This window comes from Perognathus longimembris, chromosome 5, assembly GCF_023159225.1.
Source record: "Perognathus longimembris pacificus isolate PPM17 chromosome 5, ASM2315922v1, whole genome shotgun sequence".
Classification (NCBI taxonomy): domain Eukaryota; kingdom Metazoa; phylum Chordata; class Mammalia; order Rodentia; family Heteromyidae; genus Perognathus; species Perognathus longimembris.
In genome coordinates this window covers 66029508-66101596 of record NC_063165.1, presented here as the reverse complement: position 1 = coordinate 66101596, position 72089 = coordinate 66029508, and the positions used below count along the sequence as shown (strand labels likewise).

General features: G+C 36.9%; 2 protein-coding genes and 1 long non-coding RNA gene across 10 annotated transcripts in view; 1 reads left to right on the top strand and 2 right to left on the bottom strand.

The window, feature by feature from the left end:
• The first annotated feature begins 15095 nt into the window (after positions 1–15095).
• Positions 15096–67976, top strand: Fxr1 (FMR1 autosomal homolog 1). Of its 7 annotated transcripts, XM_048347050.1 has the most exons (18): positions 15096–15193; positions 31830–31882; positions 33292–33385; positions 35691–35762; positions 36663–36811; positions 37019–37112; positions 37728–37844; positions 40366–40536; positions 41677–41755; positions 45692–45801; positions 54274–54360; positions 56306–56363; positions 56451–56513; positions 59914–60117; positions 62084–62284; positions 62957–63037; positions 66212–66303; positions 66932–67976. In XM_048347050.1, exons 1-18 carry the CDS (start codon positions 15143–15145, stop codon positions 67100–67102), a joined length of 1947 nt encoding a protein of 648 aa, XP_048203007.1. In that variant the 5' UTR covers positions 15096–15142; the 3' UTR covers positions 67103–67976. The 7 variants fall into 7 exon arrangements, with proteins under 7 accessions (XP_048203007.1, XP_048203008.1, XP_048203005.1 ...); XM_048347051.1 differs by lacking the exon at positions 62957–63037; XM_048347048.1 differs by having other exon boundaries at positions 56306–56513.
• LOC125351940 lies at positions 63781–64386 on the bottom strand. Its single transcript, XR_007211062.1, has 2 exons — positions 64093–64386; positions 63781–63961 (listed from the first exon to the last, which is right to left on the bottom strand). It is a non-coding gene; the product is annotated as an uncharacterized LOC125351940 (long non-coding RNA).
• Positions 67977–71689: 3713 nt separating the features above from the next.
• Dnajc19 (DnaJ heat shock protein family (Hsp40) member C19) overlaps positions 71690–72089 on the bottom strand; it is a 4373-nt gene continuing 3973 nt past the window's right edge. Inside the window, exon 6 of one of the 2 annotated variants that reach the window (XM_048347056.1) lies at positions 71690–72089. This exon is cut by the window's right edge and continues 714 nt beyond it. The gene's annotated coding sequence lies outside the window, so the exon portion shown is untranslated. The other variant, XM_048347057.1, reaches the window with a different exon arrangement.

The window sequence follows — 72089 nt, the reverse complement described above, 5'->3', positions numbered from 1 at the left end:
TTAGAGCTGGCTGGGAATGAGTCTGCTGATGGTTGCAGTTAGAGGAGGTTGGTAAAGTCAGTAAAGCTGTCACTCAAAAGGGGGATCCTATTCTTTAAAGACTCATACTCTTGACATGGCTGGTTGGTCACAAGCGGCATAGGTTATAGTTGCAATTGAAGCCAAGAAGCAAATAATTCTAGGGAATATCAGCACCAGTACATATCAGTATACAATGGTGACAGGTTACAGATGAAGATATTTTGGTTTGACAGAAAATATTGCTTCTCTCACGATTGCAACCCCTCCCCCATTTCTTTATATATGTTTATTCTTTTCTTCAAATTTTGCAAGGAGGAGCTGACTTACATGCTCAGAGGTCTCTAGGAGAAAACATCACTGGGATAAGGTAAGGGTGACTGTTCAGTCAAGGCAGTACAGCACTCCACAGACTAGCACAAGTGAGGCACAAGTGAGGTAGATACTATAACTCCTTTTCACCACCTTAATCATTATTCCACAAGGTGAAATAGTATCCCTGAATTTTTGGCCAACTCATTGGCCAGTAGGTCAGGCCGTGCAATGCCTTAGTTATGGTCCCATGGGGATCAGTGTTGTTAGGTAAGTGTCCATTACACCCCAATTATTACATAGATTGCTCCCTTTTCTGCCAATATTATGTCTAATGCTAGTCTGTTTTCCCAGGCCATATGGCTAGGAGGGTTAAGATGTTTAGCTATTTTCTTGACTGTATCTCTGTTAGAGTTAACAAATCTTTACTGATTATAGTAAATACAATTAATCCAACTAACATATTTATTGACCATGGGCCATCAAAAAACAGTACTGACTTGAATCCTGCTCTCATTTTGGTTTTGGATTCAAATTTATTTGGCAGTCCCCTGGAAACCCTTATTATTGTATTAACATAAATGTGAAGTTCAAAAGAACCTCTGGGTGTGCTTATTTCTCTTCACTTTCTAGGTCATGTTTCTGTAATGAGGGTTGATTACCTGTTAGCCAATTGTATTAAAGCATAGGTACCAGTCCAGTTTTTCGGAAAAGTCTCAAGTAAAGGTCCAGCACAATACCACCAGACACCAGTTCTGTCCGCCAAGAATGTGGACCAGTTTGCCAGGCTACTGAAGGGCTGACTTTCACGACATCGTATTTGTCAATTTTCCTCTGGCCTGGTAAGACATGAGGTATAATTGACATTTGGTGGTTTGATATTCCTAGGGGGCTGGCCCACAAGACAGGAATAACAGTGCCAATGTCCTACAGAACTCATTATTCCAAGCTTTGGTGTCCTGGAAAAGAGCAGTCCTTTACGTGGCATGCCTTTTGGACTGAAGGACCACCCTAGTAGGAATGTGATGATTTGAGCCTCAAATCATCTCATCATACAAACAGAACAGTTGTTTTTATTTAGTGTGCTGTCAGAATATTTAATCCCTCCCATCCAGGCATTGGTGTCCCCATGCCCAATTTAAAGGCTAGTATCTGTCTTAGCACCTGCACTTATCAGCCTGAAGTCTTGGTGGGATTAGAGCCTGAGTAATAAGATCCTGTGATCTGTCTATTATGTTAAACTTTCCTACTGGATCCTTTTGGGTTGCATTTATTCCAATCCTATACATTCCTTTTACTGTTCTAAAAATCAACATTTTGTAAGTCATCTTTTTTTTTTTTTTAGATTTTTTTAGATTCATCTACCCCTGAACCATCAGGTTCAGTGGTCCGTCAAATATTATTCCAAAAGCTACAAAGGATACCTGATTTGTATCCCCCATAGGCTCAGGGTATAAGTAGTTATGGTTGGATAAGTAGGTTCTTTGGTATGTCAGGGCCCCACGATGCATAATTCAGTATGCATCAAGCTCAATAGTTTGGAAGTATGTGCTATTAGTAAAAATAACTAAAGGGACTTGAACACTTTGGGACTGGGTTTTTAGGCCTCCATCATGGGGTACCAGGGATATTACCCAGAGAATCAGACAGAATGCAACTACAATTTTATAGTTAACTTGGTACTTCCTGGGTGTGAAATGACAGCTTGTGTTCCCCCTGGTCCAGATTTGGAGTCAGAGTGTGGTAGGTTCAATCCTTTCCAGTAATCCAAACAGTAGTTTCTGTGGTTAGGTTAGGAAGAACAGGAAATGTCCCTCACAGGCTGGCTCAAACTTCTGTTTTTCTTTCAGGTTTTGATCAGCACATAACTACCAGGTTGATGAGGGTGAGCAGGAAAGTTACCTTGGAGGGGCTTGTGCCAACACCCCCCCACCCCCCTCCCCCGCCTTGTCCTTCCTAAGAGAAAAGGAGAAGTAACCCAAGTATATAGTTGTGAGCCCATAGTCATGATCATATATGGATTGACTTTTATATCCCACTCAAATTTTTGTTCATGTGCTGTAAACTATTTCCTATGTCTTTGCAGAGATTAGGTATTTATTTTTATTATTCCCATGAAGCGTTCATTTTTCATTTATTAAAGAGTCTACAGGGCTGGGGATATAGCCTAGTGGCAAGAGTGCCTGCCTCGGATACACGAGGCCCTAGGTTCGATTCCCCAGCACCACATATACAGAAAACGGCCAGAAGCGGCGCTGTGGCTCAAGTGGCAGAGTGCTAGCCTTGAGCGGGAAGAAGCCAGGGACAGTGCTCAGGCCCTGAGTCCAAGGCCCAGGACTGGCCAAAAAAAAAAAAAAAAAAAAAAAGAGTCTACAATGTATTGAGCATTGAGTAAGACAACATTGTATAGAAGCAGAAATAAATCTTTTCAGAAGGACAGTTTATATCTAGTACATTAGTCAGATACTTTATTTTCTCTATTTTATTAACATCATTACTATGAAATACAAGGTCATTATGAATAAAGTTGAGTCTCCTGAACTGTTTAGCTGCTTCTTTTCAAATAGCCCCACCTATAAGCTGCACTTATTCTTAATTTTGTAAATGTTTCCTAGGAAATCTCATCTATTTTCCTTATCTTAACTGCTAAATGTTACGCAGAAATTCCCAACTTAATCTGTATACTACATATCTCTAAAATCTTTACTGAATATTTTGCTGAAAGACAAGATATGGATATGTATCCAGGTTGACCTTTAACTCATAGTCCTCCTTCCTCAGCCTCCTGAGTGCTAGATTTGCTGAAAGATAGTTTTACCATTTAAAATTTTATTTTTATCAAAGCACTTTGCAGCCATAATTAAAATAATTCTACATTTGTGAATTTTCTTCTCTTTCCTTTCTTCCTTCCTCCCCCCACTCACCAGCCTCTCTCTTTTGAAAAAACTTATTTAGGTTAGACCTAAGACTTGAACTTAGGGCCTAGACATTGCCACTGAGCTCTTGTGCTCAAGGATAGTACTCTACCACTTGAGCCACAGATCCACTTCCGGTCGTTTGCTGGTTAAAGAGAAAAGTTTCATGACTTTCCTGCCCAGGCTGGCTTGGAACAGTGATCCTCAGATCTCAGCCTCCTGAGTTGGTAGGATTACAGGAGTGAGCCACCAGCACATGGCTTAATGAAAGTTTTTAAAACAATTCAAACACAGCAATTCCAAAACTGAAATCATGGTCTCTTTTCATAAATAAAGGTATCTTGTGCTGGGTGCTATGGCTTGCACCTGTAATCCTAGCCATTCAGAAAGCTGAGATCTGAGGATCTGGCTCAAAGCCAGCGTAGGCAGGAAAGTCCATGGGCCTCTTATGTCCAATAAGCCACTTAAAAGCACAACTGGAGCTATGGCTCATGTGGGATAGTGCCATCCTTCAGAGGAAAAGCTAAGTGATAGTTCCCATGCCCCAAGTTCAAGCCCCAGTACGAGCACATAAATAAATAAGCATCTTTCCATATGTTCTATATTAAATAATGGTATCATTAATTATGATTGTCCCTTGAATCCTTGCCTCTCCCATCTCCAGATACTAAGCTCCACCGTGTCAACATTTTAAATATTGTTGCATCTGAGTATTTTATATGTATTTTCATTGTTTTACTTTCAGTATTGTTTCCTCCTTTTCGTTGTGTCAGAGATTGAATCCGAGGTTTCACACGTGCTAAATATTCTACCACTGAACCACAATATCAGCCCACCCTTCAGGTTTTACTTGTGAATTTTTCAATTGTATTTGATTTTTCAATTTTATAAAATTCCTCCAGAACTACTACTTCTAAACAGCAATGTTTGATTCATTCTCTGACATCAGCCCTATTATCATCATCTTCATGATCATCATTGTCATCGAGATGATTTATAACATTTGTTGAGTAACTGAGATATGCCACACATACTTTTTTTATTTTTGCCAGTCCTAGGGCTTAGGAGCTCAGGGCTTGGGCACTGTCCCTGGCTTCTTTTTGCTCAAGGCTAGCACTCTACCTCTTGAGCCACAGTGCCAGCCACTTCCAGCTCTTTCTGTTTATGTGGTACTGAACAAAGGAACCCAGGGCTTCCTGCATGCTAGGCAAGCAATTCTACCACTAAGCCACATTCCCAGCCCCCTCACATTCTTTAGAGTATTTTGCATATTGTTTCATTTAATCTTTAGGTTCGACCTTTCCAAGTGACCATTATCTTGATCATGTGGAAGCCAGGACTCAAAGAAATTAAAGAATTTGCTCAAGTTTAGAGCTAGTAAGTGTCTATCTCAGCCAGTTAGTTGCTAGCATCCTTGCTTTTATCATGCTATTATATTAGACATACATAATTTCTTTTTTTTTTTTTTTTTTTTTTTTGGCCAGTCCTGGGCCTTGGACTCAGGGCCTGAGCACTGTTCCTGGCTTCCTTTTTGCTCAAGGCTAGCACTCTTCCACTTGAGCCACAGCGCCACTTCTGGCCGTTTTCTGTATATGTGGTACTGGGGAATCGAACCCAGGGCCTCATGTATACCAGGCAAGCTCTCTCGCCACTAGGCCATATCCCCAGCCTGAAATACATAATTTCTAAATCTTTCAGTATAGCCTATAGTAATCTTTGAAACCCCAAATCTATCCAACTATTCATCAAGTATTTATTAAATAGCAAGTATAGTTTAATATTTGGGGCTGTATCGCTCCTTTATAGAACAATTGCCTAGCATGCACAAAGTCTTGGGTTCCATTCCCAGCACTAAAAACAACCACCCCACCCCCACCACAAGCTCCCTCAAGGCTGGTGGAAAATAATATAAATAAAAATATTGCAAATAGGTAAATAATACAAAGAAATAGAAATATTCCAAAATTCTATGTGAACTGAGAGAAGAGCTACAGTGGGCTAAATTTTCCTGTTTCATATTTGTGATCATTTTGCATGCTGTTCTCAGGTTTAAAAATGTCTCCTCCCTTGACTACAAAAACTAAATTTCACGAGGAAGCATTGGCCTACATCTGTAATCCTAGCTACTCAGGAGGCTGAAGTCTGAGGGTTATAGTTGAAAGCCATCTAGGCAGAAAAGTATGTGAAACTCCTATCTCAAATTAATCATAAAAAAGGCACAAGTGGAGGTATGCTCAAGTGGTAGAGTACCAGCCTTGAGCAAAAAAGTTAAGTGATAGTGTCCAGGTCCTGAGTTCCAACTCTAGAACAGGTCTGAACAAAAACCCCAAACTACAGTTTCTTTTAAGATGTCACTAACTTGTTGCTACAGACTTCGCAGTGCAAGCTGACATTCTTTGAATACTCACCTTCTGTGATACACAGTTATGTAATCTCTGGAGTATGGACTCCACACTTCAAAGTATATAGTCTCCAGAGATTAGGAACTAGAGGTGGGCTCAAGTGGTAGAGTGCTTGCATAACAAGCACCAAGGCTCTTAGATCAAACCCCAGTGCTGCTCCAAATAATAAATACTTATATATGTTTAAACAATCACCAGCGATCAATCTTATTTTCCTTTCAATTCTTTTTTTTACCACACAGAGCATTGAGCATATATCATCTTCAATAGCTGCTTAAAACGTAATAGATAAAAATGGTGCTGGGCACTGGTGGCTCATGCCTGTAATCTCAGGTACATTCAAAGCCAGCTTAGGCAGCCTGTGAGACTCTTATCTCCAATTAAGCACCCAAAATAGCCAGAAACAGAGATCTGGCTTAAATGCAAAAAAAGCTCAGGGACAGTACAGTGTGCCCAGGCTCTGAGTCCTATCCCCAGGACCAATACACAAGCAAGAAATGCTGGTAATCAATACTTCTGGACCACACAGTATATGCCTAGGTTCTGTCCTAAATGCTCAGACAGATGAATGAATTGCTAGGTGAATGAATGAATGTAGAATGAATGAATTCTCAATCACCAGTAGCCTCTCTTCTCATTACATTTTAGTGGGCAGAATTCTGGGCCAACCTTACTGATATTGCTCCCTGGTGTCCATATTTTTGTGGGGGCAGAATCTACAATTTACTTCCAACCAGTAGAAGGTTTTAGGGATTTTCCAGATGGAATTCAGGTCCCTAGCAAGTAATATTATGCCACCTTAATTTCCTGTCTCACATTTATTTTTATTTTTGGCCACATCAATTTACTGAAAACTTGTATTTGCAAAGATATGAAATCATTGAATACTGTAGCATGATCTAAAATTGAAACTGTGAACTACCCTGAGATAGTAGTTTGTGTCATGTCTAACGGTGTCATGTGTCATTATCTCAAAAATATCCTATGGTAGTCCTGTGAATTCATACTGCCTAATCCTTGTGTCTGTTGGTGCAGTTTACGAACCGTGGCCATGTCCCATTGCATTTAATGAGTGCATAGTGTTCAATTCTATTGATTTTAGTTACACTAGGAGTTGGTTTAGGCTGTTTCTGGTTTTAATTTCCTTTCTTCTTTTTTCTTAATTGTGACCGCAAATTTCTTCTACACATGAAAATCCTTATGAACAATTGCTCAACTTACTGAATGTATCTGTAGGATAAATTCCTATAAATTATATTGCTGATTTAAGTGGTATGATCAATTAAAATATGCCTCTAAAGACATCGCACATAATTTTCTATCAGTATGGAGAATTTTTCATTTTTTCTAACAACTAATTATCAAACTTTATTTTGTTTATTGCCAGTCCTGGGGCTTGAACTCAGGACCTGAGCACTGTCCCTGGCTTCCTTTTTGCTCAAGGCTAGCACTCTACCACTTGAGTCACAGCACCACTTCCAGCTTTTTTTTTTTAATGTGGTGCTGACGAATCAAACCCAGGGCTTCATGTATACAAGGTGAGCACTTCACCACTAGGCCATATTCCCTGCCTCTCAAACTTTAATTATTAATTTAATTTAATAATTAACCTTTTTCTTTCTTTTCTTTTTCTTCTTTTTTGCCAATCCTGGGGCTTGAACTCAGGGTCTGGGCGCTGTCCTTGAGCTTCTTTTGCTCAAGGCTAGCACTCTACCACTTGAGTCACAGGACCACTTCTGGCCTTTTTTTGTTGTTGTTGTTGTTTATGTGGTACTGAGGAATCGAACCCAGGACTTCATGCATGCTAAGCAAACACTCTACCACTAAGGCACATTCCTAGCCCTGAATTAAATGTTTTATCAAAAACAGAAAAGGAGATAGTAGAGTATAGATGATGTTTTAATGTGTATTTCATTTACTGTGAGGTTAACTGAGCCTTTTTACTAAATATATTATGTTTACTTTCATGTCAATTATTTGCATTTTGTTAATTTTTCTATAAAATTATTTTTATTTTCTTATTATTTGTAAATGATCCTTGTCAATAAAAAACCTAACCATTTTTAGTTTCATATACTTAGTCCACAGGAAATCTTATAATTATGTTCATGGTAATTTTTCTTTCTGTGAACATTCAAAATGCTTACGTATTCAAGTTTATAAAGTCTTTCATCATTGGCTTCTTGATATTTATTTAAGGCAGAAATAATTTGATTGCTTAAAATTACCCATATGGGACAGGAGAAATAGCTGAGTAGTAAGAGTACATCATGTTTAGTATATGCAAGGCCCTGGGTCCAAGCCCCAAAAACACTTAAGAAAAACCAAAGTATGCATTCAGTTAGTTCTATATATCTGAGGGATCTGCCTATACCTTTGGATTCAACTAACCTCACATAAAAGATATTTGAGAAAAAGGTGTCTGTGCCAAATGTGTAGATTTTTCTTGTTATTATTCCCTTAGCAATATGGTGTAAAAACAATTTACATAATTATTTACATTGAATTGAGTATCATATGTACTAGAGATGATTTAAAGTAAACAAGGGAATGCTACATGCAAATACAACATTGTGCTATATAAGGGACTTGAGCCATTTGCAAGGTTTGGTATCTTTAGGTGTCCTGGAGTCAGTAAATCCCATGGATACAAAGATACAACTATGTTTATGATTATTTAAATTATGATTATTTAAATCTTTGTTCCAGTTACAATATATGTTGTTATGAGTAGTAAGGACATTTGCATTTGTCAAATTAATGTTAACTACTATATTAGGTAACCATGATAACCCCAATGTTTTTGTGGCTTATCAAAATATAATAAGTAAAACTTTTTTTTCTAGCTCACACATAGTATGAGCTAAGAAGAAAACATGACAGCTGGATTTCAAGTGGGAAATTTGTACCCACAGTCCATAATGGTGACCCTATTGGCTAATCTTCCAGTGTCCAGGTGTTACAGTATATAGTGCAGAAAACAAATAACTATTATCTTCTGTTTTCAACACAATACACTTCTGATACCAAATATATGGGATTTTCCCATATACCAAGCCCAAAGCAGACACCAGTGGGGTATCCTAATATTTTTAATGGTAACAACATTTGGTGTTGACCTCACAGGCTATCGTCTTACAGGCTTAGTCTTACAAGCCTGTCCCCACTTCAGATGTCAGTTTGAAAGCCCCAGGTTCTGAGAGATCCGCTATCAGTTGTGGTTCTCATGACCACCTTTTGGGATTAAGCTGTTTCCTAGGATGTTTTACAGCATTTAAGGAAGTGCTTTACTTACATTTATTACCTTATCAATAAAAGATACTATAAAGGATGTAGATGAACAGTCAGATGAGAGATGTATTAGGACAAGGGCATATGGGCATGCTAGACTTACCAGCACCCAAGAATTTCAATCATCAGTGTCAGCCTAGAAGATCATCAAAGTTCAAGGTTCCACAGTTTATATACAGCTTAATTTTCAATTCCTCCTTCTTTCTCTCTGAAGGTCAGTGAAAAGGGTAGAAAGCTCAAGTACTCAAGTCATTTTCTTGGTCTTTCTGGTGAGCCACCCTACTCGAAAGCTGTCTAGGGACCACACCCTGGGTCATCTTTTTAGCATAAGCTTTTGCAATAAAAAGGGGGCTCAAAATGCACAACAAAAGGATATTGTCAGCACTCTGGGAAATTCCCAAGGCTCTAAAAAGTTTTCTGGTTTGATTTGTAACTTAGACTGCCTCCATCCTCCTGTGTGCTTGGATTATAGTCATGAACAACCATGTGTGGCAATTCTTATATTAAGGAGCTCTGTGGAAAAAACTGAAAACAAAGAGCAAAAAAATGTAATATTATATAACATGATGTTTTTGGCTTTATTTTTCAACTTGCTAGGTCAGGACTTGGGGTAAATAAGGCTTAGTTGTTGCTGTTGTTGTGTGTGTTTTAATGTGAGTAGTGGGTCTTGAACTCAGGACCTGGGTGCATTCCTTTAACTCTTCCAGCTCAAGGCTGGCACTCTACCAATTAAGCCATAGCTCTACTTCTGGCTTTTTACTGGGTAATTGGAGATAAGAATCTTACAGACTTTCCCACCCTGGCTAGCTTCAAACCACAATCCTCTGATTTCTGAGTAGCTAGGATTACAGGAGTGAGCCAACAGTGCCTGGCTGAGGCTAAGTTTTTGAGGTGCAAACTTGAGGTTTCCTTTTCTTTCTCTCACTCTGGATTTCCTGTATCTTAGAAAACAAAGTGAGTGACGCTGATATCAAAACCTTACTATCATACAAGACTCATTCTTTGGAGATTCAGGCAGAGGATGGCCAGTCTGTGCTGCATAGTGAGTTGGTCAACCTGAACTCCAGAGCAAGAACCTGTTTCAAAACAGAGAGACTGATGGGCAGCAGTGGCTCATGCCTGTAATTCTAGCTACTCAGGATGAGATCTGAAGATGACAGCATCCAGCCTGGGCAAGAAAGTTCACAAGCCTCTTACCTCAAATTAACCTCTAAAAAGTTGGAAACAGAGGCATGACTCAAGTGCTAGAGTGCCAGCCTTGAGCAAAAAAGCTAAGGTTCAGTATCTTAGGCCCTAAGTTCAAACCCCAATACAGATATAAAAACAAGACAAAACAAAAAGCCATTCAATATAGCAATATAGCTTGAATTCAACTGAAATCAAAACCTGAGTTTTTAACTGGGTGCTTGCTGGTGGCTCACACCTGTAACCCTAGCTACTCAGGAGGCTGTTATCTGAGGCTGCTCAAGTGATAGAGCGCTAGCCTTGAGCAAGAAGCTGAGTTCCAGCCTCAGGAAGGCCAAAAAACCAAAGTTGGGTTTTATGTAATTTTCTTTAATGTTAATTATCATACTCAATTATAATATGCTATGGGAAAATATTCAACAAAAGTTAAAATATTTTAAATTATACCTACCTAGTCATTCATTGTCTTTTTTTAAAATCGGGCACAATTTGTTCAAGGAACTGTCTTTTGGAATATTATTTTAGACTTTACACTTTTGATATCTGAAGAAAATCTCAATTTAGACAAGTTAGCATTATTTTCAAGGGTTCTACTTTGAAAATCAAAATAATAATGTATTTCAGTATCAGATCTCATTAAGATAACTCACAAATATTGTCACAAAGTATCAAAGATCGAGTTTTTCTTCAGCTGGGCATACAAGGTGTCAAAGGAAAAAAAAGTGCTCATAGCAATTTTGGTGCCTATTTGAATCATGACATCAAAAAAAAAAAAGAGAAGAAAATCACAATAGCGTAAAGATCTTAATTGCCTTTATTATTGAATCTAGAATTGGGTATCACTTCATTGTATAGTCTAAGTGTCTGTGTGATGAACTGAGTACAAAAGGTGTTTGTTTTTTTTAGGGCTGAAGGGCCAGGAGTTTGGCCTAGTGGTAGAGTGCTTGCCTAGCATGCACAAAACCCTGGGTTCAATTCCATGGTACTATTTTTTTAATACAGAAAGCAAAAAAAGGTGCTAGGAAAAATGCCACTTCCCCAAAAGCATATTTTAGTAAAATTCATATCCTCTTACAGATTGAACCTAGGATCAAATGTTCTACCACTTGATCTATGCCCCAGTCCAAATCTGCCTTTTCCCCCCCTTTCTTCATTAATCAGTGCAGGATCAAACTCAGGCCTCCAATCATACCTGGCAAGTCATTTCTGGACCTGTAACCCACAATTCTCCAGGGAAGGGTTTCCAGAAGACTTTTAGGTACTGAGTTTATGATGTTGAAAAAAATTTTAGGACACATTGAGTTTATTGAGTTTAGAAGTTTATTAGTAAAGCAAAACAAAGCACACACTCAGACATGGGTGTGGGAACATTTAAGAACAGGTATAATGAGTTACACTACTACCATGGGTATTTATGGTGAAAAAGTAGGTTGAAGAGTAGGCTCAATTTCACCTTAGGAGAAGTACTGACAACCAGTATTTTATTCTTTAATTTTTATTGTAAAGGTGATGTACAGAGGGTTTACAGTTACGTCAGGTATTGAGTACATTTCATTTTGAACAGTGTCACACCCTCCCTTATTTTCTGGGCCCTCTCCCTGAGCCTCTTTGCGCTCAAGGCTAGTACTCTACCACTTGAGCCATAATGCCACTTCTGGCTTTTTCTGTGTAGTTTGTTGGAAATAAGAGTCTCCCAAACTTTTCTGCTTGGGCTGGCTTCGAACCATGATCCTCAGATTTCAGCCTTTAGCTAGGATTACAGGTACGAGCCACCAGCACCCAGCTGACAACCAGATTTTTAATCATTCCTTCTTCTATACTGTCTTATTGATTGGGTTCAGAGATTTCAAGGTTGGTCCAGTTATTAAGTTTAGATCATTACAATACAAAGAATAGGTTCTGCCAGATCCCTTTAATATGTAAGCTCATCTTTGAGGTAAGTTTTTCACTTTGCAAACTTTTTTTGTGACAAATAGAATTTTCTAGGAAAAGTGTTTTTCTTTAAACTATCCTTACTCAGTTTCCAGAACACATTAATTTTGATTATTTGGGCAAGTTGACCACGTCACAGGGAAATAACTTTTTCCATCCTATTTTCTTTTTACTAAGTGTTATGTTTACTGAGGGAGTACAGACTCACAGCAAAGAAAATGGTGCCTGTGGCTTGCTTTAAATCATGCTATTTAGTAATATGGTATTTTTCTGAATTTGTCTGTTGTCTCCTGTCCCTCATTTTCCCTGATCTATCCTGCTTTAGCCATATAAAAGGCATTATAGAACATCTTCACTGAATAGTGTCTGTATATATTTTCAGCATGTAATAGATTTCATATGTAATATGTGACAGCCTTTTTATAGATACATAATAGGTATTTTCTTACATTGGTAAAATGTCATTTGTAGGCTTATTTCCAATGACTACAGATTATCCATGGTATAATATTAAGAAACTAAAATCTCTCATTTTCTAGTAACCAAGTGATATATTCACTGCAAAAAACAGGACAGAGGAAAAATTAAATTTTTTTTTGTAAATTTTTATGAAGTTCTGGAAATATGACAGTATTAAAATTTTGGAATATTAACTTCTGAATTAAACATGCACATACACTGTTTTTAACAATGCATGTTTTCCTTTTAATATAAAAATGAACTTTTTTTCTGGTGATATTGAGGTTTAAACTCAGGACTTTGAATTTTCTAGGCAGGTGGTCTACCAACTTGAGCTACAGTTCAACTGAAACATCTTTTTAAGATGATGAAAATAGGTATATATAAAAAATTAAGTTTGTGGGCTTGAATTATTGCACAGGTGGTGCTTGCCTATCAGACTCCGGCTTCCATCCACCTGGCTGCAATCAATTAGATGTATCATGTGTCATTGTGAATATTACAGGGGGCTACAGTCACCCATGCGAGTGTACTAAATGGGAAGTGAATGGTTTAAATACTAACTTCCCATGTAGAAATGGTTTGATCTCAGATGAGTTACTGGCTGCTATTAATAGCTCAGCTACTTAATGAAAATCAGGAATCCCACCGCAAATCCCATCGAACAGTATTAATAAATTGGTAGCTGGGGGGCTCCAAACTCAAATGTTTCAGATCACAATGCTGAAACGGATCTAACTTTTGTTTTTTCAGGGTTTAAACAATATGGAATACTTTAGGTTGGATTGGAATATAATTTTTTGTTTTTGCAGTCCAAGTGCAAAGCCCTCACACTAAGAAACAAACACACAGGAAAGACCAAAACATAGAAACAAAGAAGAGAATTGGAGAGAAGAGGAAAAAAAGAAAAATACCTAAGCAAAGTAAGACCCTCATACATTGCTAGTGACAATGCAGATCTTGCCATAACCTGGCAATTCCACCGAAAATTTAACACTGGAGTTACCAGAATGAGAAACACCACTCTAGATATGTATCCAAGAGAAATGAAAACATCTGTCTGTACAAAAATAGGAATCGTCATAACAGTTATTCCTAATAGTAAAAATGTGGAAATTCCCTATATAACTACGGATGAATGAATAAATGAGTTAAGAAGCTAGGGTGCAGCTCAGTAGTAGATCCTATGCTTAGAATACACGAGGCCATGGGTTCAGCCCTCAACATCAAAAGCAAAAGCATTTGCGAACCACCCAATGATATGTCCAGACAATCCTAAGGTTGGATATGACCAGAGTGAGTAGTGATCCATACTGTAGCATGGTTGAATCTTGAAAATAATCTGTTAAAGTTGTCATAAAAGACTTATATACTTATATTCATATGCTGTATCTAGACTAGATAAATCTTGACAGCATACTAGGGCTTGGGGTATCAGGATTAAATTGGGAGTGAATACAAACAGGTGTGTGCCGCTTTTTGGAGTAGAAAATTCTAAAGCTGTTATAATGGTGGGACAGTTATGAATGAATATACCGAAGACCTTTTCATTGTATACTTTTAAAAAAAGTGAACTGGCTCAGGGGCCTGGAGATCGGAGGATCATGATCTGAAGCCAGCCTCTGCAGGAAAATCCAATTAACCACCAATAAACTGGGAATGGAGTTTTAGGGAATGAAGTGGTAGGGTGTGTTAACCTTGGTGTGTGTGTGTATTGGAGAACAGTGCCCAAGCACGGAGTTAAGTGCCAGTACTAGCACAAAACCACCACCAAGTGAACTGCACTTAAACACACACACACATCCCTTCTACAACTCCAGCAAGTGGGAGCTGGGGGTGGCGGCACACCTACAAGGCCAGCCTCCTGAGGCTGCGGCCGGAGGACGGCACGTTGGGAACCCAGCCCAGGCTTCACGGACCTAGACTCTGAAACACTAGAGAAAAAGTTTTCCTGTGGAAATAGGAATGCGGAGTGCAACCTTCCCCCCCGCTGGAGCAGCTTCCACGGGCCTGGCTGGCGGGGCGTCGGCAGCAAGCTGTCAGACGTCCGCTGGAAACACAGGTGGTCACCCCGGCGGTCGGCGGGGTCGGCGGGCGCCCCGAGGAGCCCGGGGCGCTGCTTCCCAGAGACCACCTGGGATAAGCGCGTCCGCGCCTGAGCTTGGCTTCTCCACAGCCGGGGACGGGTGGGGTTGGCGGGGGGTGGGGAGGTGGAGAGAATGAGACCCGGGCAAGCTGCGGGCGGAGGATGTGGGTCTCCGGTTTAACCCCGAAGGCTCGGAGCCCCGGCGGCGTCCCGGTGACTCGCCCGGGGTAGGGCGGGGGACGGGAGCGGCCGGGCGGCGGCCCGCGGGGCGGAGACGTAGGCGGGTCAGCGGAGGTCGGGCGATTGTGCGGAGCGCGCGGGCGTGCGCGGTGGGCGTGCGGAGTCCCGCGGGCGGGCGGGCGGGCGGCGAGGAGCGCGGGAGCCGCGGGGAGAGCCGAGGCCGCACGCCGAGACCCCGGGACGCGGGCGGGGAATCCCAGTCCCCGCCCCGTCCCCGCCCCCCGCGCCGTCACGCCCCTCCCCCCGCCCCTCGGGTTGGAAAGTTTCTAGAATCTCTTCCCGGCGGCCTTTGCGGTTCCAACATGGCGGAGCTGACGGTGGAGGTTCGCGGCTCCAACGGGGCTTTCTATAAGGTATTGGCCCCGTGGCCGCGTCGTGGGGGACTCCCGGGGACTGGGGCGGGTTGGGGGGACTGCAGGCGGTCCCCGAGAGTGGAATTTGCGGCCAGAAGGGCGGCTAGGCCGAAGCCGGAGGCCACACAAGGCTCCGCGCTGCTCTCCACTCCGCCCGCGGTTTAACGGTCTCGGGGGCCCGGGCTCCGCTATGTTTTGAAGCCCCACGCCGGTGCCCCTGGCCTTTCCCCACGTGAGGACCGTATTCTTGGCTGGGGGTGAGGCCCCAGTGCGAGCCGGGCGGCGGCTGAGCGGCGGGGAGCCCGGAGCGCGCAGGCCCGGCGCTTGAGGTGGGAGCCGGGCGGGCGGCTGTGGGGTCGCAGTCCCGCCCGCTCCCCCGCCCCCCTGGCCTGACCCCGGCTGGTTCCGGCCCGGCCCGAGAGTCGCGGCCCTGGTGCAGACCCCCTCCTCGCCGCCGGCGAGGAGGGTGCCGGGCGGAATCCGAGGAATTCACCTTCGTATTGTTTGGGGTCGGGGCCCACGAATTTCTAGTGTCCGAGGGGGGAGGGGAGCCGGCTGAAGGAGGTCGGGTGGGAGAGTGTAAAGTAGAAAAACCGAGTAATGTGGCGGAACGAAATATTTTTTGCGGCCTGGGAAATTGGGGCGGCGCCTTAAGTCCCTCTATTACGGAAGAAAAGGGGGAGAGTTCTAAAGATATTTAAAATGTGGACTCCGTGAGGCAGGTGGGGCGGTGACTTCTTTCTATCAGTTACCCTGTGAGAGGTTTCTGTTCACCCTTTTTCTTTTCTCCACGAGGTTCTTTTTGTTCGTTTCCTTTGAGGAAACGCATTACTATGGGGTCAGGGCTGGGAAACATTCTGAAGTAGAGGAATTTCTCAAGGCCTTTCTCTCTGTGTGTGTGGGGCGGGGGGGGATCATGTAACTGAAAATGAAATCCTAATAGTTTATTTTTGCCATTGTAATGGTCTCCTCTCCCGATTTCTTTTTCCTCAAGTATGCCAAGATGTTACAAGATCAATACAAAATCTCCCCCAGCTGTTGTCTGTCAGTCAATCGCACTAAGCCAAGCATCTCAGATGTTTGAGAGTCTTGGCTATTTTTGTGAAGAGCCTTCTTCTAATAGGTATTGTGCGTATGTAGAATGATTTTCTCACACGTTTTCATTTCAGTGTATCTGATCATGATTTCCTATTTTTAGCCAGATTTTCCTTTTTTTAATATACCGATTAGTTTTGTGGGTTCGTCACGTGGTTATAACACTAGGTAGTCACAGTTTGCAGAAGATAATGAATTCTTTCAGGCTTTATACAAAAAAATGTAAAATTTTTTTAGGTAGTCTACGTAAATAGAAGCGGTGCCTGCTGGAAAGTAGTTTTTAGAGTATGACCAGTTAATATGCAACTGGTTTATATTCTGGGTTAAAACTTGCTGTCAGACAAATGATCTAAGACAAATGATTTAAGATATTTGACTTGTTCTCATTGAAAGTAAGTGGTTGCTGTCCCAGAACCAATGAACATGATGGGCTTAGTTGGCCCACAAGGAATGGACTTAATACAAACTTTTTCTGTCTAGAATAATGCATCATCTTTAACCTTCACGGGGTGAAGTATCAGTTTCTAGCTTATTGGAAAAGCGTTTACTTTGTTTTAACAAGTTCTTTTGTATCATGTAGATGGTAGGACATAATTTCTTACCAAATTTTATCATTTAGTCTGCTGCACAATTTTCACTTAGTTTGGCTTTGTAAAAATTGCTTATAATCTTTTGTTTCTCATGATTTTTCTTTTAATTAGTTCATAATAAACTTTAACAGGATATGTCCCGGCCATCCCAGGGGACCATACAGAGATAGTCACAGACAGGAGAAGGTGGTTTATAAGGAGGTTTCTTAGTGGGGCCATATCTCCCACGGGAGAGGGAGCAATATGGCAACTGCACCTTATCCAGGTGGCAGCTTCTCTCTGAGGCTAAAGGGGGAAGTAGGTAGGTCTTAATGGGGAGTGGGAGTGGCCCATTAGGTATGTGTGGATCTGGGGGACTGTGGGAGGAGCTGAGGACTTAAAGTTGGGGAAATGCTAACAAACTTCCCATAGTGAAACTCTGGAGTATTACTGATTACTTTTCTTATGTAAATCTACTGCTTGGTCTACTTAGACTTGACTCATTCATTTTACCTCAAAGTGAACTGTGGGTTTGGCATGAGTTGGGCAGGCCATTTAGCCACATTTGTGTGTCCTAAAAGTTCGTGTTTGAACGTTTGGCATTTTATGTAGCCATATTCACTTGTTACTGCACAAAATGAGGGATTTGATGTATCAAAGTGGGTCCCGGTATTCCCCCGCCCCCCCCTTGGTTTTGGGGTTTGAACTCGTCCTGGGTACTGTCCCTGAGCCTCTTTGTGCTCAAAGCTAACACTACCAAATAGCAGCAGCACTTCCGGGGTTGGATGGTTAATTAGAGATGAGTCTCATAGGACTTTTCTGCCTGGGATGACTTTGAACTGAAATTCTCTAATCTCAAACTCCTGAGTAGCTAAGATTACAGGCGTGAGCTAAGGGTGCCAGTATTTTTTTTTTTTTCTGTCTAGCGTCTGCTAGAAACGTTTTGTCCATGGAAGTACTGCTTCAATATTTACATTTGAGTCTAGTAAATTTCCCTCCCCCCCCAAAACAGACTTAATCATTTTACTTTTAGCAGGATTGAGGTTTGAACTCAGGGCCTCCTACTTCCTCACCAATTTATAGTCTTTACATTTGTGTCACCATCACCTTGGTGATGAAGGGATTGTCCTCTATATTGCCCTCAAGTCCTTTGTAGTTAATCTGACTTCATCCCTAGTTCCTTGCATATTTTCTGTCCTTTTAATTTCCCCATCATTTCATGTAGACTTGTGTATAGACGTTGTGTATAGACTTATACAGTATAAGATGTTGAGTTTTTGAGCCTGGTTGCATAGGAGCAGTTTAATTTTTTTCTAATTTAGAAAGCATCTGATCAGAGATTGTTAGAAGCTCAGCAGAAACTCATACATTGCCTTGAAATTGAAGAGCTGTTAACATTTTGATTTTTGTAGTGGTCTGTTTAAGTATATGGATGATTCTGAATTGTGCCCTCTTTTCCCCTCACAGACATAAATGCACACATTTGGTTATAATTGTAAATTTTCATTGAGTTTCCAAAGTCGGTTATTCTCCTTCAACTTCCTAGTGCTGGCATTGTAGAAGAATACCACTAGCATTAGTTGTAGTGGTACTACTTTTTGAAGTATGTAGCCTGTATTTCGTCTTGAAAAAGTGGTGTCTAAACATTTAATGAACTGAAACTCCATTACACAAATGAATTACAATCAGTGAAGAGCTGAAGATTTTACATGCTGAATGTATTTTTCAAAGTCTTTTTAAATTTTGGCTTAATAGTAGATCTTTAATTACAGAGAAATGTGTCAACAGCTCCATAAATCAGTAGGAAGCTAAAGAATGGGAAGTTAGCAATTACACAGTTGATGGTGGGATATAATTTGATATGAAATATCTGGCTTTTGTGCCCTTTCTACCTATAGTAACATCTTAGGAATTACTAATGTACTTTTAAAGTACCTTTTTAAAAAGTTTGATTAAGGTAGAATATGTGCTATACTTTATCTTAACTAGAAGACTCAGAAATCCAAGAGATGAATGTATGTGCTTCATAAAATTGATCTTTGCAATTGATTTTTTTGGCCAGTCCTGGGCCTTGAACTCAGGGCCTGAGCACTGTCCCTGGCTGCTTTTTGCTCCAGGCTAGCACTCTATCACTTGAGCCACCGCACCTCTTGTAGCTTCTTCTATATGTGGTGCTGAGGAATCAAACCAGGGCTTCATGTATATGAGGCAAGCTCTCTACCACTAGGCAGTATTCCCAGCCCATGCAATTGAATTTTTAAACATAACTTGCTATATAGTCTTTGTGTATTTCAGTAGTCAAAAATGCTTTTTTTAATCATTAAAATGTTCTCTTGTGGCTATTACTGTTTTCATATATTCACATAGATGTATCTATATCTGTGTGTGTGCATGGGCCAGTCCTGAGACTTGATCTCAGGGCCAGGCCAATGTCCCTGAGATTTTTCACTCAACACTATAGAGCTTTACCACTTGAGCTACAGGTGGACTTTTGGCTTTTTTTTTTTTTTTTGCTCACTGACTTTCTTTCCTGGGCTGTATTTGATTTTTTTTTTTTTTGCATTTTTTCTTTATTGTCAAAGTGAAGTACAGAGGGGTTACAGTTTCATACATAAGGATGAGTACAACTCATCCTCTTTGAGTAGCTAGGGTCACAGGCATAAGTCACCTGCGCCCAGCTGTTTTTCTGATTTTGAGACTGGCGTTTCCTCCATGGCCTGGGCTATGTTGCTTATTTCTAGCCTTGCATCCTTGCTGTCCATTCTGAGAGCTGAGATTTCAGGTGCATACCACTGTACCTGGCTTAAAGTGATGTTTTAACTGACAGATATGAAACCAAACTTCTTTTTAAATGTGATTTGGCTGTGTTGATGCAGCATAGGGTCTGGAACCTTGTGTTCCTGCAGTTTTCCTGTCTCAACCTCAGGGGTAGTTGAGACTACCTTTACCATACTAGATTTTGAAATATTGCATTATAATAGTCTTGAATTAAATGTAGTAATTTTTTTTTAGTGTTGGTGGTAAATGGAGTTTTGTATTATAAACATTCTCTACCTCTGAGCTATAAGTAAGTCTACCTCTAAATACAATTTGAAATAGAAGTTAAAACTAAGTCATTACATTTCTGGCTCATGGAGGACCGTTTCTGTGGTGTTTTAAGTAAATCTATAAGGTCTGAAATAGGTGGATGAAATGTCAGTTGCTTTATAAAGGGTAAGAGTCAATTTTAGAGCTGCCATGGATTACTTTTCTTTTTTCTATTTGTCAAGTAATGGGGCTTGAACTCAGCCTGGGTGCTGTCCCTGAGCGCTTTTGTACAAGGCTAGTAGTGCTCTACCACTTTGAGCCCACAGCTCCATTTCTGGTTTTTAAGTTGTTAATTGGAGATAAAGAGTCTAGTGGGGACTTTCTGCCTTGGGCTAGCTTCTATCTGTGATCCTCAGATCTCATCCTCCTGAGTAGCTAGGATTACAGGAGTACACCTCCAACACCAGGCTTTCTCTTTTTCCCTCCCTCTCTCCCTCCCTCCCTCCTTCCCTCCCTCCCTCCCTCCTTCCCTCCCTCCCTCCCTTCCTCCCCTCCCCCCTTTCTTTCTTTTTAGAGAAAAGTCTTGCTTTTTGTTTATAGTCCAGGCTGCCTGGTTCCTCTTTCCTGGATTTATAGGCATGTACCACGATATGCTACTAGGAATATAACTGATTACAAAACTGTACTGTAACATGCATAATGAATTTCCTTATTCATTTAGACTAATATTAAATGAAATTTGAGGATACCAGCTAAATTATACATTAGGTATTCTATCACTAATGATAAAACTATTATAGATTATAGTGAAGTAGTTGTATTCTATGGGTGTGTTGTGCCAGTTGTATTCTGAGGGTGTGAATTCAAGTGTTTGAATTTAGGACCTCTAGCTTAGTTGGCTTCCTTGTCACTGTATCACCTAGAGCCATGTTTCCAACCTAGCTTTTTGCTTATTACTTTGAAATGGAGTCTCACAGAGAGACTTTTTTCCCCTGGCCTGGCCTTTGAACTTCAGTCCCTCAGATCTCAGCCTACATTACAGGTATGAGCCCTGTGAGCCTGGCTGCAATTTGTAAAAATTAAGTCACTGAGGAGTTCCACAGTGGAGCATGATGGGGGTACTGAGACCGGAAAAGTATCCTGGCCTGTTTTTTGGTTTATCTGCCTTAGCTATGTTTTATTAAGACTGTGTGTGTGTATAATAAGGCTGAGTCTAGGGAATTAAGAGTCTGATTCAAAAGTCACACTTTGATTTTTGCCTCTATATATAGTTTGTCTTTTTTTTAACCATATAGTAGTTCTTTTTAAAGTACAATTAGGTACTTTGCAAATTAAAACTAGTACAATGAAAATTACAAGGACTGACTGGGATGATCCCCACAGTAATGATTTGACCTACATTTGCTTTACAAAAATGCTCTTTTCAAAATGGTAGTCACCAGTCACTGAGTTGAAAAGTGTTAGTCTCAATTATAGTAGTTTGAAAAGAACATAAAACATATCAATAATTTATGACTGGTGCTTGTGACTCAGGCTGTAATCCTAGCTACTCAGGCAGCTGGGACCTGGAGGATTGTGCTCCAAAGCCAGCCCAGTCAGAGAAGCCATGTGACTCCAGTCTCCAGTTAGCCTCAAAAGGGCTGGAGGTGTGGCTCAAATAATAGGAGTGCCAGCTGTGAGGGAGAAAGCTTAGGCTCTTGAGTTCAGGCTCCAGCAAAAACTAAAAGTTTAAAAAAAAATAGGGACGTAGTTTGTACTTAGAATATATTAGGCTAAAATGTTAAAAATTCACTTGTTTACTTTTACCTAGAACAATTTAAACTATATTTTTATATATGGCTTACGTTTTGTTTGTATTTGATAGATTATTCTCCACAATAGTCAAATTTTAAGATCGTTGATTGTGTGAAGTACTTTTGGAAATACTTTAACATAATTATATGTACTTTTTTGGGGGGGTGTCGGTGGTGGGGCTTGAGCTCAGGGACTGGGTGCTGTTCTTGAGCAATTTTGCTCAAGGCTAGTGCACACCACTTTGAGCCACAGCTCCCAATTGGAGACAAGTCTCATGGGGAGTGTTTTCTACCTGGGCTGGTTTAAAACTGCAGTCCTCAGATCTCAGCATCCTGTGTAGCTAGGACTACAGGCATGAGCCATAAGCACCTGGTTGTCTTAAGGTTTGATTTCAGTGCTTCATAGTTGCTAGGCTAGCACGTTCACCACTGAGCCATGCTTTCAGCACGATCTTTTACTGGTTATTTTTAGGATGGGGGTGTTCATGTCTTAGGAAATGCATAAGCCATGATACTGCTGTTTTGGGGCTTCCAATCCTTCCTGGGATCACAAATATACACTGTTATGTCCAGCTTTACTGCCTTGGCCTGTACCAGTATCACGGTTTTCCCAGTCTTAGCCTCCCTCATAGCTTGGGATGACAGGTGTGTATCACTGTACTCACTTAAGGGTTCTCTCAGAAGGGGTTTTGTGAACCTTTCTGCCTGAGTTAGTGTTGAACTTCATTCTCCTCTTTCTTAATTTATTTACCTAATCATAGATATCTCTTTCCCTTTCCATAGATTTTTTAATTTTTTTAGGGGGGGGGTTATTGTTAAATTCCAGTTAGTTTCACTTCCTCTATCACTTTCCCTTTCTTGTTTTGTTTTCATAGTTTCAAACCATCTTGTTTACTTGTTTTCTAGTAGTTTGATAACGTGTATTTAGTACATACTAGTCCTCAGTATAAATCGACCAAATAAATTGTGAGAAAAGCCGACTTTTTCTGTAAAAGTGGGCCTTTTCTATCAAAGCAGGCTGCTTCCTTTCTGTCAATCTTGTGAGAGTTGTTTTTCTGAAAAATTCTTGCTTTGGCCAGGTGGCTTGTCCTTTGTTGATTAAACTTTAGTTACATCTATTTCCTCTAACACTTTAAGACATTTCTTACAAGCTTATTGAATTTAAGTTACATGCTGTTCCTGTTAATTAAGCCACATCCTGTTGCCGATTGTAAACCTGGCTCAGCCAGTCCTTGCAGAGGGGCTGGACATGCTGGGTTAGGCATTAAAGAGGTGCAGCCTGCCTTGTCTGTGTTCTTGCTTGCTCACTGGACTTTGGCACCCTCATTGACCTCTATAGTTTTTTTATTAACAGTTAAAATGCTCAATAATAAAGGAGCAGGCTATATTTGTGTGTGTGTGTGCTAGGAATTAAACCTATAGGGCCTTTTGCATGCTAAGCAAGTGCTCTTAACTGCTTAACCACACTCTACTCCCAACTAATGAAGGCTTATATATTTTTGAAACTAGGATTTATTCTATAATGAAATAACTTGTGTAATTAATAAAAGTGCATTTTAATTAGATCTGTCCATTGGCTTGAAATAAGTATCAGTAATTATCAGTTTTGTAGATTTAATTATGTAGGTCTTTAATCTTCAAAGTTGAGTTTTAGTTTTTTTTAATGTGATCTGTGTTATGCAGGCTGTTCTTGAACTCCTGGACTCAAATGATCTTAGTATCTCAACTTTCCCAGTAGGTGACATTACAGACTACTGTACCTGACAAATTGTGTGTGTAAATATGTGTAATTTATATTTGAATTTTAACACATTGAATAGGCCTCCCAAGTGCTGGAGTTACAGGCATGTTCCACTAGGCCAGGCATCACACACATTCTTAAAAATATACATCTATATGTTTATGCATTCATAATTGTAATTTCATACCATTATAGGTATGATATACAAACTTGGTTTGTTCCAAATTTGTTCCTTGTAATTTTTCCTGACTCTCCTTTATCATTGATATCTTGTCCCCTATGTTTCAAGGAACCCCTGTTTGTAGCCATGTATCCATGAGTCCAGATTTTGCTTTGTGCCCATAGTTGTATTTGGAGACACATTCTTAGCACACGTGAGGTTTTTTTTTTAGTATGTGCTATAAAAAGTAGAATCTATCTTGAACAACTTAATGTGTAATATTGTTTGTATTGGTGGCTTAATATTTTGTAGGATCTATCAAGTTCAGCTACTCTTCAGTAATGACTACATTTTCCCCTATGTCTGTCTGTCTGATCTCACTCTATATCTATTTCCATTGGATAGTTTCAAGAAGTAGGATAAATTGGTGGAAAGGAACTGTTTATATATCTTTAGGAACATAGGAAAACTTAACAGATGTTAACAGATGACTTTTCAAAAAAGATTAGACTTTAAAATGGCAATTCTTTTACCCTTTTTCTCAGCCAGAAATGAGTTTTATAACCCTTTACTTTTAGTTGCAGAGTACACTAGAACTTTGATTTACAGATCCGTGAAATTTTATACTTGTTTGATTTAGGATATGCTGTTCTACAGACAGCCTTTATTTTGCCAATTTTTGTTACATTGTCCCTTAACAGTTCTTAAAATTCCTAAATATTATAGGTATTAATCTGGTGACAATACCAGGGTCTGTTCTTCCATATATAGGTAGACAGTTGTGGTAGTACCCTGTATTAAATTATAACCATCTCTGAAATATTGTTTTGCATATTCAAGGATGTGCTGCTTGCTCTACTTATCCATAACTCCCTGGCTTGAGAGGGTGACATTTGATATACAGAAGTGTTGAGTCCCATTTAAAATTGATATTCTGGAGTTCTCTGGAAAGTCCAATAAAGAGGCTTCAAAGAAGGAACATTGTCATTTACTTTATGGCAAGTAAAGCTAATTAAGAATCTCCCTTACCCATTCTTCCCCTTGAGCTACATCTCAAGTCCTTTTGCTTTTAGTTTTTCAATTTTGGACCCTTGAACCCCAAATCCTCCTACTTGTACTTCTATGTAGCTGGGATCACAGGCATGTGCCACTGCCACCATGCATAGTTTCTTTTCTTTTTGTGCTGGTCATGGAGCTTGAACTACTATGGCCTGGGCACAGTTCCTGAGGGTTGTTTCCCTTTCCTTTTTTGTTTGCTTAGAGCTAGTGCGCTGCCATTTGATCTATAGTTCCATTTCTAGCTTTTTTGATGGTTTATTGGAGATAAGAGACTTTGCTGCCTGGGCTGGCTTTGAACTGTTATCCTCAGATCTCAGTCTCCTGAGTAGCTAGGATTACAGGTATGAGCCACCAGTGCCTGCCGCTTTTTTTCCCCCTGCCTCTCATCTTTGTTGTTTGACCTACCCTGTACTAAGGAGTAGATTTCAGCCTTAATCTTAACAATGAAATCACTTTATTGTAGTGGTTTTTATTAAAGTGGTTTTTATAAAATGTTTACTATGAGTCTTTAAATGTAGACATAAAAGCTCCAAGATGTTATCACAGGTTTCTTGGTTTTTTTTTTTGAGGGGAGGGTAGTAACTTTAAAGATTACTGTCATAGCCTTGTGCACAAGAATGCTGAAGCTAAATAGGCTTCATTCCTTTGGTTTGCAGATTAAGAGCCTTTTTTTAAAAAAAAAAAAAACACATTAGGTTGCCTTGGTGATGATGATCCAGATCTTGGAGACATTAAGTATGGTTTTAGATACATGAGAATGAAGTAAATTCATTACGTACAGTGGATCCCTTACTATATTGGGCTATGTTAGAGTTCTGGCTGTAAAAGACTGTTTACTATATTAAGACTTTTCTAAATTAGAAAAATCCTATAGGGCTGGAAGTATTGCTCAAGTGGTAGGGCAAGCCCTGAATTTAAACCCCACTGCTTCTCCTAATCCAGTAAAATGCTTCTTAAATGTAGAGTGCAAAGCATGACAGTTAACAGGATATTCTGACTGTACATATTGATTTGATGTATCATCAGTAAGCCATGGGTAGAGTTACCTAAATAGTTAAGTTTAGAATCTAGGGAATAGATCATTTCTCCTTAGACTTGGAGAGTTAAAGGCCCTTGCAATTTCTTTGTACCTAACATGGCATCACTTGGGAGAACTGTCACTAATCAGAGGGTTGGTTGCCTTTTACTATTCTCACGTGCATATTTACAGATCACCTTTAAGTACTTGTATACATAAAATTGTTTAAAACATCTTTTATGTTAAGATGTTTCTTCTCAACATATTTTCTTCAGTGCCATGGAGGGCATTGATGTTGCAAGCACACTTTGAAAGAGCTCTCCTCTATTATCTCCAGGATTTTCTTCCAAGAATTTCTGCCCACTCTGCAAGTTTTGATGCTCATGCTTTCTTGATTTTATCAGAAGGTGTCAACAGAACAACCTTCTGGTAAGAATTCTCAACCCTTCCTAAAATGATTTTTTAGTGGTTTGCTTGAATGAAACTTCCAAGGGATATATTCAAATTATGCAGGAAAATGGCAAGCAAACCAGTTTGAGCAGGGCTAAACAATGACATTTATATCTTGACTCACAGATTTGGCTATTTACTCTAAGATGGGCTTCAGAGATGTTAAAACTTAAGAATTGAGGCTGGGAAGTCAACACTGGCTGAGAATGAGTCAGTAAACTGATACAATTGATCAAGCACTAGCAAGTGATAACTAAATATATCTTTGTAGTTTATGAGAAACAAAATTATACCAGTAAACTTTTTCTTTCTTGGACTGTATTTTTATAATCAAACTTATTCTTAGCAGTAATCTTTACCTGGTGTGCTGAAGGGGACAAATATAGTTAGACAGGGAAAAGCATCTCACAAATAAGCCAAGTGCCTCTAGTTGAAAAGCATTTAATCAGTTTATTTTTTAGAAATGCAATATTTTTCTCCAAGGCACTTCAAGAACTAAGCCATCAGATAAAGTGCTTTCAATATGTTTGAGAAGGAATTAAATACATAAACTATATTTGTTAAATCTAGAAAGAAAAGTGTTTATATATTATGTTTCAATTAGATGCCACCATGATAAACAATGGAAAACATATAGAAGGTAGAGTGAGTGACTTAACTTGGTCAAGTTTGAAGGAAGCAGTGTTGTGAGTCTGATAATTTCTTTATCTTACTTAGGGAATAAATGAATTAGAGGCTTGATTTCTGTTGAACCATGAACATTCTTTTAATAAATTTAGCATTAGAGATTGGAGTCATTAAAGTGCCAGGGATAGTTCCTGGCTTCCATTTAGGAAGATTACATTATTACTATTTTTTGCTAGCTGTTCCTTTGCTTTTACAAATTGTTTTTTAGAAATGATTTTTGAAATTGAAGAATTAAAGCTTTAGGATTTAAGTGTTGGACTTAAAAACTTTGTAGATTCAAGTTGTTTTCCTTCCTAATTATTACTATTGTTTGTTTGCTGAGTATTAAGGTCTTTGTTTCTGTTTTGCCCTTTACAAAGGGTATAAATTTAGACTTGTAACCAACCTAAACAAATAAATGAATTTGAAGTCATACTTCTGTAGCAAAGAAATATTTTTCTAGACTAGAATGAAAATATCCCAAAAGAATTTAGTAGGAATGTTCTCTAAGGGATTTTACAGATTTCTCAGCACAGTTCTAATAAAGTCCCTGATACTGATCAGTAATTTAAACACTAAAATTTTAACTCCAGCCTGTGTTTTGGACATAATTGCTTTTCAGATTGTGAACCAGATTTTGATGTTTTTGCTCTGTAATCATGGTTTGTCCCTTGCATCTTAAGGGTTAATCTTATTTGGTTCATAATGATAAAGAACTTCAGGCAGTTTGAAACTAGTAGTTTATCACTTTTAAGAGAGTGAAATTTGGAGGGTGTGTAGGGATGTATTGTTACAACTTCCTTTCTATAAAATGAGGTATTTGAAAGGATTGTAAACGAAAATTTTGTCTAATCATCATACAGAGTCATTAGGTAACTTTGCCACTTTCAGATTCCGTATTTATTTGTTCTGATATTCGCCTATGGTATTAAACCCACCCCTCACTTCTGTATTTAGGCTCGAAGTCAGAGGCATTAGCATTTGTCAGACAGACATTGTACCGCTTAGCCACACCCTTAGCTATAAACTTCCAATTATTGGGATTACTAACACTATGTTTCTTTCTGCTTAAGCCTGTAGGATTTTTTCCCCCCTGTGACTGACTACTTAGTTTGCAAAAGCTTATTTTCTGCCTACATTGTTGTTCATAAATTAGACAACTTACGTATCTTATTCTTTCCTTGACACCCCCCATACAACTAATGTGCACTAATACATTTATTAATGTAAAAATGGCAATTTTATTTCCCTTTATTTATTTACAAGATTCTTGGTTGTCCATTCTTAATACTTGAGAAGATTGTAATTTGGAAATTTAGCATTGTATGTGATTACTATGGTTCATCTTTTGGATATTATAAATTTCTAAAGCATTATAGCTTTTGAGTTTTATATTTTGGTTAGAAAGGTTGTTTTTACTCCAGGGTTATAAGTCACTCATATTTTTTCCTCTTAGAAGGTCAGTGAAAAAATTAATTATAGTGGTTCTGGGGGCTGAGATGAGGGCATTGAGGATAAAGTCAGAGCTTTGGGCTTGCTATCCAAACCTTTCTACACCACTTGAGCCATGCTCTCATTCATCTGTCCCACCTACCCCCTCCCCCCCAAGGTTTTTCACTGTGTAGTCTAGACTGGCCTTGAACTTGTTTCCTTATTAGCCTCCTGCCTGTTTGGATTACAAATGTGAACTAGATCTCTGTAAAAGTCAGACTTTTAAAAACCAACAGTCTGTCAGGTGAAGGTTCCTGCTGGGGATCCTATCCTCCAAAAGAAATGAAAAACCTGAGAGCAACCAAGTTCAGGTCTCCTCTCTACTAACATTGAGTGAAGATTCATTTCCAAGTTAACCCAGTTATCCCAGGATCTCAATACCATTTAAGAGTAATCTATTCGGCCAGTGCCAGTATACTCAGGAGGTCTTGAGAACTGAGGATTGCAGTTCTGTTCAAGCCAGTCCTGGCAGAAAAGTCCTTGAGACTAATCTCCAATTAACCTCTGAAAAAGCCACAAGTGGAGCTGTGGTGCAGGGACATCATGAGTTCAAGCTCCTGGACCCCCTACCCCCAACCCCCACACAAAGGTAGTCTTCCTAAATGATTTAGAGGCATGTTTCTTTCCCATGTTTTTGAATCTGTATGTTGTTATTTCAAAATGCCTTATTTTCCTCTATTTTGGTTAATGTGGTTTTAAAAAAAATTAATGTTTGGTGGATATAATGTTTTTGTCATGTATACCCTTCCTAGGATTTTGAATTTGGGACCTCATACTTGCTAGACAGGAACTGTACTATTTGAACAATGCTCCTAGCTCTTTTTTTTTTGTTCCGGCCCTGGGGCTAGCACTCATGGCCTGGGCCCGCGTCTCTGAGCTTTGCTGCTTATTGCTAGTGCTCTACCACTTGCCACAGCTCCCAGCTCTTTTTGAAACAGACTTACTCTGGTCAGCCTTTTCTCTCCATAACAGTGAGATCTCATTAAAATTATAGGTTACATTTAGGAAACTTTCTACAGTATCAAGGCCTAAGAATAGTTTTTCACCATTTTCTTAATTTTATATTTGTCATCAGTAGAGATTTCTGCACATAGATTGGTCCTTTACATGTATATGTTGAGGGCATTGTAAGATTTAGTTTTAGGTGCTGTTGTAAGTAGAAAAGCTTTTGTCCATTTTATTTTCCTAACTGCTAATTATATCTAAAAGCAAATTATATCTAGAAGCTTGCCACCTTATTGAATCATTAAGGATTTTCCTTCTTTAATTTCTGTTTAAAGTATTTCAAAGTGCTATTTCTTAAAGATGTCCCCCTTTCCTAATTTTACATTTAATTTATAGTATTGCTATAAGTTGCCCTATTTATCTCATGATGGAAAAACTAGAGCTGTGTGTTTTTGAAGTTTGCCCAAACTTAATTGACATTAATGTTTTGTTTGTGGAAGGTGTGTAAATACTGGATTAAATTATTATGATGAACAGAATTTTCTAGTGGCTTATTAGGCACCTAATTTGAGTTAATTGCTATGGTTTCCAAACTCTGAAAGTTGGTTTTTAAGAATTAGTTAGAGAAAGCTGAAAATGTTGCTGACTTTGGATAAGTGATGACTCTTACTCTTATTTATGAATTTGGAAATTCGGTTTCTGAAACACTAAATGGAAAGTCTTCCCACTTAGTATTTTAGAAATATCCATTTTCTAAAATGGGTGGATTTGTAAGTGTGAAAGTACTGACTGAAATGATTGCTATGGATGTGCATGTACTAGAAGTCAGACTGTTCACAGAAGTCATTACTAGAGGATGTTTGGCTAAACAACCAAAGCTGGAATGACAGCTCTTTTATGAGGCAAGCATTCTACCACTAGGCCATATTCCCAGCCCATGACAGCTCTTTTAATAATACATTTTTAAGTGGAAAAGAATAAAAAAGTCTTAAATGGCAAGGATGGCGCCTACTCCATGGTATATAGCACTGTTGTATTGGGAACTGTGCTTTGTTTTTTTTTTTTGTTTTTTTTTTTTTTTTTTTTTTTTTTTTTTTTTTTTGGCCAGTCCTGGGCCTTGGACTCAGGGTCTGAGCACTGTCCCTGGCTTCTTCCCGCTCAAGGCTAGCACTCTGCCACTTGAGCCACAGCGCCGCTTCTGGCCGTTTTCTGTATATGTGGTGCTGGGGAATCGAACCTAGGGCCTCGTGTATCCGAGGCAGGCACTCTTGCCACTAGGCTATATCCCCAGCCCGGGAACTGTGCTTTGTTTTTAAGACTCATGAAGTTATTTGCGCGATATATCCTATAACATACAAATAAATGAGATAACAGGCAGTTGGAACTGGAAAAGGGAACCAAGGACATGTCAAAAAAAAAAAATGAGTAGCAAAGGTTAAGAGAAGGAACCTGGGAGGCTTCAGGTTTATGAGTTACATGCATTCCCACAATCGGTAATACTTACTGATGGGGGTGTGGAATGGGAGAAAATGAGGGAGAGGGTACCACTGTTCAAAAAGAAATGTAATAATTGCTTATATACTGTAATCCCTCTGTACAACACCCTTACAATAAAATTTAAATTAAGAAATAAAATAAGTGATAAAGTAACAGTCCAACTGTTACTCTTCTCTCCAAGGCTTTCCTCTGTACTCTAAAAGAGACAATATTTACGACTGTGCCAAATACCTGAAATCAGAATTCACATCAAAACTGTTGTCAAGAACATACAAGTAGGGCTGGGAATATGGCCTAGTAGCAAGAGTGCTTGCCTCCTATACATGAAGTCCTGGGTTCTATTTCTCAGCACCACATATATAGGAAATGGCCAGAAGTGGCGCTGTGGCTCAAGTGGCAGTGCTAACCTTGACCAAAGAGAAGCCAGGGACAGTGCTCAGGCCCGGAGTCCAAGACCCAGGACTGGCCAAAAAAATGAACAAACAAAAAAAACCCCAAACATACAAGTAATAGAGATAGGTTGTGAATTCTGGCAGTCAGATTCCAGTTATTTGGCTCTTAATCACAGTAGTAAATATTGTCTCTTTTAGTGAATACCTATGATTCAAGGATATACAGGTTTCTGTGTTGTTACTTTCCTAATTTCATTATAGGTATTTTGTGGAGAATGAAGTTCACAGTGGTTGATAAATTGAAAGATCATTTATCTCACGAACTGATGAAAATCAAACTGGGGGCAGGGAGTGTGGCTCCATAAAATAGTGCTTGCTAGGCACACCATCAGCCCTGAGTTAAAATAAAAAACTGCACTAGTGGCTCATGCCTGCAACAATAATTACTCAGGAGGCTGAGATCTGAGGATTGAAATTCAAAGTTATCTTAGGCAGAAAAGTCCATTGAGGCTCAGCTGGTAAGAGTGCCTTGAGTGAAAAAGCCAAAGAGAATGAGAGGCCCTGAGTTAAATAAGCCCACTATGAACACAAAGAAACAGTAAACTCCAGTCTAATTCTAAGCCCTACATTCTTCTAGTATTATACATTGTCTTTATTCCTTATTACACATTTTTAGAGCTGTGTAGCATTTGCTAGCATTGATACAGTTTTTAATAACTTTTTTTCTATGCAGGGATTTATCAAAGATGTTCATGAAGACTCTCTCACAGTTGTTTTTGAAAATAAGTAAGTTATTATTTGACATTTTAATTTTCAAGATTGGTAATGCCAAGATACTTACTTTTGAATATTCTTATCAGTGGAGAAATCCATTTCTTTTTGAGTGGAAGTGCTTTGTGTATTTGATTCATCTTATGAGTTGTTGAAGTAAGTCAGTTTTGATAACCTTTGTTGTTTATCACAATTTGTATTTTTCTTGTCCCTTAGCTAAAATTAGATGAATATCATTCAGTATATTTTTGAAGAAATAGATGGCATATGTGCTTCTTTCTCTCCTCTCCTCCCACCATTGTACCTCCTTTCCCTCCTTCTCTTTCCCTTCTCCCTTGTTTCATTTCAGCAGTGCCAGGTTCAAGACTTAATCCTGGCTAGGCAGGCACTTTATTGCTTGAGCCATGCCTCTAGCACATTGAGCCCAATTTTTAAGAGCCCTAAATGTCAAGATGCTATTGTAGAAGGCTTCTTAGGTGGCTTCGTAATGAAACTAAAGTATTAGGTTATTTTTATTTGCTTAATATTTGTAAGAACTGATGTTTTATAGATACTATGAGGAGTAGATAGTCTCAAAGTGGGAAAGACATTATGGTAAACTTGGTTAGGAAGCACTGTTTTTTTCAGTTGGTCTAACATTAAGAACTGTTCAACTTTGACTTTGGAGCTGCCTGAAAAGAACTTTGCCCCACAGCTGCTTCATTCATGTAGAAGCTAGTGATTCCTGTCTTTGAGCAGTTGCTATGTGGACAGAAATGGTGAAAAGAAAGCAGTTACCTGTCAGCTTCTGCTGATCCCAGTATTGGTAGATACTTTATTGACATTTATGTATGTCCCAAACTTTTAACTTTATAAATTCGTCTTACACAATACAACCTGTCCAGCAATGACCAGATTGGAACTTAAAATTTATAGTTGCTACAAAGATGAATGAAAGTAAGCTTTTCTAGATTCTGATGATAACACATACATATATGCATTCGTAATTTGGTACAGGTGGTTGAAGTCTGGATCTTGTAAGTATGTTAAGCCCTAAGCTACCTCTGAGCTCATGGGTAGTTAGTTGATACCCAGTTTTGAAAACCCAGTTTTCAGCCCAAATTGTTATTTCTTTTTTGGTCTACTGTGAATACATATATAAATATGTATATATATACATATATATGAAAGAATTGTGCAGTTTTTATTTTGCCATAAGCGGTGTTGCTTTTGTGATGAAGTCATATAGTTATACTTGAGATATATTGATCATACCATTTTTATTTGGCAGCTAAAAATGTTACTTTATTTTGTGATAATGTAAGTCATCACTGAATTTATCCCATTTTATTTGCAGAATGTATATGTCATAACACTAAGCAGAAATAGTAATTATACTTTGTGTATTAAAGATTAATTAAAATCTTACCTTTTTTATCCTTCAGTTGGCAGCCAGAACGCCAGGTTCCATTTAATGAAGTTAGATTACCACCACCACCTGATATAAAAAAAGAAATTAGTGAAGGAGATGAAGTAGAGGTATGTGTTTTTATGGTTTCCTTTTCATGCTCCAATTTTTCTTTTTGCTAGTCATGGGGCATGGACTCGGGGTCTGAGCACTGTCCCTGGCTTCTTTCTGCTCAAGACTAATACTCTACCACTTGAGCCACAGCGCCACTTCTGGCTTTTTCTGTATATGTGGTGCTGAGGAATCGAACCCAGGGCTTCATGTATACGAGGGCAAGCACTCTACCACTAGGCCATATTCCCAGCCCCCTATTTTTGGTTTTAAGTAAATATTTTTATTGGAAAATGTGTTCAGATGACGGGGAATAAATGAAATTCCTTTTCCCTGTTCTATTGGCAATAGCTGTGTAATACAGTAGTGCCTGTGTTTGGGGTCAGAACTGAATTCATGTTTCAGAGGTGCTATTTTAGCTTTGTAAACTTTAACCAAGTTTATCAGTAAAGAAAATAATTTGAACATTAAGGATGATATTAAGTTTGAGTTGATTTTTAAAGACTCTAGCCCCAAACTTTGTGGTATCTGTAAGTATTCCTTTTGCTAATTAATTATTTTTGCTTCAATACCTCAAAATTTTGGTAATTATCCAAATATGGTGATTATCTGTAGATTATAAATAAAAATGTGGGCTGGGCATCTGTGGTTTATGCCTATAATCCTGGTTTATCAGGGGGCTGAGAGATCTAACGGACTGTGATTTTAAGGCCTGCCCATTCAGAAAGTCCTTGAGATTCCATTTCCAAAATAATCAGCAAAAATTCAGGGCAGGCTAGTACCTTGCCTTCAGCCATGCCTTCAGTCTGGTACTGAATATTTCTCTGATTCGCTCTCAAAATTTTAAGCTTGTATGTATACTTAAGCAAATGTGTGTATATGTTTGTGAGTATGCTAGGTGATAGAAAATACCCATCCCCACTGATCTTATATCAATGTTTATTTTATTGAGATAGTCAAGCTATGTAGCCAGGCTGAAATCTTCCTGACTACCTCCAGAGTGCTGAGATTATATGTCTCTGCCACCATACCTAGTACAATGTTTTTGTTCCCCCCCCCCCCCCCCATGATAATTTTCTTTCTTCCTTTTTAAAAATGTTTTTTGGTTCCGGGGTTCGGGTCACTGCCCTGAATTTTTTTGCTCAAAGCTAATAGACTTTACCACTTGAGCCACGGTACTGCTTTTTACTTTTTGCTGTTTAATTGGAGATAAGAGTATGACAGATTTTCCTATGTGGGCTGGCTTCAACCACAATCCTCAGATCGCAGTTTTCCTTAGTTGCTAGGATTACAAGTCTGAGCCACTTGGCACACCAGTAAGCATTGACATGGGGTGCTGAGAATGTGCTTTCCTCAGTTTTGATCCAAGAAGGAAGAAGTGTTTGTTTAGCCAACTGGGAACAAAATATTCATGCTAGAAATTGAATTATTTAGAAATAGCCCTAGGATGCCGTATTTCACTTTGTGCTTGATGATTTAGCCTTAATAAAATTAAGGTTTTTGTAAATCATTATCGTACACTAAAATTTTTCTTTTTTTGTTTTGTTTTTTGCCAGTACTGGGGCTTGAACTCAGGGCCTGACCACAGTCCCTGGCTTCTTTTTGCTCAAGGCTAGCGCTCTACCACTCGAGCCACAGCGCTACTTCCAGCTTTTTCTATATATGTGGTGTTGAGGAATCGAACCCAGGGCTTCATGTATAGGAGACAAGCACTCTTGCTATTAGGCCATATTTCCAGCCCCTTTCATGTTTTGAAACTATATTAAGATACATTATTGTAGTAATTTGAGTTAGTCTTTTAGCAGAAGGTATGTTATTTCCTTAAAGTGATTTCAATGGTAGGTTTCTCTTCTGAAAACAATTCTTTTTGGATTATTGAACAAAGCTGAAGAACATGTTATAAAAGACTGCCTTTTAACAAGTGTTTCTTTAATGCTTTGGTTTGGTAAGCACTCATCAATTTGGAATTACATTTCCAAGAAGTCAAATCACCTCAAAAAAGTGTTTATTTGTATTTTTAAGTAGTATAAGTTCAGTACTATTACTTAAGTGCATTTAGTTTGTCAGTTTCAATAAAAGCTAGGCCTTTCCCTTTTCTCCCTCCCTCTCTTTTTTCCTACCCTTCCCTCTCTCCTTTACCTCTCTGCTTTCCTCACTTATGGTGCTGAGTATTGAACTCAGGTCTTCTTAACTTACTGGGTGAGTGCTCTACCATTTGAACAACAATTTCAGTCACATTTTTGATTCTTGAATTTGATAAGGTATTTATAATAAGTTACCATGTTAAAATCATTTGAGATGAATTGATAATGTTTTCCTTCTCAGGTATACTCAAGAGCAAATGACCAAGAACCATGTGGATGGTGGTTAGCTAAAGTTCGAATGATGAAAGGAGAAGTAAGTGACTTATTTAATTTGTTTATTTTTGCCAGTCCTGGGGCTTGGACAGAGGACCTGAGCACTGTCCCTGGCTTCTTTTTGCTGAAGGCTAGCACTCTACCACTTGAGCCACAGCGCCCACTTGTGGCTTTTTCTGTATATTTAGTGCTGAGGAATCAAACCCATAGCTTCATGTATTCCAGGCAAGCACTCTACTACCACTAGGCCATATTCCCAGCCCCTAGTAAGTGATTTTTGGGACTATATCAAGAAATTACCTCAAATCTTGGTTTCTGTAAATGTTAACTCATTTCTAAAAGCCTTCTTCAGACCTAAAAAAAATTACTATAGACTACTGTTGAGTTTAACAAAAAATACCAAGAAGTAGAAACAACAAAATGAATACTAGGAAGCAGAAACATGTTGTAGGGAGACTCTGGGTGGGGGTGGGGGGAAGCACAGGAGTGGAGGGAGGAAGGGTGAGCAAATGGAGTCATAGTCAATGTACATTATGTAAAAATTGAACTATGTTACTTGAGGGTAGTGATGGAAGGAGAAAATGAGGGATAAGGATCATTGATCAAGATGATGCATTATATTCCTAACCTGACTTAAAGACTACTTAATTAAAAAAAAGTTACTAAGGACTGTTTTCCTTTTTGTGTTACATTGACAGACACCAAAACTGTTTCCCTGAGGTGTATATCAAGTGTATGACATTCACCAAGGCTTATGCTTGAAATAGTTTATAATCTAGTGTCAAATTAGTTTGATATAATTAATCTGCTTAGTATATTTGTATCATAGGATAAGGGGCCTACTGATTAAATTGAGCATGGTTATGACCTCATCTCATGTTCTTAAGTTTTGTTCTTTAGTTTTGTTGGGATTTTAAAAGTGTTTTGTCATGTCCTTTAGTTTTATGTCATTGAATATGCTGCTTGTGATGCCACTTATAATGAAATAGTCACATTTGAACGACTTCGGCCTGTCAATCAAAATAAAACTGTCAAAAAAAATACCTTCTTTAAATGCACAGTTGATGTTCCTGAAGATTTGAGAGAAGCGTGAGTAATTTTGTTTACTCTTGGTTTGTGGATTCAATGTGTTAAGAAACAATATTTTTTCCCAAATCAATCACAAAGTTATCTGATAGGAAATTTTTAAAATAAACAAAGGCTCTAATGGAATGACAAGATGAAGTACTGAATTTGTATTGTACAATTTTCCTAAATTTATTGTTGAACTTGTACATCTAAACAATTTCTCTCTAGGTGTGCTAATGAAAATGCACATAAAGATTTTAAGAAAGCAGTAGGAGCATGCAGAATTTTTTACCATCCAGAAACTACACAGCTAATGATTCTGGTAAGATAATACCACATTTTAAGGTGGCCATTAATAGCTGTTGCATAGAGTTAATAACTACGTATTTTAAAAGATAAAAGCTTAATTGTGAACTTATTATTAGTAGGATGCAGGAAAAATATTTTGTTAGGTATAAAATTTTCTTTTTTGGCTATTTTATATTTTTTAGCATTATTTGGTTGCACGAGAGTTACAATTTGCCCTCCATATATGCATTGATGTACCTTGTTTCGATTCATCCTTCTCCCTCACTCTTCCAAATAAATTTTTTGAAATTTAGCTATTTGTACATATATACATTTCTGTTGACCAGCCTAATTTTTGGTCTTTTCTGGAGTAATCAGAAAGTTATCAGTGACATTTGCATTATATAACATTACATTAACATTTAGTGTAGAATCTTAGCTTCTATCTTCCCACTGTACATCTTATGAATAGCAGATATAATGTAGGAATTTAGCAAAGAAAGTAAGATTACTTTAGGGATAGTGAAAGCTAAAGAGAAAGACATATAGTATGTGATAGTCACTGAGGATCGCTTTAGAAGGAGCATATTTATGTTAATTTTGAAAAATGATGTTTAAACTTTTGAGTGATTAACGTCTTTGTGTATAGTCTGCTAGTGAAGCAACTGTGAAGAGAGTTAATATCTTGAGTGACATGCATTTGCGAAGTATTCGTACAAAGTTGATGCTTATGTCCAGAAATGAAGAGGCCACTAAGCATTTAGAAGTAAGTGGTTTTATTCATGAAAGTTTTTGTGTGTCCCATTTACTATGAAAAGTATGTTTGGTGGGTAAAACAACTTGACTTGTTAAGACCAACTAAGTAGGGCCTGTTTAAGGCCTGTTACCTGAAGTTCTTATAAGAAGAACTGGTTTTCTGTGTTCCTATTTTTATTTCTGTTTTTTATATTCTTAAATTTTTGCTTTTAGTTATTTTTCAGATTTTTTGGGGGGTGGGGTGGGGCCCAGGCCACCTTGGATCACTATCTTATGTATCCCATGTAGCTGAATTGCTCTGGTAAACTATCATGTCCAGCTTTTTTGTTTGATTGAGTTTTGATAACTTTTTGTCTGTGCTGGACTTGAACCACAGCCCTCCCATTTCTGTATCCTGAGTAGCTGGTACACTATACCTGGCATTGGCGTCTATTTTACTTTTATCAAACATGGCCTTTCTTTTGTTAAATAATAAATGCCTCTTGAACTTCATTGTTGGAATTAGGTGACAGATTCCAAAGAGCTTAGAACTAGCAATAGTGAGAAACTTGTTTTGCTACGTTTTTGCTTTTTAGTCATTTTGTCGCCTATCACAAAATCAGTTCACTATAGCAACTCTTCTGTACTGCTGTTTGTACAAAGTTGATGAGGTATAGGAGTGGAAAATCAACCACATGCAATGTACTTTTAAAATAATGAAGTTGGCCACTTGTTCTCCTGTCTTTTGTATATGTGTGTCAGAATCAAGGCTTGAACTCAGTTTGGATGTTTGTCCCCTAGCCTTTTTGTTGAATGCTGATGCTGAAGCTTTCCGGTTCCACTCTGGCCTTTTGATAGTTAATTGGAGATGAATAATCTTAATCTCAAGGACATTCCTTTTATATCTTCAGATCCCCAGTAGCTAGGATTACAGGCATGAACTACTAGTGCCCATCTCTTTCTGACTTAAGATTCTGTTTTCTCCTTTCCACTACCACTCTGATAAGATACTTTTTCTTCGCCTTTCCCACACCATCCAAGCCCAACATAATGTGCACATACTACCTTTACCTGGAAAAATTGAGTTACTTTTATCCTTAGGAAATATTTGTGTTTTAATTGAAAAATTTGAAATAAGGGATATGAATGAATTTTAAAACAAGGATGATTGAATTAGAAATTGTGTGTGACTGTAATTCTGTAATGTTGTTTTAGAATTACTGTGTGTTGCCAGGAATTAAATACACTTCAATTAATTAACCTTTTTTTTTCTTTTTTATGATACCAGAAGAATTTTTCTTATTACCTAGGATAATGAATTTTGGACTTTTTCACTTAGTTTTTTGTTATATCTTGAGGTAAAAATCTTAAAATATGCCAGCCACCCCTGATAAATGCCTGAAATCCTAGCTACTCAAGAGGTTGAGTCCTGTGGATTGTTTGAAGCCAAACCAAGTAGGAAAGTGTGAGATTCCTATCTAATTAACCACCAGAAAGCCGAAAATGGTTCTGTGGCTCAAACTTGTAGATTACTAGCTTTAGCATAAAGAATTCAGGGACAACAGGCTTTGAATTTAAGCCCCAGGAACTTAACATAAAACTTACTATTGTAACTTTTAAAATAGGCATTTCTTTGGTGTTAATGAATTTTATATTCTCTTTATATTTCCTTGAGACACAAATGTACTCTGTAGTGTAGACTGGCCTAGAACTCAAAACCCTCTTGCCTCATGCTGGATTTTTTGCTGCTCTTGACCATCCTTGCCCCATTCTTGCTCATTTTACTTACTAATCTAAGATTCCATTGAAAGCAGAAGACAAAAATAGACTTGTAGGTGACAAACAGTATGTATCATAGTCCTATTTTTATTTAATAAACATTCTTTGAAACTTGAATTACGGGCTGGGAATGTGGCCTAGTAGTAGAGTGCTTGCTTAGCATGCACGAAGCCCTGGGTTCGATTCCTTAGCACCGCATAAACAAAGCTGCAAGTGGCGCTCTGGCTCAAGTGGTAGAGTACTAGCTTTGAGCAAAAGGAAGCCAGGGACAGTTCTCAAGCCCTGATGAGTTCAAGCCCTAGAACTGGCAAAAAGAAAGAAAGGAACTTGAATTATGAAGAATTGTAGAGATAAACTGATTTTCTTCAAATATTCTTGTAGATAATGCCAGGATTTCAGGTTTGTACTGTCAAATCCAGCATTGTGTTTTTTATATTCTTGGTCAACTTGTATTTTTCCTACTGTTAAGTAACACTCCTATTAAAAAATTTCGCATTTCCTCTCTCCCTCCAGACTCTGGCAACCACCACTCTACTTTTATTTTCTGTAAATAACAATTACTGTAGATATGTAAGAGGAGTCTTAATACTACATTTTGTAAATGACTTATTTCAGTTAGGATAGTAATGTTCTTAGAATTTCCTCTCCTTTCAACGATGATGCTTCATATATGTATATACCACATTATTCATTGGTTGGTAGATGGATCTTTTCAACCTCTTGATGTGAATATTATGAACAGGGATGTAAATCGTTAATTTCCCTCTTTCTAGTGCACAAAACAACTTGCAGCAGCTTTTCATGAGGAATTTGTTGTGAGAGAAGATTTAATGGGCCTGGCAATAGGAACACATGGTAGTAACATACAGCAAGCGAGGAAGGTTCCTGGAGTTACCGCCATTGAACTAGATGAAGATACTGGAACATTTAGAATCTATGGAGAGGTAAGTTGGCTTTTTCTTGCTTCTGCTAGTATATGCTATATCCTAGGTAAAGTCCCCATTAGAAGAGGTGAAAAGTGTATTTCAGGTGTTTGAGACCATCCTTCAACTTAAAATACTTTTTTTAAAGTCTTGACCTTTTAAGAAATTCTTTTTGATGCTTGAATCTTTTTGCAAAGCCTGGATGCTATTCCTAAGAATTTTTTTCCCTCCTTCAAGGCTAGCACTCTACCACTTGAGCCACAGCTCCACCTCCAGCTTTTGGTGGTTAATTGGAAATTTGAGTTCTCTGACTTTCCTGCCCAAGCTAGCTTGGAACCAGGATCCTCAAGATATTAGCCTTCTGAGTAGCAGATGTGAGCCCCCAGTTTCCACAGCTGAGTCTTCAGCTTGATGCGTACAGTAATTCTGACTACAGAGATTGTGTATATTTTTGAGGGCTTTCAAAGTAGACTGTGCAACATAATCATTAGGACCAACTTTGTAATCCTGTCTCTGCACTTTGATGAGTTTCTTACTTCCCCATATAAGTATCTCCAAAAACAGTGATGATCCTTAGCTTACAGTTTATGAACTGTTTCTTCAAGTATTTTATTACATATAGTATATAGCGAAGTGTGCACAGTGAATACTTGAGCTATGATTATTACAGGGCCATCAAAAGAGTTTGTGAAATTTAGAGACTCTTCCTAAACAAAGTTGTTCCAGTAGGAACCAAATGAATTTTAATGCTCTTATCAATAAAGGGCTTAAAAAAAAAACTTGTCTCTGCAAAAAGCATCTTTTAAAATGATTTCTGATTTTGAGAACAAGTAAACTTTCAGAAAACTTGAATAAATCATGTTTTTTGCACTCATCTGGAGAAATATATTTTGGGAATATGGACCAGTACATTTTGAAAGGGGTAAATGTTTGGTTCTTCACTAATATAGGTAATAGAAGTAATTTAAACTTTTTAAGAGAGACTGTAGACACTAATTTTTTTGAGTGCAATGGTCTTTTTGTTAATAGTTTATGAGTTACTTAATCTGAATAGCACTTCTTAGTGACTGAGCAGAACTTTGCTCTTCTCATTTTGTTTTGGATTATAAGTTGGTTCAAAAGCTGGTAGCAGTAATTCTTGTTTGTTTTTCCTTCATTTAGAGTGCTGATGCTGTGAAAAAGGCTAGAGGTTTCTTGGAATTTGTGGAAGATTTTATTCAGGTTCCTAGGAATCTTGTTGGTAGGTACTTCTAAAAATATTAAATATTTATGTAGACTAATTTGAAATTAGTTTAATAGTTTGTTATCTTGTTCTAATTACAGGAATATTTAGATAGCAAATACTGTCATATTTTTGATGGTAACATTCTATGTGACTTGGAACTATGTAAAAATTAAAGATGCTTTCTTCTTACTAATAAGACCTATAATGTAGGGGCTGGGAATGTGGAAGAGTGCTTGCCTTGAATACATGAAACCCTGGGTTCGATTCCTCAGTACCACATATATAGGAAAAGCCAGAAGGGGCACTGTGGGTCAAGGGGTAGAGTGCTAGCCTTGAGCAAAAAGGAAGCCAGGGACAGTGCTCAGGCCCTCAGTCCCAAGCCCTAGCACTGGCAAAAACAAAACAAAACAAAAAAAAAACACCCAAAAAACCAAAAAGACCTATAACGTGTATCATAGTCCTACCACAGTTTTTCTTAAATCTTCTCATACATGGAGCTCTTCCATATTCCTTTCCTTTTATATCTTTTTACCATTCAGATACTTATTAGAATTGTGGTGGTACTTTTTGAAAAGATGTTTATATATATTTTTTATTTTGGTTAGTGCAGAAGAAAAAATAGACTAACAATAGGATAAAAGATTTCTATTTAATAGGCCCTGAATAAATAAATAGTTGTTAGAAGGCATAGAATAAGCTAAGAAATCATAGGCAGGAGATGATGCTTTATGAGGAGAGATTTCACTATTGTTTATCTCCACTAATGAAAATGATTGCAAGCATGAGTTATATAAATTACGTGACAGAGATTTGAGTTTGAAACTAACAGCATTCAAGTTTGGGATGGATGACTTACTGGTTCTGTTACTAATGTGCCCTATGTCTGTGCTCTGCCTCTTATGTGTGTGGTAGGGTGATGTACTTAGGCCACTCTGCCTCAGAGCTACATTCCTAAGCAGGTCCTGTCCCGTCCCGTGCTGTGTCTTTAGAAAAATTTACTAAATAGTGATTATTCTCAATAGCAAACAAATGAAAAGTAACAATAACAAAATGTAGTACAGTTTACTAACTGGGGGATGACTTTCTGTCCCTTTTATATTATGGGACCTGTTCATCCTTTAGAAAATAATTGCCTAGATAATAGTGTTTCATTTATTATACTGCCAAAAAAACCAAAAAGTTTAAGACATATTTGTCTTGACTGATTGATAAGCAGTATTCAGGAAAAATGGTTTGCAACACAAAGATCCCTTCTCTGTTGGTAAGACATGGGGCTTGAACCCAGTGCCTGGGCACTGTCCCTGACTATTCTGCTTAAGGTTAGCACTCTCCCACTTTGAGCCACAACTTCACTTCTGGTTCTCTGGTGGTTGGTTAATTGGTAATAAAGATGTCTTATGGATTTTCTTACCCTGGTTGGCTCCAAACTGCCATCCCAAGATCTCACTCCTCAGTAGTTTAAGGTGTAGGCTACCAGTGCCCACCAGGATTTATTTCTTGAAATCAACTATTATTAGTTTAAAAGCTTTTCCGCTCTGTCCAAATCTTTGGATATATTATGACATACTGTGAATTTCACAAATTACTTTTGTTCTTGGTGTGCTAATGTTTGTCACACTGTATACTGCTGGAGAGATAAGTTGGACTTAAAGGTGAATAAAATCTTGAAGAATTGTATAATTTTAATAAGCATTCTGATAAAAATATGTCCAAATATTTAGTCAAATGAAATCACAATTGGCAGAACTGCTTTGAAAATTGTGTACTTTTATTTTCATTTAAGTCATACCAAATTATTGATATCTATAAGGTAAAAATATTGTGGTAGCTAGCTGCTGGGTACATTGTAATTTTAACTTTTCCTCACTTAAAATGATTATGATTTGATAGTGGAGCTATAAAGAAAATGCAGATTTCTTTCCAATTTGCTTTTGCAAAAGTAGCCTGGTTCTTAGATTTTTTTGGTGTTATGAGTAACAATTCTTGATACTTAGGAAATAATGAAATTGAATATAGTAGTATTCTTATTCTACTTGTTTCTTTCCTTGATTCACTTACCTACTGTAGCAATGATAGTATATGTTTTTTCTTGTATCCTGGTTAGCTTTGGTGATAAAGATGCTTGCTTGTATGCTCTTCAGGAAATGTATGAAATACCAACTACCACACATTGGTGACATTAAGGAGTAGGTCAAAATTTCTGTTTGTTGTCAAGTGTAATACTATATTTTCCTCAGATGTTTCATGAATAAAGCACTCTTTTGAAAGATAGTATATTATAAGTGAAAGAGAAAAAAAAAGGACTGAGGAATAAGAGGGAATGAGGACCACTTGGTGGGTAAGTTCCAGAGAGGATTCTAATGAATTTCAAGAGAGTTAGGATTGAGCTTTCTTACCTTTCCCAAGTCAATTATTCTGTGTACAATGATTTGAAAATTAAAACTTTTCAATCCATAAAACCTTCTTTAATCACTTCTTTATCCCATCAGCATTTATTCTTAGTGCTCAATTTATACTACAGGTGTGCTTCAGTTTGTCAATATGCTCTGGAATTTAAACTATGGAAATGATCAATTAAAATATTGAAGGTCTCTGGCGGGACTAAATAAAACTTGCAGGTAGGTCCCTGCCAAGGACCCAGGAGTGTGATGGAAGTTTACTCATCACTGGTATAGTTCACAAGATGGAGGTGACAAAGATATTGGGAGAAGGGATTATGCCCTATCAAATTGTTTTTTGCTTTTGAGAAGACATTTGCAGGGTCAAATGTGAAGTTGATGCCTGAGCTTCACTGCGTTAACAATGAAGGTTGCTTATATGTGCTGTTGCTAGGGCTTCTCAGAGAAGACATTACATCCGGTGTCCTAATTGCTTTCTGTAACCAATTCGATTCTTTTTGCTTTAACTTTAGGCTTACTAATGAAGCACGAGACCTTTTAGACTAGGATTAAAAGATTGATAAAATCCCATTGGAGTTCTTTTGCTATATTGACCAGTTTACTGTTACCATTTTTCCATTATCCTTTAGTGGAGATTACTCTTTTAAAAAGCATGCAGTAGAAAACTTTTCACTTTTAACTGATTTCAACCAAAATTAGTTGTAAGCTTTTGTGAAAATGATTTAGTCAAAATGATGTGGAATTTATAACATACAGAGATATCTGTTTTATATAGTAAAAGCTACCAGAATGTTTGCTGATTACTGACAGTACCCAGGTTGCTTTATTTTCTGTATTAATTTTTAATGGGGAGAAGGAGTCTTCATGTGCTGTTTTTGAGACTGCTTTAATTGTGATATGTTTAATAGCTGCATTTACCAGATTTACAGGTATGGAGAAGGTAAAATTAAATTTTGTTGCAATAGTTAGGAAGACAATGAAAATATTTTTATATGTATGTGACTATACACTTGTACAAAGCTGTGAAGTACTTTTAAAACTTGATGCAAATTGCAGTACTTTTAAAATGTCAACATTTTGTTTTACTGAGAGAATATTCTTCCTGAAATTCATGTCAGATCTTCACAAACTTGAAAATAAAAGCAAGATAATTCTGTGAATATTGCCCTAGAAATGAACAAATTGATAACATTAGGGCCAAATTAATACAGCTTTCTACTTTCTTTTATATATGTGGAAAGTTTTGTGGTGGTTTACAATTTTTGTTTTTAAGATGTAAAGATGAAAAAGGACAATCAAAATATTTAGACTTTGAAAATATCTATGTGAGCATCATTGTCAGTCTCAGGTATAACTTCAGGTATACTGAAGAGAAGAAAACTTCAGACTAGGTATACAATTTCTTGGAAGTCCTTAGGTTACTTATTGAAAATAAAATGTAGGAGCTTTGCTAAGTGATCATGTTTGATAGCATGTCATAAATTACTCAGGTTGGTGTTTGAGAGTATAGCAGAATTTGTTTTAACTTAACTGTATTTTTTTTTTCACAAAGGAAAAGTAATTGGGAAAAATGGCAAAGTCATTCAAGAAATAGTGGATAAATCTGGTGTGGTTCGGGTGAGAATTGAAGGAGATAATGAAAATAAACTACCTAGAGAAGATGTAAGTGTTTTCAGTGTAATAACCCTCTTTGTTTTCCATGTTTCTTGGGTTACTTACTAACTCTTATATTTCAGGATTCATTTCACAAAGATGTCAGTTAGCTACTTTGAAAAAGGTTATTCTTCTTGCTTAAAAAGAAAAATCTTTTCCTTAAACTTTTCAAATGCTGGATGGTTTCAGGTTTTCAAGTCCAGCTTGGTAAAACATGTTAAGCACTGGTTATTGGAGTGTTGAGGCAAATAACCAATTGTGGAGACTCAGCATTGCAACTTACTTGCTCTAAAGCCTTTGGTGACTTGTAGGCTTAGATTACCTTTCAACGTATATTATTGATTGCTATTTTTTGTCTTAGTTTTCCAAAGATTTTTTCCAAAGTTTTGAACTCCTTGTACTCTTCAACTCATATTGAAATTTTATATTATCTATTTGTATAAAAACACAGGTGACTGTTAGTAAAAATAAATATGTATCGTAGCATGTCCTGCCTAATAGGTTTTTATTATGCCTAGTAGGTGTTAGAGTATTGTTTGGTTACCATTTTTTTGGTGGGTGCCATTCCTGAACTTGTTTTGTTCAAGGTTAGTACTTAGCTTTTTCATTCCAAGTTAGTACCGTATCATTGAGCCACCCACTTCTCCCTTTTTTGCTGATTAATTGGTGGTAAGAGTATTTCAGATTTTCCTGCCCTGACTGGCTTTGAATTAGCCCTCAGAACTCAGGTGTAAGCCACCAGTTGCCCATCTTGGTTGTCTTCTTGTGTCTTTTTTTTTTTTTTTTTTTGCATTAAATACAATTCTTGCTAAGTTACCAAAGGATGGATGAGAGGCTATCCACTTCAGTTTTCACAAAATATCAGGTCCTTGAGATTGACTAAAGGGTTTATTTTAGTATAACAGCTAAAGTAGGGAGAAGATGAAAAGAGATATAGAGAAGACATTTTCTGCCCCCTATGGAGGAAAGGGGACCTAAAGACTCAAAATAGCGATTTTTAATTTTGAGTTGAGCGAGTTGAGATGGTTATGTCAGACTCTTAATCCTTAGATGGTGGACATGCTTTTGCCAGGTACATTCTTTCATTCTGCCTTTCCCCATTCAAGAAGAGTTCCCAAAAGACACATTTAGGTAGCTTCTCTGCCTCCTATTCCAAAGATTTAACATTAAAGGAGGGAGGTACTGGAATGGTGGGAGGGGAGCTTATCTAATTTTTCAGTTTACTTCCTGGTTTTACCTTTCGAGTCTAGTTCTTTTGATACTCATTTCAAGTAATTTCAGCCTGCTCATCTATTATTCCTAATTTCCTCATTAAAACAACTTTGGTTCCTGATAAGTTGAAGAGGGCGTAAAGGATTGGCAATCCATCTTCTATAACTGTTTTATGCTGAAAGTTGACTGTTACCCCATCGGTAAAGGTGACATCGGAAATTCAATTGGCAGAAAGTCAAGTTGACAAGCTGTTAGAATGAATCAGAACTAGACATCATAAAGTTATAGAACTCAGAGATACTTGTGAAAACCATTCTTTATAAGTAAACTTTTTCCTGTATGTTTAGGCAATAGATCAGATTTTTCGGTGAAATGAAACAGTAAAGAAATTCAAAATCTATAGGTTTAAGATTTATATTGAACATATTTCTACTTATAGTAATGGCATACTAGGTTGCTAGCTATAGTAAAGATGGCAGCCTACATACATATTTATATACACATACACATACATTTGTCTTCTGTTTTAGATGTGATGGCTAGGTCAGTTACTCTTTTTGTGCAGGTAGTAGAGCTTGAACATAGTTCTTTGTGCTCTCACTTGGCTTTTTTGCTCCAGGTTGGTGCTCTACTACTTTTCACTGGCTTATTGGATATAAGAGTCTCAGACTTTTCTGCTTGGACTGGCTAGGGACCTTGATCCTCTGATCTCAGCCTCCTCTAGTTGCTTTTTATGGATAATGTTAAAGTAAACATTGATTGTCTCCAGGAGGAATAAGATAGTTTTACCCTTTGGTAACTGGCTGTTTTTGTTGTTAAGAGTTTCGACCCTGAAGTTTATAATCAGGTGTTGGGTTCCCTCACAAAAGGGCTTTAAAGAGGTTTAAAGATTTCTGCACTTACCCCAAGTGCAGAAATCCAAATCTTATGGAACCCAGCTTTTTGGGTAAGTTTTGTGCTTTCTTTAAGGTGGCCCTAATATTAAAGCTTTTCTTTAAGTGTCAAAGTAGTTCCCCTGGAATTACAATGTGGCACAGATAATTTTCTTTAGATCTCCCTTAGCTCTCCTTTTGTTATGAGATATATGCGTTTTGGTGGCCCAAGCATCCTATAGACTCCCAAGAATTGGGAGTAAGGCTCTTTGATTTCAAGTTGAGGACCTTTGATGCTCCAATAGGTTTAGGATCTGACACAATACACTGAGGTGTAGAGTTTTATTATACAGTTTTATTAGTTTCCTTGGTTATTTTATTTTTTTTAAGCAGATATAATGTTCTTTCATTCTTGCAAAAATCGAACCAAGACTGTAATAGTTGAAGACAAGTGAATGCTGCAGTTGTTTTCTATGAGTAATCCTAAATGCCTTAAAGAAGGATCCAAACTAGTTGATAAAAAAACTTGGTATAGCTATATTTAAAGTTTGCTGTGAATTTTTTTTTAATCTTAGCTTTATTAGTATTGGTTATCTTGTACCCAAAGTCCTTGAGAAGGAGATCCAAGCAAGACAGTTAAGGCAGAAAATAGAGCCCATTAAAATTAAAAGATTATTAAAGGAGTTATTAAAATTGATCCCTTTAGCCTTATTGAAATACCCAAGGTCCTGGAATAAGACACTGGAGGCTATTTGGGAACTTGAAAAGTAAGAGACCTTTATGTTCTTCACTTGGTGGAGAAAAGAACAGTCTTTACTGCATGTGTCCCTTAGTGGCAGAGGCAAGATGTCTCTGGATATCATGGCTCCTTCTTAGGGTAGTCTGCTTTCCAGTGCTCTGTTTTTCTGCATTTGTAACCCTTTCCCTCTGGGGTACAGAATCACCCTGCTTTAGAGTTTACTCATGTTCCTCCAAGTCTTCTGTTTTCCATGAGATTTAGGTTGTTGAGAACCTCACAGGCCAGATTTACCAATTCTTTTAAGTGGGGTCTAGTGACCCATGTTTTGTTTTTATAGCTTATGACTTCTTGCTGACTGGATAATAATAAAAGAAATCTCAAGAAGTGTTGGTTCTTTTTTTGGATTCTGGGCTGATACTAGGCCTTGTTTTTTTTTTTTAAGGGCCTCTTAACAATCCCAGAAATGGTTAGGGTTTTTACTCTTTCCCTAAGTGACATCTCTGTATCATGATTAATAGCCTTGCACCTTGGTTGCTTTATTCCTTCAGTTAAGCAACTATAAGTATGTAATTTTACTTTGATGTTCCCAAAGATAGCTGCAATTTCATTATTGGGAATGACAGTGTTATTTAGCATTTTATCCCTAAGAACATCATAAGCTTGAAAGGCTATTCTTCCCTTAAAGATTGAGAATAGGATATCTTATTCCTTGTAGATTAGGTCAAAAGTAGTAGTTGGTAGCCTTAAATCCATATAAGAATTTCTCAGTGTTGTTGGAAAATCATCTGAGGTTTTCTTTGAAATGTTTGACATTTTTGTCATCAGAAAAAGCTACACAATTTGAGGCCCAGGCATTTTTCCTGCCTTCTACAAAATAATGTAGCTAAACACAAGTTAAAATCAAAGCTTCCCTTTACAGGCCAAGATTGTTTATTTATATCAAGATCATACTGTATTATAAGCATAAATTTTTAGTTTCCTTTTCTTTAAATCCCATTGGGGAGGTGTGTCTGGTTGTGGAGCTTGAGGTAATTCCCAATTTTTTTACACCTTAATGACAAATTGCCAGGGGTATTAGTAACAGTTCCCATTGGTGATTTCTTTGGGCTTGGAGAGGAGGATAGAAGGAAGAAAGTAAAAGAAATAGAGGGATGCTACTAGTGCCAGGCTTTGATAGGTTCTTTCTTTCTGTGTCTACCCTTTCATGAGGAATTCTAGCATCTCTTGAGGACTCGATGGTTATAGAACATAACCTCCCTTTGTCTCTGTTGGGGATTTGGGGATGCCCCCCTGTGATCTATCTGTCTGGTTCTGTCTTGGTCACGTCCTGCATCAGTGCCAATTGCAGCTGCTCCTATATCCCATCAGCTTCGCTTTCTTTTATGCCAACTTACTGTTAGGACTTAAGTTTCCTCTCAGTCTGGAAGCCTTAGGAGTTTTTCTAGGCTGTGAGTACCACCAAAGCTTGAGGGTTCTTGGATCTGTTAATTTCATGTACTTATTTCTGGGTATTAAATATATTAGTAGCTCATTTTAAGAAAAAACTCCCAGGAGGCAGATTTAGATAAACATTCTATAGCTCCTATATCTCTTGTAACTTAATATTTAAAAGAGAGGTAAGGAGGGACCTTAGCTGTTTGTTTAATTTTTACTTAGTGATTTTACCTTTTGAGTCTAGCCCTTTATATTATATTTGTTTAAAAATAATATCTGTTTATTTTGCCTGGGATTTTATCAGAAGAATCTAAAGTTAAAATTTTAGTGCTATTTTTTTCTGGGTCATATAGAAAATAGGTCTGTTTTCTACATATTTGCATATATTGAACATTAACTCACTCTAATCCCTGCCAATTTCAGTCTCTTGTACAGGTTACCTATATCTTTAAAAGACATTGCAGTTTTCTCTGAGTCACCTCTTTTGTCCTTTACCTGTCTGTCTTACTAGTGGATTATAAAAATCATTTTGCATCTTAGGGACTAGTCCTTTTCATTTGTGTTGTATTTTTTTGGTTTTGTTTTTGAGATAGGATCTCATTATTGTAGCTTGAACTGGCCTCCATCCTTCTCAATATACCTTAGTTGTTCTTAACCTCTGAAGAGATTTACAAATTTTACATTGGATTTTTCTAGACTTTATGACTAGATTTTGTGTCAAATTGGTAAGGTCTTTTCTGCTCCTGGATCATGTAGCAGTCCATTCTTAGTTGCCACACTTTATTTTTGTTTCAGTATATAAAGCATTTTGCTCCAGAAAATACTGGTATTATTTTTAAAATACCATAAACAGGAGTCCAGAATTTTGGGTGCTAGTTCTAATTTTTATCTTAAGCCCTTGAATTTAACCAAATAATTATTTAAAGTATTATTGTTATTTAAATATTAATATTAAGATAATATTAAAATATTGATCATTTACTGATTTTTAAAAATTAAAAAATATATTTCACAATACCTGTGATATTCTGTACCATATATGCCTTTAAGGATCCTTTTAGAGGTAACTTGGTCATAGCATCTTCTACTCAAGGTTAAGGCATAGTGTTTCTCTTATTCTCGGTAGGCTATCTTTCTGATATTTCTTTTGGTAAAATGTAATTTGTTTTTAGCATCTGCTTTACAGAACAATAGTCTGGCTTAATTTACCACTCCTGAAGTTGGCATTCAGCCTGTATTTTTCTCATTACCATATTAAGTTAACTATAGGAATATTTAGTATGCTTTTTGAGACTATAATTGCTTTTAGACTATGTACATGTACTTTGTTTTTATCATAACTTGGCATAGATCATAGCTGTTGACCAAAGATCTTATTAGGAATTAAATAGTTACAAAATTGACTACCATAGAGATGAGCCAATTCAGGAGAGAGAAACAGGGAGATATACGTTATATAGGTCTCTAGGCATTTACACATAGCTCATGAAACCAAAGGGAGGATACTCTGTAGAGAAGAAAACAAGGGCACAATGCCTCTCTGCGTCTGATCATACAAAATACATTCCCTTAGTGAAATGATCACTCTTTGCTGTTGGTTTTGTTTTGTTTTCCTTTTACCTTGTTTGTTCATATATATATGTCTTTGGGTGGGAGGAGAGTCTTAAGAGGAGGCACAGAAATGGAGGGATAAAGGATAAACAAATGCACATAGTGGTAAGCAAAATAGATACTGTGAAAATGAACTTGTACAACTTACTGTTTAGACGTGGGAGGGGAAAACAAGAAGAGAGCTAGGGAAGGGGTGACATTATTTAGAGGTATGTTCTCTTTACTTGGCTTATAAAACTATAATACCTCTGTACATCGTTTTTATATTAACAATACTAAAAAAATGACTTGCCAGGCCTCAGGCCTGTAAATCCCAGCTACTTAGCAGGCTGAGCTCTGAGGATCATGGTTCAAAGGCAACCCGGGCAGGAAAGTTCATGAGACTTACAGACTTAATAAACCACCAGAAAACCCGAAGTGGTGCTGTGGCTCAAAGTGGTAGAGCACTAGCCTTGAGCTGAAAAGCTCAGAGACAGCGCCCAGGCCCAGAGTTGAAAAGCCCCATGCTGACACCCCCACTCTAAACAAAAAAGACAACACAGATATTAATTTTATTACTTTGGGCAAATGATTTATTTTGATTTTCTTTATATTGAATGTTTCCTTTTTTTGTTGTTTGTTCTAATAGTTACTTGTTTGATAATAGGATTGCTATGTAGTAATTGGATTACGTAATTTAAAATGTGTATATTACAACTAATAAAAAGTATGTATTTGAATATATGGATATACATACTAAATATGTAGAGAAACAAGTATGGTTTCTCATGTTTTAATTATAACTTTAGTATACGCTTACATTTTCTTTTTTTCCTCCACAACCTGGGCCTCGAACTGAGGGCCTAGGTGCTGTGTCCCTAAGCTTTCTTGTGCCAGGCTAGCATTCTACCACTTGAGTCACAGCTTCATTTGCAGCTTTTTGTTATTTTGTTATTTGATTGGACATGAGTCTCACGAACTTTTCTGCCCTGTTAGTTTGATTTTAAGCCTGGAATATTACTGTGGTTCTTTTTTAAGCACACTGATTTTTTTTTTTTTTTTAAGAGACAGACTCTGTGTACGTAACCCAGGATGGTCTCAAACTTGTGATCTCTCTGTTTCAGCCTCATGGTGCACTGGGCTTCTTAGTTACTTTTTAAATGAACATTAAATAATACATATATAACATTATATGAGATTAAAATTGGGGGGGATTTAATTTACCCCCTCATTTTTAATCACCTCCTCCCTCCTACATACATTTATTACTGTATGCTTGCTAGACAATACTCCTGGGCCCCCACACTTTTGTAGCCTTTTAATCCACTAAGCATGCCCTCTTACCTGTAAGATACCTTTACTGTAACCTTAAATTAGATTCTCTTGTTTTGTGCCTTTGTAGTTGAAATTATTACTTCCTAGTCACTATGATTCTCAGGGCTACATGATCCTTAGGAGTGTGCTCATTGTTAGCATCTGTCTTGGAGCTTTTTTGTTTTTTTAAAAATTAAATATCTAAAAGTCACTGATTAGATTTAAAAACTGAAAATAAACTGAATTTATACTTTACGGCTGAAAGATAATTTACGTAAGTAACTATTAGGACTGTGCTATAAAACAAAGAAAACGGAGAGACAGAATTTCAGCTTTAGCCTTTTATACTAAGAGAAGCTGAAATGTGCTGCTTCTTTATTTTTGAGTTTTAAGACAAAGTCTCATTATGTTATAGCCCATGCTGATTTTGAACTTGAGATCCATTGGCTTCAACAGGTGCTGGAATTACAGACCCAATGTGTGCCACAATGTGCTGCTACTGAAGTGTGTTTAAGGAAAATCCTGCAGCGTGTTGGTGGCTCATGCCTATAATTGTAGCTACTTAGGAGGCTGAGAGCTTAGGATCACAGTTCAAAGCCATCCCTAGCAGGTAGAACACTAGCCTTGAACAAAAGAAGCTCAGAGGCAGCAGCCCAGTTCTGAGTTTAAGCTCCAGGAATGGCATAAAATAAGAGAAGAAAAAACCTTAGCCATCTGACTCTCTTCCCTCCTACTTACAAAAACCCTCCTGTTGTTAAATTTAAAAGCAAATAGTTTGGTTAATCCTTTGATTTAGTTTAGTTACTGATGACTAAATAATTGTACCAGTAATTCTTTTATTTATGTATTCTGAAAGTATTTTTATTTCAGTGATTCTTAAGGGTCAGCAGATAACCCTGAGTACACAGACACTTAGGATTTTATCTGAATACATTTTATAGTGATAACTTGGCCAGTGTGCTTTATTATGTTCTTTAAAACATTGTAACATTCTCCTATCTAGGTCATGGCCACTTTAGTTTGAAGAAAGATTTTTTCTTCTCTTAAAAATTTGATTCATAGTTCATGGAAATTTAGTTGCAAGTAGAATAGAAATTAGTTCAAACTGAGGAGAGTTTTTTTTTGCATGTAAATTATAGCACAAATATGACATTAAAATTTAACCATTTCAGATTATATATTTCATTCCTCTTGAAGTTTAGTAGATACAAATTGCTATGTGTGTTAGAAAAGTTTTAAATTGTATATTTTAGTTAGATTTGTGCTGGAATATTAAGTATTAATTACTGAGGATATTGATTTTGTTTTTCTTTTTCACAGGGCATGGTTCCATTTGTATTTGTTGGCACTAAAGAAAGTATTGGAAATGTGCAAGTTCTCTTAGAATATCATATTGCCTACCTAAAGGTTCGTACATCATTTACATTATATTTCCTGCTAATCACTACTACATTCCTCCAAAATGTTGTATGTTGGTGTTGGCAATGTGGCTTAGTGGTAGAAAGTTTGCCTAGCACAAGTATAAGACCCTGGCATTCAATCCATAGTACCAAAAATATTAAAAATAAGAAAGATGGTTGGGGGTACTGGAGGGGAGTAGCTTTTTGGTAGACCTGCTTAAGCAAGTATGAGGCTGGAAGTTCAAACACCAGTACTGCAAAAGAAAAACTGCACATTTACAACAAACATAAGATTGCCCTCACACTAAACATTTTATGTTTGCCTAAATTGCTACTAAATATTTTTGCTCGTTTTGTCACACAGAATTTTGTCTTTTGCTATAGTTAAATGATCTCATGCATTATTTCTTCTTAGCATTTAAATTTCCTTATTGTTTAAGAAATGGTAACTTTTCGTCCTTATAGGATCTGTTGTTATATTAATATATGTTGTGTATTAGAACCAAGTTGTTTCTACTTTGGTATTCTACATGCATATAGAGCACACAAATGAAGTTTGATTATCATAGAACTTTGACATCTCAATCATCTGCACTACCTTTCACGTGTGTGTGTGTGTGTGTGTGTGTGTGTGTGTGTGTGTGTGTGTGTGTTTCTGGAAGCAAGACTCAAAACTAGAGCCTATACATGGGGAATGTGCCACTTTGCTACATTGCCAGTTCTCATTTGCTAGTTTTTCTTCCTCATGTACTTGTAATGAGGCTTGATGTCAGCCTTGTTTCCCTGTCTACCAATATTTTCCTTGGGGCTAGTGCTCTACCATGTGACGTCTACTTAAAGCTTTTTGCTGGTTAATTGGAGATAGTAATTTCCCAGATTTGTCTAGACTGTTTTCAAATTTACAGTCCTTAGATCTTAGCTAGGATTATATGGATAAGCCACCAATGCCTATCTTTCATTTACTAATTGTTAGTATTTTAGTTGATACATAAACAGCAAGTGTTTTAGGAAAAAGTGACTATTATATAGTGTCGTTGTTTCTGTTTCCCTTGTTTAGAGTATCATCAACTGTTTACTTTTTAGTATATTTACTTTTTGTGTCTTACATCTTTGCTGTTCTGCTATTCTGAAAGTCCCCCTTCCTAATGTTATTTCTTGAAACTTCTATAACAAGTTTCAATTCAAGTCCAGTACTTTCAGTTAAGAGCTTTGTCAAGACATCTTACCTTTACATCTTCCAGTGTCCTGAGGTTTTTTGTTGTTTTCTCCTGATACCCCAGGCCTTAAAGCTCTCGGCTTCCCTGCTCCCCCCACCCCCCACCCACCCTGCGCACGCCACTCATATATTTGGCTCTGTGTCCCTTGAGCCAAACCTAAAGTCCAGCCTTTTATTTTGCTGGTTATTTGAAGATACAGTGTCAAAGACCTATGCTTGGGCTGGCTTCCAACCACAATCCTCAGATCTTAGCCCTTTGAGTAGCTACATTATAGGCAACATCCATTGGGACTCTTCTGGCCTCAGCTTTTAAATAATAAATTATGTCTTTGTAACTCACAAATAAGGGAGCAATACTTTGATAGGAAAGCAGCTTTTATTAGTACTTTTCATAGATGATACTTTAGCATTATTTTGCAGAGTTGTAACCCTTTGAGGAACAAAATCTGCTATTGCTATATAATTATTAGCTATTTTAATAAGTTATTTTAACACTGAAACATTCTCTAAAGGGTAGAATTCTGTTTCTTTAAATTTTTTTACTTGTGTGTTTTTTGTGTATTCCTAAGGTGTTCAGTATTTAGTAGAATTAGCAAATGTCCATGTGAATTGTGTTAGGAACACAGTGCTGCTCTAGCAAGTATTTTCTTATGTCACAGATTCTTTGGTTGTTCATTTAGTTGTAACTTTAGGTTTAAAAAAATCATTAAATAAAACCTTTTTGTTTTGATTGTAGGAAGTGGAACAGCTAAGAATGGAACGCCTGCAGATAGATGAACAGCTGCGACAGATTGGTATGGGTTTCAGACCTTCTTCCACCAGAGGGCCTGAAAAAGAGAAAGGATATGCCACTGATGAAAGTACCGTCTCTTCTGTACAAGGTTCTAGGTCTTATAGTGGAAGAGGCAGAGGTCGTCGGGGCCCTAATTACACCTCCGGTTATGGTAAAAAACCAAACACTTTTTATTTTTGTAAGAGTGTAGTTTACATGCTTCCATAGATTTTTGCTTATAACTAGTAAGCTCATTGCTCTTAATTTGTTCTGGGGACATTCCTAATGGTGATGATATACTTTGTTAATGACAGTAAAAGGTATGTAGCTTCTGAACAACTACATAATGAGGTGGAACATTTTTTTTAAGTTACTAAATAGTCATCTTTGTTTTAAATACTTAAGGGGTTGAATGTTCATCACCTTGTTTTCCAAATATTTCTCTTTAACACAGTTTTTCTACATTTCTCCAGTAAAATCTAGAACTGGTGGTGATACTCCTAGGAATATATCATTAGCAAAGTAAAAATGAAAACATGAAAGTCACTAGAAAAAGATATTATGTATAACAAATATTTAGTAGCTGGAAGTAGGGCTCAGAGGATAGAGCACTTGCCTAGCAAGTAAGTGCAAAGTGCAAGGCCCTGAGTACTAAATTAAGAACAATTTCCATTTTATTACTAGTCTTTACTGACAGACTTAGATATTAACATTTTTCTTTTGGAATTTTTTTTTTTTTATTTTTTTTGCGCCAGTCCTGGGCCTTGGACTCAGGGCCTGAGCACTGTCCCTGGCTTCTTCCTGCTCAAGGCTAGCACTCTGCCACTTGAGCCACAGCGCCGCTTCTGGCCGTTTTCCGTATATGTGGTGCTGGGGAATCGAACCTAGGGCCTTGTGTATCCGAGGCAGGCACTCTTGCCACTAGGCCATATCCCCAACCCCTGGAATTTTTTATTTTGAAATGGCAGCATTTAATGAAGACTTTATAAAAGACAACCTAATTAACATGTTGTACAAATTTTTTTTTTTTCTGGTATACCGGTTCTGAGGCCTGAACTCAGTTCATGGTGTTGCCCCTTTGCTTTTCTGCTCAGTTAGTGCTTTTCTACTTGAGCATAGCGGCACTTCCAGCTTTTGGGTAGTTTATTGGATATAAAAGTCAAAGGGCTTTGAACTATGATCCTCAGATCTCAAGCCTTCTGAATAGCTAGGATTATAGATGTGAGCTACTAGCACTTGGCAGTAAACTTAAACAACAACGTGTTTTATTGTCAAGATGGGATTAACCTAAGTAGATTGACAGAGTGGTGATAGTAATAATCCTAAATTCTACATATGGATTTGGATCTTAGTAGTGACCTGATTTTGGGATCGGGGGACATTTTCGTTATTCTTTTCTCTTGTTTCTCGGGTTTCTGCTATTTCTGTGCATCCTGTTTAGGGAAAGTATTCATTAATATATTCCAAAATGCAAAGCATTTAAGGAAAATAAATTTCTAATTTTTGTTTGAAGAATCATTAATGTTGCTAACTGTATAAAATGGCATAAAATTACACTATTTGTTGTAGACGTAGAAGGTTATATCTCCATGTTCCTGTTCTTTTTATATATTTTAGTAAATCCTGTAAAGAATTGAGAGTTGTAAGCTTATTTTATTACTGTAGTTCTGGAAGCCTGTAACATAAAAATGAGTAATTAAACATCCAATATATTCTAATTTGATGTTTCAAAGCCTAAATTTTTAGCCCAGATAGTCAATCTTGGCTTTTTGAATGATTATTAGAACAATTTTGTTTGTCTTTGTGAAAAAGAAGTCTACTTGTTGAGGAGAGTAGCAAAGTAATTCTGTAAGAATAAGATAATATGTGGAATGCTAACAGAGCAGCCTCATCTAGATTGCTGTAAAGTGTACAAATTGTTCAGTAGATGGCACTCTTACCTTTATAGAACTAAAAGTATTGCTTGAAACAGCTTGAATTGGCTTGAGAGGGAAAAACCATCTTAGTTTGTAGATATTTTTGAATACTTAATATCAGGATTTTTAGGTAGTAATAATACTAATAATAACCCATATATACATGCATACTATTGTGCCAAGTTTAAGGGTCAAGAAAGGATCTCCTTGCCTTTCTTTCCAGGCTGGCCTTGAAATTTAGTCCTTCTGTTGTCAGCCTCCAGAGTAGCAATTAGCTATGATTACAGGCATGGGCCGGTGTTTTGTTTTTCTTTTCTTCCCTTCTTTCTTTTTGACTGCCTGTTTCAGGGCTTGAATTTAGGGCTTGAGGTGTTCTTCCTGAGCTCCCCCCCCCCCCAAGTCTTATTAACACTTTTAATTTGTTCATCTTTCCTGCTTGGGACTTGAAACCTCAGTCCATCTCAGCCTCTGGAGTAGCAAGGATTAAGTTTGAGCCACTGGCACCAGACCTATAATGCAGGGACACCTTTTTTTTCTTTATTGTCACAAGAAACTTTTGTGTATTTTGTGAATGGAATTCTACCTTTTATCATATATGATTTTGTAATGATTCTTTCAGAGAAACTTTAATAACACAAAAAAATCAAATGATAGGTAACAAAGTTTCTAATGAAATGAGGGCAGGAGGCCTGTTTTCAGATTGGTCTGATGCTAGAAATTAGACATAGACTGAAGGAAATACATTTGGATATATGATAAGGAAAATGACATGCCAAAAATCATGAAGAACAGGAGTATGAAAATGAACTATGATTGTGTCTGACTTGTTTGCAATACAACAGTGATACTGTAGACTTACAAAATCTTCCATGTGTCTACATTTTTGAAAGGTCTCTTAAGATAGGTTGTAGGAGTTAGAAGTGGTCTGTAATTTTAAAGTCATGCTGAATATTTTCCTCTGGTTATGATTTCACTTCTAGTAGTTGTCAAGTGATGTTTTCTCAAGACTACAATTTATTGAATAATTTCAAATATCTTATTCTAAGTTTTGGCAGTACTAAAATGTGCTGTTACTTTATGTAAGATAATAAGATAGTATGATACATTTCTGGCTTGTAAGGAATCTTTTCTTGGGAGTTCAGCTAGTGAACTTCAAAATCGTGTAACAGATTTAAATGGAATTTGTTCACATTGCTAATTATTCAGTAATTCTGGTTACAGATGTTGAAATGTGAACAAAGAGCCACCTCAGTAGATAATAGTAGAATCACTATAACCTAGAGTATTATTATAAATATGATAGCTTTGTTTTATTGTATAATAGTTGTATTTATCATTTCTAATAATGTAGATTAAAAACCTAAAAAAATGGACAAATTTTGGTATTATCTCCCCATAGTAAGTGCAGTTTAATATTGTATGTTTGATAATACTACTACTGATCTTGACTAGTAGATATTTTATTACTACTACTACTACCACCACCTTAATATTTTGTTATTCTCTTAGTTATTAATTTCAAATTTAATTTCCATGTAACTTTTCAGGATGCAGACAACATGCTTAATAATTTGTAAGAAATAGTTTTGAAAACTTCTAAGCACTTTTTTTTTTAAAACAAGGAGCCTCTAATTGGCTTATTTGTTGCTTTTCAAGGTACAAATTCTGAGCTGTCTAACCCCTCTGAAACAGAATCTGAACGCAAAGATGAGTTGAGTGATTGGTCATTGGCGGGAGAAGATGATCGAGAGAGCCGACACCAGCGTGACAGCAGGAGACGCCCAGGAGGAAGAGGCAGAAGTGTTTCAGGGGGTCGAGGTCGAGGTGGACCACGTGGTGGCAAATCTTCCATCAGTTCTGGTAGTCTTTCACATAATGTGTCTGCATCTGTTCCTTCTAATAAATGTAACTATGCAAAAGTTAACTTACCACCCGTGGCCACCCATTTTGGGAAATTTCTCTTTAAAATAGTGGCCTATGAAGCAATTAGTACAGGAAAAACCATAGACTCTTTCAGGTCAGAACTTTTGTTTGGTGTGTATCTTGAGGGATTTTGTGTACTTAGAATTTTTTCTCCTTTTTTTCCCTAGAAATTTGAGTTATTTCTGTTAGCCAAACAGATTCGGTGAATTTTATGCACAGAGAATGTTTTTATGTATTAATTTGAAAAAACAGAAGCATTTGTTGTAATACTAGGTACTACTTGGAGAACAGAAAAATGGTAGGATCACCTCTTAGGGAAATTTTACCAAGGAATTGAGCTGAAAAGAGTACACAGATTACTATAAAGACTTGAGATTTAAAGGCAACTTTTAGCATCATTTTAGAATGTTTACAATGCTTTATAATGCTTTTGACTGAAGTTACTAGAATGCTTTCTGAGCAAACTAGGATTTAGGGAAGATGGACTAGATTATTTCAAGAGCATAACTTTAACATGTACTTTTATGTCCCTTTAAGAAAACCACACATTCTTAATGATATACACCTACCCTTTTAAATAGTATGTATTGTAAGTATTATAGAAGATTAGTGTGTAGACAATATGTGGGATATTTACATAAAACTTATGACAACAATTGAGCACAAAAAGGAATTTTTGTAAGGTTTTTTGTTTTAGTTCTTTCATTTGCTTTAGAATCTTTAGTTTTCTGACCTTTTAGACAAGTAGTTTTAATATTTGAATACATTGCACACTTTTACATTATGCTGCATTGTCAAATAAATACATGATTAGGTGAATGACTGTTTTCTAAATGTTATAGGCAATAAATAAACCTAGTTAGGATTGGCATATTTATTTTGTATTAAATCTTACAACTTCCTTTCCTACCTTTACCACACCTTTACTCTTTGTTTCTAGAGTTGCAGAGAACTCAGTATTTCAGCATTTTTCTTTACATTACCATTTAGAACTTCAATTGTAGTTTGCTGCTTTGTGTGTACTTATTTTAATTATTACATTTCATAGGTTTGAGTTCAGTATTGCTTGGAAATAGTCCATTTTAGTATACACTGAGGTATCAGCCATAAAAGGCACTAAAAGCTTTCTTAGGGTTAATTCATTGTAGCTGAATATTCTGTTATTTCTCTAGCCTCTGGATTGAATTGGGATGTACATGTTAAAATTAGTATTAATATTCTGTTTCTGCAATACCAGTCATCTTAGTTTTAGGACCTCTCTCAGATTAAAACAGTCCAGATACTTGAAGTCCCTTACATAAGATGACATAGAATATTTGCGTATTGTGTGTGCATCTTGTATACTTCAGGGATAGGGAATGGCTGCCCTGCACAACCAGTAGGTCTGTTCTTGTCAAGGCTCAACCACAGGCGAGGTTTGAAATACAGTAAATTTTAGGAGATTTTTTCATAGTTATTTATATAAACATCAGTACTGGCTAACATCACACCCATTCTTGCTTCAAATCACTAGTCACCTGTAATACCTATTAAAGTATAAATGCTATGTAAGTAGTTAAATGAACAGTGACCAAAAAAAATGTACATAACTAGCACAGTATTTTAATTCACTTTGCCATCTGCATTGGTTTAACCTATGTTTTAAATACAAAAGGAAATATTAGGAAGCTCTCTGCTCATCTTTTGCTTTATAATTTTTATCACCATTTAAATTTTTTATATTTACTTGTCTTCATTATTTTCGAGGTAAAATAGTGATACAGAAACCATTTTTATTTGAAAACTATATTTTTATTGGGGAAAATTCATGTTTATCATTAATTGATGTGGTTCATTATAGAATAAAATACTCACAACTGCAGTCCTCTTAAACAAATATTTCTTGCCTCTGACATGAATATAGTGCTCAAAGATCCAGACAGCAATCCATACAGCTTACTTGATAATACAGAATCAGATCAGACTGCAGACACTGATGCCAGCGAATCTCATCACAGTACTAACCGTCGTAGGCGGTCTCGTAGACGAAGGACTGATGAAGATGCTGTTCTGATGGATGGAATGACTGAATCTGATACAGCCTCAGTTAATGAAAATGGGCTAGGTATGTAAGCACTTAGGGTACAGTGTGTGTGTGTGTGTGTAAAATTATGCTGCTAATGTAAACATTTTCTTTATGTGGCTCACAAAGTGTTAATAACGTCAGTGAAACTAGATAGCCTTTTGTCTGTCTAGTTTTCACATTTGTCAAATTATTTGAATCTGGGTTTATTAAAGTGCCCTTTGATGCCATTGAATAGAGTGCAAGTATTCAACTTTTATTGTCCCCAAACTAGAATTGAGCTATCAGCTTGTCTTTCTAAAATGTCTAAACTGACATTAGTATGAAGATATGTAAATCATAACTGAGCATTAATTTCCAATGGGTTAAAATGTCCTCCATTGAAAAACTATTGGAGAGAAACCATCTCTGAATGAATTTTAAGTAGTAATTTAAGTCTGGGAGTTAATTAATATAGTTAAAACCCTCTTAATTTCCAGATGAGAATTCCATTTTTAATCTATTTGGAATGCTTAAAAGCTACAAAAGTGTCTATTCTGTGAGTACTGTATGTTTAATCTTTGATGTTTAAATCTTGCTCCTTCCTCTTTAAATAAGGAAAGTTGTTTTATGTTACTGTTTCTTTTTTCCTTTTTGTTTTTTTGTTTTTTGTTTTGTTGTTTTTGGTTTTTTTTTTTTTGTCAGAATAGTTCATGGTAAACTTTGCCCTTACAGATGATAGTGAAAAAAAACCCCAGCGACGCAATCGTAGCCGCAGGCGTCGTTTCAGGGGTCAGGCAGAAGATAGACAGCCAGGTAACTAGAGTGGACCTGTTGATACCAGGTCACAAGCATGAAAAAAATGTCATGTGTCTGCATTATAAATATATTTACATGTTCACATGTGTGCATATACAAAATCTGTGTTGCATAAATTGTTTATTCAACTAATAAGACTACTAAAGAAAATTCGTTCTTTCCCCACAGTGTGAATGTTGAGTAACTGGTCTAAGCGAACTAATTTTGCATTTTAATTTTTTACTTGGAAATACTAAGAAGACTATAATTTTATTCACTTGCGAGGTTCATCGCTCTTGAAATGGAGCCTGCCATCCCAGGGACTGTATTATAGAGTGAATGTGACTGAGGTTGATCGACCTAAGTGGGTAGCTTTTGCATGGTGCCTGCTTACTGGATTTAACACCTCATTTTTGTGGGAATTTTCGTACTCACAGTTTAAAACAAATATAAAAAGGGAAAATACTGAAGTGTCCTTTTCCTAATAAGAGGATGCATGTTATGTTTTTATTTTATTGTATAATCCCTTTACACCTACTAACCAACCAGATTAATAGTATTTATTTAGTTTCACAGTATTAACTTTATACAATCATAATTTTTAGTAACTGGAAAAATTACTTTTGTATATTTTGAACGTAATCCCATCTCCTGTGTACAGAGATTTACATGTATATTCACTAAGAAGAAATTGTGTTCACTAGAAATAAACCCTTTTCAAACTAATCAATTTTGCATTCTTTCCAAAGTAAAACCTTTCCATGTTTTCCCCAATGTGTAAATTCTAGCATCTTTAGTACTGGGTTAAATACATGTGGGACAGCTAGTTAAATGTATTCCTATTTCAGAAAGTTCATGTTTTAAAGATAGACATTTTTTTTTTAGAGTCAGAAAAATAGATTCTGACCGGGAAATTTTTTTTTTTTCCTATTTCTGTTCTCTCTTCTCCTACGGTAGTGTTAGAAATAATGAATAAAAACAATCTTACTTTCCGGATGTGGCATAGGAATGAATACACTTTTTCATGCCTGCATAAATAGGTGGTAAATTCAGGCTATCAATATGAGCTTAACACAGAATAAATTACAGCATTGTTTAATTACACAGGTGAATGGTGAAATCCCAAGACCAAAATAGTAGGATATCTTGCAGAAGAGGCAGATACTTGAGTAGTATTGATTGAAATTACTCTTTTCATAGTTTTTGGTAATTTGACAGTGATTGTGATGCATACTGCATCTGTTATTGTTTTACTCTGTTCTTATGTATTAGTATATTTCCTCCTCTAAAATGTTTTACATTCCCTAGTGCTTCCCCTTGCCCTACTAAATGATAAGAACATATGGTGAATAAAAACACTGAATTACTTCTTGTTCCTGACTTAAGTTTAAAGGGAGGCAGCCTCCACTTAAAGTTAGTAATTAAAATTCTCTTTTAAAATATCTTTTTAATTTGCTCCAAATTGTTCTTAGCTATTGAAGAGCCTTTACATAAGTACAGTGTTGTCAGTTTATTCCTGGACCCCACTGAGGAAATTCCAAAGTCTAAATTATCTTTCATAAATTGCCTATTTTTCCTAGATATTATAGTCTTGAATAAGAGACATAATTTAGCATGTTTTTCAAGTAGATGAATTTTTCCCAGTGTCACTGAGGTCTGAACTATGGAAACAGAAAACATACACTACTATTCCCCAAACTAGTGAGAATCATTCTCAAATGGCTTTGTCACCATATAGGTAGATTTAATAATGGAGGTAGATTATGATACTATCCTCTTTCCAATACTCTTTACTATTAGTTAAATATTTATACATTACTTAGCATTGAAATTAAATGACAAAATTTTAAAACACTTAAAAAATGTATATGCCAAGTTAGTTACAGCATGGGAAGTATCAGGAATGTGGCTTAGAGGTAGAGTGCTTGCCTAGCATGCATGAAGCCCTGGCTCCGATTTCTCAGTAGCACATAAACAGAAAAAAGCCAGAAGTGGCTCAAGTTGCTACAGCACTAGCCTTGAGCAAAGAGAAGCTCAGGGACAGAGCCCAGGTCCTGAGTTTAAGCCTCAGTACCAGCAAAAAAAAAAAAAAAAAAAAAAAAAGGCTCTAATTTTCTAATAACCATGTGTAGGTCCTGGTAAAAGTTTTCCTATGATTTTAAGGTTCATTTACATAAATAGTTCTTGAAAAGTTCTTGTTAGCACATTCATATTTAAAAATGAATTGTAGCTACTATCCAATTTATTATGCAAATTGATTGGCTCCGTATAATTTAAAACTTAAGAGAACCAATTTTCCCCAGATTTAATGACTTGAAGTTAAAATTGTTTTCCTTTACATGATTAATAATTTAAAACATGCTGAATTTTTATTAGGGATCTTAGTTTCAGTAGAATATAATTATCTGTAAGGAGTGGGAGGGTGTTATTTTGTTATTTTCTCAGATTAGGGATTCTATGCTTCAAGCCTTGAGACTAATCAATATCTGTAGAACAGAACTTATTGTGTTTGTACAACAGTGAGAAGTTACATGGGCTAGTCCTTTTTCTAATCTGTTACCTGTACCTCTGAAAACACATTTCAGTCTATTCCTAACAAAGCTGCAAGAGTGGGTGCTCACTTAAGTAATTCTGGCCTTTTTTGTACTCCAATCAATGTCTGCATCTTTAAGATGGTCCTATGTTACCCTTTGTTTGTACTTTAAGTCACAAAATCAGTTGGCTAATCAGAATGGTTCCTACCATGTAAGATTAAGAAGGAATCAGTCTGAAATTTTCAAATCACCTTGTGACTTGACTCAACATTTTCCCCCACTAATAATTATAAGCAGTTGTTTGCACTTAGAACACGGCACCTATCATTTCTTGTTTGTGGGTTGTTTTGTTCTTTGTTTCATAATACTTTGTCCCACAAGCTTAGTATCTATCAACCAGAAGGAAATAGCTGGATTCTTGTGAAAGAGGACTTGAATCTAGATTTCCTCATTTCTCCAGCTTGAATTCTTCTATTGCCAACACTAAAATCATAGGCAATTTTTTTTTTCAAGCTTTTTGGTTGGAGGTGATACCCAACTTAAAATTTTGAATTTGGGTGACCCACCATTAGTTTAATAGTGAAATTACTCTTTATCCATAAATAAACTTTAGAAATACTTTTTTCAACACCTGTAATTTTTTTCTCATCTTTAACAGTCACAGTTGCAGATTATATTTCTAGAGCTGAGTCTCAGAGCAGACAAAGAAACCTCCCAAGGGAAACTTTGGCTAAAAACAAGAAAGAAATGGTAAGGAGAATTTAACCTGTAGGATTTTCTTTTTGTTTCCTTTTTATGTTTTTATTTTTTTCTTCTTGGTATAATTTAGACTTATTTTTTACTTCTTAATGTATGATCACTTGTTTTCCCAAATAGACAGTATTACTTAGTTAAAGAAGACTTTGTTCCTGGCTACAGATGACTGAAGATATGCATGCTTGAGGCTGAAATCCTTTTTGGATAGAATTTGTGAAGTTCAGTTTGTCCAACTATACAGCTGAATTTTGTAGTGGATCTTTTAAATTTTGAATTTTTAAAATGCTTTCAGGGATTTGGTACATGAGTTTAGGGGGGAGAAGGTGAGTAAGTAGGTGGTTTTTTTGTTTTAGATATTTTCTTGTTTCAGTTACATGGAGCTTTCTAGTTTAATTAAGTACTACAGATGGTGTATGGTTTAGGCATTCCTAGAGATAGAGTTCAGAGACCCCCCCCCCCCAATGGAATTCTTTGATAATTATTTAAACATTTTAAAACGTGTTAATTGTTTTATCTGTGGTGGACTATGAAATTTTCTAAATTAATGTTTATGTAGCTATTTTCCTCCCCAGCTGTAGATTGCATTTATAAAGAAGTTGAAAAAGTTGTCTCCCTTTGGCAGGCAAAAGATGTGATTGAAGAGCATGGTCCTTCAGAAAAGGCAATAAATGGCCCAACTAGTGCTTCTGGCGATGAAATTCCTAAACTACAGCGTACTCCAGGAGAAGAAAAGATTAATACCTTAAAAGAGGAAAATACCCAAGAAGCAGCAGTCCTGAATGGTGTTTCATAAACTGAAGAAGTTCCTAGTTTACAGTTCTCTTACATTACATTTACAATAGTGCTTGTACAAGCTTGCCAAAGATAGAATATGGATCGCCAGTCTTTACATCGTACTTTCAGTTCCTCCATTTGGAATTCAGAAAGGGGAGGGATCCTGAAGAAATCATATGTTAAACATACTTTGACACCTACTGTGTTAAAACTATATCATCAGATGTGCCTTGAGAATAGTATATGTAACATTAAAAAACGTTGCTGGCTATAGGAAATGTTATTTTGTTTTCAAAATATGGCAGAGAATGGGGGGGGTGGGGGGAGGTGGGTGGGGGTGGGATCCCTAACACAATATTCTTTATGAAAGCATTAGCTGCTTTTGTTACATTTTTAATATGCAACCACTTCTTCACCTGAGGAAAAATAGAATGAGATGCAGTCTGAAATATTTTGCACTGAATTGTAATTTCTTCATTAGTTTAGTCTGGAAACTGGTCTGTTTTAATGTTTTTTAAATGCTGTATGAAAAGGAAAACTGCAGACCACTGGAATACATTTGTTAACTCATCTGCAGGGACACTGGGTGATATTGGCAGTGACTGTTCTACATTGAGGCTTTGTTTGGTTTATTTATTAAAGTGTACAGTATTTAAAAATCAAACATAGCTTTAGTTAAAACACTAAGCTGATTAGTCATGTCCATTCAAACTTAAACTAAACTACTGAAAAAAGATCATTTTCCAGAAAGTTATTTCTGTATAAACTACATGTTAGTTTTCAGTAGAGTATCTTTCACTTTTTCTTTTCCTTTTTTAATTTTTTTAAAAATTTTGGTTGTTTGATGTGCAATATGTTTTGTATGCAGGTAGTAAATAAACTTTGATCTTCCATTTGCTGATTTTTAACTTGCTACTTTTTATGCCAATTATTACAAAGTAGTTGGACCTATGTAGAGGCACAGAATAGTTTCTTTGACTGCTTTTAAGAAGCATCTATTCTTGCTTATACCTCAAAATGTTTAGTGGACCATTTATTTTGTAATGAATGCTCTGCAATATGTAACATGAGTTAGATTGTTAGCATAGGGGGTTAGGAAACATAGTACATTCATTAGAAAAATTCTAATCACTGGCAAATCTTAAGAGATAAGGGGTAGAAGCCAGTTTTACTTTGCCTTTTATTAACATTATTTTTTAAAAGTACAATAAGCAATTTTTAATTGCCAGTAAAGTGCTTTATGATTTCAAAAGGAAATGTGAAGGTATCAGTGAGAGAAATGGATAATCAAGATATTTTAAAATATGAGGTTAAATAAATGTGGAACTTCAGTATTTTATAGACCACTGAACCAGGAAGAATACAGTCCTTCAACATCTGAAAACATTTTATGCACATAATTAGTAAATTATGCTTATATTGGCCATTAACAGCATACAGGATAATGCAGTAGTATTTAGTTACATGTGAGCAAGTTTCAGAAATACATGCATAGCCCTAATCGTGTGTGTGTTTTTATATATGTGGGCATTAAGTGTGCTGGTAATTGGTTAAGTGATCCTTGGTACTGGAGAATTTTTAATAAATAATAAAAATTCCAGTGCTTTCTATAAATATGCCAGGTAATAATTTGAGTAAAATGCTACTTAAGAAATGTCTTTAGGCCACCAAAGCTAGTAACAAATTGGCTTTTAAATTCTTAGTTCTCTTGCACTATAAGGTGGTTACAAATTAAACCATAATGTAATGGGCAATGAAGACTTTTTCTTTTTTGGTGGTGCTGGGGATTGAACCTAGAACCTGTACAATTAGTCTAGTATTCTGCCAGAGAGTTACATCTTTAGCTCATGAGGAATTTTAATACCTAAATTAGAAAATGTGGCATAAAGAAAAAAATTTCCTATGTAGAATCGCTTCACTAAAATCTTTTGAGGGTTTAAGAATAGCTTAAGCAGTTTAGTATTTAATAGTCCTCTTTTTAAATATCTAAAATTTTATTACTTTGCAATTAAACAGTGACTTGTCCTTTAAAAATAGTCACTGAAGACTTGTATGCAGGCTTGCTTTAAATAGCACATCCTCAAATTATCAGTAAATATATTTGGAGATAACTTATTTATTCTTATGTAGATCATCGATTTGGTTACTCGGCTACTTAGGTGAGATGTTGGAATGGAAGTACAAGTCAAGCAAGGGTATTCTAAAAGATCTTGTCTAGAGTTCAGTTTCAGCTCTGTATGTGAAGTCTTAATGTAGAAGAAGCTGAAGTAAACTTTGAAGTAGGAGTTGTTACTCTTGATGAGGCCAAGGGTTCTTGGTTAAACCTTTTAACAAAACTTGAGACATTGATCTAGTACATGTATAATAAGGATACAAACACCGATTTTAAACAGCTTAAGTACTTTAATGATTTGGGAGAAGCAGTGCATCAAGCAAGTGACCTCATGAGAAATTATCTCAGTTACTACTTAGAACAAGGCTAAGAGTCAAAGTACAGGTTATCTGGCTGCTGGTGGCTTGTGCTTAATACTCCTAGAGCTACTCAGGTATCTGAGATCTGAGCATTGCAGTTTGAATCCAGCCCAGGCAGATACATTAGCAGACATATTAAAAAATTAGATCTTCAACCTGGAGTGCAAGCCTCAGTACTGGCACATAGAAGGGCAACAGACACTTTCATACATAAAAGACAAAAAGAACACAGCTGATCCACCAGCCATTCTTTTTAGGTTGGTAATCAGTGGAATTTTTGTATTTACTATTAACTAGGACTTTGAAACCTGAGGAGAGTCTGTTCTATAAGTTGGTATAATGGTGCCCATAGTATCATTTCTGTCTTATGCTTTTTGGGGATTTAGCTCAGTCAGTGGAAGACCACTTGCCTAGTGAGTGCAAGGCCCTAAGTTCTGTCCTCAGTTATGCAAGTAGATACAGCTAAAAATAATTAGCATTCTTATACACTCAGGTTAAGTAAATACTATATGTTAACAATGCTTTGTGCCAGATGATTAACTGTCATTAGCAAAGACTTGAATTTTAAGCCCTGAAAAAAATGAGGTGTGAAATAGTATGTTCTGAAGTCTCATGCAGTCTACCTGTTTCTATTATCTTGTAATCCTTACACCTTTTTTACAAGGTACATGTGGTAAAATTTGTTTGTGCTGTAGAAATCCAGCCAAGTGTGTGGTTTTGGATTGTAGTTGCTCATAATCCATTATTAATGATTATGATGATTTTTTTCTTTTTTCCATTTTTTCTAAGACTTGCAGTAGTTCCAGTCCAGTAGTTCCAGTCAGCTGTAGCCAAACTTTTCAAAAGTGGTATTGACTTGAATGTTTATTACTCCTGATTGAACTAAGTCCACAGATTAAGCAACAGGAAAATTACCAATTTTATGAGTCAAAATGACAATTTCCTCTGGGTCAATTTAATTACATCTTTTCAGTATATGTGTGCTTGTCCTGGGCTTGAACTCAGGACCTGAGCCCTATCTCTGCCCTGAGCCTTACTGCTCAAGGCTGGTGCTCTAGCACTGAGCCACAGCGCCAAGTTACCTTTCATTTCTTTTGTGTGGTGGAGTTTCAAGTGAGGATTATACTCTTGTTCCTTTGCTCCTGAATCTTCCATTTAAAGAGCTAATATTTCCATGGATAGGGATGTAGCTTAGTTTGAATAGATGAATAGAGTGTATGTTTAACATACAAGTCCTTAGAGGTTAATTATCCAGCAAAGGGTTAAAAAAATAAGTATCTTTAACACCAACGGATAGGGAAAAAGGTCCAAAGCATTAGATGTTTAGCAAGTGCCACATTCACATCTTTTTTTTTTCTCATTCACATCTTAACACACACACACACACACACACACAAATATGCTCCAATTTTCTTAATTGTGAAAAAGTAGTATAGAACATAGAACTCTGGATCTGAGCATGTCTCACTCAGTTTGGCTCTTTACTTGGACAAGTTACTTCATTACACAACTTTCCTCACATGGAAAACGTACATAACAGTCAAGATACACAGAAGAATGCTTATTAATAGCACAATACCAGCATATTTTCAGTGCTTGAGTATGTCACTAAAAGATGAAGCCTTTCACAGACCACGTTCCTATCAATTACAGACTGATCTAAAGCCCTCGCACATAGATTTTTTTTCTACTTGTAAAAGGTAAGCCTAGAAAAAAGTAAAACTGATTGCTATGAAAGAAAAATGTGATTAGTATTTTAAAGTGGCTTTTATTGTCTTAATACCTGTCTGGAAACAGGTACTCTGTTGGAATAAAAAAACTCAATGGTATTCAGCCCTACTGCTTACGTCTTCCTTTCCAGTAAATGGATGACGCCTGTTGGCATATTAGCACAGTGTTTTTCAAAAATCTGCTTTTTTTTGCCAGGGCAGGCTTTGAACCATGATTTTCAGATCTCCATCTCCTGAGGGGCTAGTATTACAGGCATGAACCACCAGCACCCAGTTATGTGCTCTTAATACCAAGCTTATCACATCTGTTTATTTCTGATTAAGATGGCTTCCAGCCACAGTAGTGAAGTGTTCAATGCTTTACACAGCAAAAGGCTATGCTATGCCAGGGTTGAATTATAGTGATGCTGAGTTGTGTTAATGAAGGCATTCTTTAAACAAAACCATGCATAAAATCAGGCTATTTATTGACTGGTGGACAAGTATAACCAGAACCTCACAGGAACCTGCATTTCCCCTAGGAACAAAGTGTTCTGTAATTGCTAATTCAGTGTTCAACTATAGTTCCACCTCCCCTGTCCCTAAAATTGTTAATTTTTAAGAAAGGACTCCCCGCCCCCAAACAACAACAACAAAAAAAAACTATAAGGAAGTTCAGATGGTTGCTATCATGATTTATCAGCTTCACCGAACAAAAGTTGGGATTTACTGAACAAGTAGTTTGCCTTGTGTTACATAGTTCCTCTGTTAAAGATCCTTAAGTAAGTTTTGTTAGACTGTCACTTGCCTTCATGCCATATAAGT

Excerpts from the sequence above, each read along its gene's own strand:
- Fxr1 (XM_048347048.1), top strand. The coding sequence starts at position 15,143 with ATGGCGGAGCTGACGGTGGAGGTTCGCGGCTCCAACGGGGCTTTCTAT. Across the intron at positions 62,285-62,956 it reads AGTTAATGAAAATGGGCTAG|ATGATAGTGAAAAAAAACCC; the intron begins GTATGTAAGCAC and ends TTGCCCTTACAG. Across the intron at positions 66,304-66,931 it reads CTAAAAACAAGAAAGAAATG|GCAAAAGATGTGATTGAAGA; the intron begins GTAAGGAGAATT and ends TCCCTTTGGCAG.